General features: G+C 39.1%; 1 protein-coding gene across 2 annotated transcripts; it reads right to left on the bottom strand.

The window, feature by feature from the left end:
- Window positions 1-38,343: 38,343 nt before the first annotated feature.
- Window positions 38,344-53,144, bottom strand: bmp4 (bone morphogenetic protein 4). Of its 2 annotated transcripts, none has more exons than XM_088925722.1 (4): window positions 52,825-53,144; window positions 45,932-46,054; window positions 44,942-45,306; window positions 38,344-40,805 (listed from the first exon to the last, which is right to left on the bottom strand). In XM_088925722.1, the coding sequence occupies exons 3-4, from the start codon at window positions 45,297-45,299 to the stop codon at window positions 39,958-39,960; spliced, it is 1,206 nt and encodes a 401-aa protein (XP_088781848.1). In that variant the 5' UTR covers window positions 45,300-45,306; window positions 45,932-46,054; window positions 52,825-53,144; the 3' UTR covers window positions 38,344-39,957. The 2 variants fall into 2 exon arrangements, with proteins under 2 accessions (XP_088781848.1, XP_088781849.1); XM_088925723.1 differs by having other exon boundaries at window positions 38,717-40,805; window positions 52,979-53,114.
- Between the last annotated feature and the right edge of the window lie 18,945 nt (window positions 53,145-72,089).

Here is a 72,089-nt window from a genome sequence, read left to right as displayed (position 1 = left end):
TAGGAAGATTGTGCGCGATGTGTAAACTGAGGGAGCTCCAGCAGGCTGTTGTCAAGTGGCCATGTTCTTGGCGGCTTTTCTAAGGAGGCAAAAGATCTGTCCAAAACTAGAAACATCACCCTGCTTTTTTTTGTCCACAGTTTTGTGGGGGTTTTTTTACATACACATATGGTTACATTTTGTGTTATCTTTCTGACGCACAGCCATTTGAATCTAGGAACTAAAAATTCACTGATAACCAACAGTACCAGGAGATAAAAGATTTTTAAAAAGAAACTCAAACAGGTTGTCTAACGCTGAGATCCCGAAGATCACGGATTTGTGGGCCACCAATATATCATACAATTCCCTTCTCTGTGTGTTTTCACCTAATAAACTAATGGTTGCAGAAGGAGAGGCCTGCAAACTGGTGGCAGCGGTAGCGTGCACAGCAGGTGTCTGCTTGTTTAGAGCTAAGGCTGTTATGTACTTCTGGGTGTGCAGGTTGTGTTAGAGTGTGTGCGTGCATCTGTGTGTGCACAGACATTTGATCCGGTGCTCGCCGCACGCCACGCTTGCTCGCAGGTGGTCCGTCCATGCTCGGGGCCAGCAGCAGATTTAATATTTCATATGAACGCACAATGTCCTGGATGGAATCATTGAGTCCACATGGCAGGCAGGAAATTGACTCTGTGAACACTTCGCTGAAATATGCAGCCTCTCAGCCCCCCTCTGACAAGCTGCACATTCGCAGGGCCTCCCAATTACAAGCAAGTCGTGGCTCTACAGATGTTGGCAGCTGTCTTTAACCCTCGGGCCTTTGCTTCTTTGCTTTTACCTTTACTCCCTAAGCATTTGTGTGTTAAAAAATTGTTAGAAAGTGCGTAATACTTAAGCAGCAATGAAAAGGCAGTGACAGGAAGAATTTCATTGCCGAGCACTTTGGATTTTCCTGAAAGTATTTCATGGAAAGCGTTCTAGTTATTGGGCTAGCAAGAAACATGAGTTTCTATTTTTCATTTTAATGAAGTTAACTTGCATAGCACAGAAAAGGCTTTATCTAACGCTGAGCCAGAGCCCTCTGTCCCCCCACAAGGTCAGCACGAACTCTTGTGGGTCGTTTGGTGATCGAAATTCTATTATATGGAGCAAATCCACTGCTGACATAAAAGTTTGAAGAAGGGACATTCTGCTGTAACTAGCCTCACGTTGGAGAGATACGTGCCTATAAAATATTCATGTTTGGGTAACAATCCTTCCTCAAGGTCCTACTGTAGGTAATGAAAAGTGTAAAAATGTAGTGCAGGAACTACAACAGGGTTAAGCAGAGATGAATTACATTAACTCTTTAGTTCAGAACAGTTTTCAGATACAGAATGCTGTTTTACATCAGAGAATGAGGTCTAGAAAGAAGAAATCAATTGATTGGCAAGATAAAGAGAAAGGTTGATGTGTTGATAGTGTCGGTAGTTTCTTTTTAGCCAGTTGGTGGTACTTCAAAGATACCTAGGCTTGACACGGAATCAGTTTTACTCAAACATCTGTATGTTTTTCAAAGGTTTATGGTTTGGTGAGATGAAGCATGACTTTTAAGAGGTTTTAACAGTCACGATAAAAGTACCCTTCTTTAATTTGTGCTTAATAAAACTTGTTGCACATACAGTTGTTGTCTTTTTAAAAACAACAAATCCAAATGATTAAAAAAACACTTAGAAGATGGTCAAATTTGATGTACAGTAGTTAGGAATGTTATCCATATAATTATTAAATGGTGTTGTCATAAAAAATGCAAATAGAAAATGTCTATAAATGCTATGTGGCAGCTTTATTAGGTGTTAAGGGTAGGATAGGCTTGTTAAAAAAACTCAAAATGAAACAGTTGTGCAGATTAATAGTTAATGAAGTTATTATTTTTCATGAACACTACATACATTAATAACCCATATGAATCTCATGAATGGGATAGAAACAATTAGTATTGCCTCCATCATGTTTATATTGCCATTCTCAATTAAAATAAGAACGAAACAAATAATGTAGCATCTTTCATTAGTAAGGAAAACATTCCAGATCTTAAATGGTCCAGTGTACATCTGCCTAATTACACATAAGCTTGTGTGAAACACATAGTTTAGTCAGTTTCATTTAAATACTGGGCTTTTTTAGCATTGATAGTTAATGGTGCAAGTATTTCTGTGTAGTAGTTATGAAGGGGCATGAAGACTGTAGTACACGGTAGGGCTAGAAGTTCAAATTAAATTCCAAATCATTTTTAAATCACTAATGTTTAGTAGGTGTGTCCATCTTACATATTCCATGTGGATTTTGTGGTTTATTAAGATCCAATACAGTGTTAGCAACTAGAAAATATGAATAATTTAAAGCAGCCTGCTTAGAAATAGCTTTAAAAACAGTAATGCCATATCATTGACTTAATTTCTGTAATTAAATAACATAATTAGAGGAAATGTTTATCTTTCCTTTCTCAGTTATCTGGTTCATTTCAAAATCAAAATGAAACAGTTAAAGCTGAGGCATCAAAAGATACTTCACCAGACGTCTGAAAAATTCTGACCAGAATTCTCACCAAGTAAAATTTGAAGGCTGCAAAATTTAATGAAGGATTTAGTGGTTCTGTATATAACTTCGCGCCCAGAATGGTTTGGCACACTCACAGTTAAGCCTGCAATGAGCTTTCGAGTCAGATATGGGCTTGCAATGGCTTGCTGTGAGGTTGTGTAAGTTCTTGGTCATCTTGCATGATCTGTAGGGGCTCTGAGGCCAACACAAGCAGGTGTCTGATGATCCCAAGCGAAAAGGTACTTCAGTCCACTGTTCCATTGCCAAGGATCCCACAGCATTCATGTGCTTTTATAATTAGGGAAGTTATCATATTCTTGGCAGGGCTGCAGTATTTATTCTTGACAGTTGCTCAAGCTGCTGAAAGCTCACAGCTGCAATCTCACATGGGTTTGTACAAAGCATGTTTAACTTTCTGCAGTCTCAGTGTATGAGGTATGTGAACTGCTGGTTGCTTTGTTTGATCCCTGACACTTATAGTTAATAATGGCAATATGCCTCTTTTTTGCAGCACCAGGAGAAAATAAAATAAGGGATTTTTTTTTTAGAGAGAATACGATTTTTTGTCTGAAAAGTAGCCTGACAATAGTTCCCAATAATCCCAGAACCATTCTTAAGAAGCAAATTATATAAACATAATTTATGTAGGCACTCTTTTACACTGGTCAACAGCATAAACAAGATATTTCAATTTCGTTAATACTGACATTTTGGACAAAAATAGCGCAAAAGTAGCGCAGCAAAAATACGAGAATAGAAACATAAAGCAATAAGAGTCTCCTACTAAGGCATTAATTATGAAAGGAGCTGCCACTAGAGGGCAGTACATTCAAGGGAGTTGAATTGTCCTTTAGATACATTGGAGACCTTTGCCCATGATTATCATTTAAATTTGGACTTAAGAGTCAAAAGGTGCAAGCGGATAGCAGAAAATAGCTGGGATTCTACAGTGTGGTTTACTAAAGAAAAAAGCTTTTAAACATAGAGTTCCTGTTCTTGGGCTTAGCCCAAGTTATTAAGACCCTGAGACAGCCCTTAGCTAAGAATGGATGGCCAGACAAGTGAGTTCTTGCAGAGGACAGTCTGTTTTCAGTAGACTAGTGGGAGTGATACACAGATAGAACCAAAAATCTGGTGGCCACATGTCCCCCTTGCACTCTCTATGGTTATTCCCGGGTAGGATTTCGTGCTAAACAGCCATACGAAGCTCCCAGGGCTTTGCAGGCAAGCATATGAGAAAGCTGGAAATAAACGCTTAACAAAGCCAAGGTTCTGTTGGGGACAGAATCAGCTGAAGTCAAATGGGCCTTCTAACTACACTCAGAGACAACTGTTTTATTTCACAGCACATGACACACTTCTCTCCCTTCTTACTTTTTTTATAACGCCTTCTAGCTTTTCTTAACCCATCTTTTACTCTACTTAAAATGCAGTAGGATATGGATTTATTGGACTTTTATTAACATGTTATTTTTTTTAGGCTGCTTTGTGTCTGCGGTGTGAAACATACTAATGTAGGGTCTCCATTCATCCTACTTTCAAGACTGAACACATAATCTAGTATATTTGCTTCTACGGTAATGTTATTACTATGCTGGGCTGCATGCAAGAACCAAATTGTATGGAGGACTGAAGCACTATATTACTGTGTAATTTGTTGGATCTGTAACAAATTGGAACACTTCTATCACCTAAAGTAATCAACCGAGAGTCTTCTCTCTCTTTAGATAATAAAGTTAATCTGAAGTGTCTCATTGCAACCTGAGATTACTGTCCCTTTCTGAAGGGTCCTATAATGATTGCTAGTAAGAATTCCATCTCTCAGTTTATTTTAAATCTCTACAACACACACACACACAATAGCATTTAACAGGTAGTAGCTAAGACATATTGTGTGCAGTTAACAGCTTATAAAAACATGAAAAGAGGTTGTTAATTGTCAATCATTTGTTAAAATAAACCCACATTTTTGAATAACATCCTCTTGCCAAAAAGTAGCCAAATTATGAAGAGAGTGGAAAACCACATCAAACAGGCAACGTGTATTAATCTGTCAGCAATGAAAAGCTATTACTCCACCAGTACAGTTAAGCCTGAGGCTCAGTCCTGTCGATTCATTAATTACAACCTTACCTGTGCACAATGAACACATCAGTACAGCGGAACTCCATGACTGGTTGCATTTGCTTTATGTACTATTTTAAATGCTTCCTTCGTTTTTGCGTGTGGACTGGCGAGATGAAAAAAAACCTCACAAAATATTTTATGGAAGCCTTTGGAACATGTGTAAAAACAAAAAACTGAGAGCTTTAATCCCACAGAAACTTGAATCTAGCTGTCACAAAGGGAATGCTACATTTAACATATAGATTCACCATTATCCTTTTAATTGCTGTATTATTTGGGGGGGGGGGGGGGGGAGGCGGAGGTCACCATGGGTTCCCACCAGCTTCAGTTGTTTCACAGTACATTTCACAGAAAGTTCCAGGCAGCCATTACCTAACTCACTCAGCAAGCGAGTGTTATGAATGTGATGTAAAGGCAAGGACTGTGTAACAAACTGTCTGAGAGTCATGAACCTGTCTGTCATGTGTAGAACTGCTGTTATAAACATATTTACCCCCATTGACATCAATATTACCCATATGCCTGCACTGAACACACATGTTTTCATTGCTGACAGGCGTGTCAGGAGTCAAGTAGAGCCTCTTAAAATGTGGCCTATGGGTCAGAGGTCACCTGCTAATGAGTAAAAGCTTTTTTTGTGTGTGTGCTTCAGAGAGTGAGGAAATGTCTGTTTCTGTGGGGGCACCCTTCTTCAGAGGAATGTGTCAGGGGATGGCTGTTGGCAGGGGGCTACATTTTTCACAGGAAGCGGGGGGCAGGAGAGTGGAACTTTCAGGTGAGGCTTGTTTGCCATTGAAGCGTTACAGAATTAGTTGTAGAAATGCAGTGTAATAATTCAGCCCTGGCCATGCATTTCTCAGTTCTAATTTCATCTTTTCTAGGAGCACATTTGATTAATGCTTAACGTGAATGAATATTTGGGAAGTCTAAACTGTGAAGCTAAGGGAAAGAAAAAGCCCACAACCAAGACTTCAGGCCTAATCTTCCAAATGTATCTAAAATACAATTAACCAGGAATTCCCTGTTCTGTAATGGCTACTTTCCACCCTCCCATATCTCCCGAACACTGCCCTTGTATCCCCCATTGGGTTCCCTTGACTTGGTCTGAGTCCCTATGTGAATGTACTCACTCAGGCTGACATCCTTTCAGTAATGACATTGCTTCACAGTTCATATGGAAATGAGGTGAAACTTCTGACTGCTTTAAAGTTGACATTAGCAAAGTTCATAACGTGCGATTTCTACTTCGATAATTTTTTTTCTGACAACTAAAAATCCCTTTCAAACCCCCCTGTGCTATTTCCAGGAATCCAGACTGAAGCACCACTCTGTTTTGTAAGTCAGTATGCAGTTGATGCCATGCATATTTATCTGAAATAGTCTTTACTGTGTGACACTTTCCCACTTTGAGACCAGCAGTTTTTGCAGCAGCGCAGCTTGACACCAATTGCTACCCCTTGACTGGGAAATATATTTCTGCATTTTGTGAATTTCCCCAGACGTTGTCATATTTATTTTTGAATCCATGTTTCGGTTAGCAATGGCAAAGTGTTGCTTTCAAATAAACTAAACCAAACATTTACAATTGTCTTACCTTTGCTTTTTGTTCACATACACATTTTAAGGGATGCTTCCACTTGGAGACCCAAAACTACTTACTGCAAAAGACTAGGTGAAGACAGCTGGTACAGTAGCTTAACAGCCATTATGTTATTTGCCTCACTTTACTCTCGTCCATAGATTTGTGGCTGTGGATGACAGCATTACAAGTACATACTGTACAAGACCATGCAATATTCCTAGTTACAGAGAGAGTGGATGACATATATGATACATACTGTATATATCTGCATATGTAATATCAGGGTTTCTCTCCCATGGGGTACCATACATAATACAATATCTGATCCCGGATAGCACTCTTCCTGCTGCTCATCATCCTGTCTGCTTTCTCCTGCTCATAGGGGCAGAAGCATCCCGGAATACAAACGCTTTCAACAATTAGGATCAAACGTTCTTCCTCTGATTGTTGATGTTCTGTGATGTTCTGTGCTTCATTAAGCTGCTTCATCTCCGGAAAGCTCCAATAATATTAATTCCACCGCTAATTGGCTGAGGGAGGGCACAGAGTCACAATAACAGGAAACTATTCACCCTCTGCCCTCCACGTTGCATCTAACCTAGGGTTTGCTAATTGCTAGTCTATTGACTACTTCACTATCTCAGCCAATCAGAGGGCCTCATTTTAGTTTAACTATATTGTGTCAATCTCTTTCCCATATTGACAGCTACGTTCCCCATGGATTTCAGAATAAATTTCAAGTTAGTGCTGCTCATTTTAAAGACTTGAATATTTAGGATCCCAAGTACATCTGTAAACTGTTGTGTCCCTGTACACCAGTACATCATTTTGCGCTCTCTGGACCCTGTCCTGCCTATTCTCAAAACTTTTAGAAAACATTGCTTTTTGTTCTCTTCTTCCAAGACTGTAGAACAATCTCTCAGCCCATATCAGATCTCGCGGTCAACACTTTTAAATCCATTTTTAATATACTTTTAATTCCTCTGTTAATTTATGGTGTTAAAGTGTATTTACAGACGTTTAATTCTTTTGCTTTGTTTTACTGTAAAGTATGGCGAGATGATGGGATGAGACAATGAAAACTGTAACATAAAATAAAGATCATGATATAATTTTTTTAATGCATTCTTCAGATGGAAGGAATGATGATCTCTCACAAAGAACATTCAGAGACATAATATGACGAATGAAATATATCTGAGTGCCTTTGCTGTCACAATCCATGCTTAGCAAAGAAGGAAGTAACCCATTTGCAAGCAGAATAAATTATAAACATTTTTTCTCAAATAATAATGGAGAATGGAGGGAGGGGCTTTTGTTAGGACACGATACTAATGGCCACTTGTTAAAATAAATCCTGTCATATAAAATATGTCATTTATTGTGAGGTGACTGTAATGTTCTCAGAGAAAGCACATTAACATGGGAATTTGCTTTTCTATTTTGATGTCAAAGGTGTTATACTGTTAGGAATAATTGAACACATACCGATTGTCATCATAAAATCTGCATCACTTTCTTCCACAAATCCAACACAATGGATCCAGAAATCACTGGCAACTCCTTGCCATTCCGCTTCGTCACCCAATTTCATCTGGGTTTTTAACTTCACATCATCATCTGACATTGTTTTAATCTCCCAACATAGTTTAGCCAGAAACTGCTGAATGACATCCTCTTAACCTTCCAAAAATGCTCAACATGGAGCTGAAATTTCAGCTCATTCAGCTGACAAGATGATCAAAGCCAATAAAAATCTTTTTAATTCTCTCTGGAGGGTTTTCTTCTTTTTGTCTTCCCTCTGCATTGGGTGGGTTTGCTTCATGCACTATTACCTACTATCAGCTGAGCAGATGGGAGCTCTCAAGTGAAAATATGTTCATCATTTGATTGTATGGCCAGTTTCCCTGATGCCAGAATCCTTGTTCAAAAGACCAAAGTGAACACTGCAAAGAACATGAAGGCCACTTAACTTTAAGCAGACCACATCCACTAATCACGTGTGGGAGTCATGCACTCTATAGGCTGTATGATAAAAGGCATTTCTCACACTGTAACTGGCCAAGATCATCCATGGGGTTTCTTATTTGTGCGAATGAGAAACCTAAAAAACATCAGCATGACCTCCTCAGCCTTCAAAGATGCCTTTCGGTGTACCTCAGATTGTACTGACACAGACAGACTCTCGCCCAACCTGGCACTAGGCGTATTCGCACTATAAAACCCCTGTGGAAGCACTTCCTTGCAACAACATGGTCCCTGTGAGTTAGGAAAGAAAAACTAAGTAAACTGGTTTTCACTTCCAAAAACGGATTTAAAGCTCCAAATGGGAAAGGCCTGTGCAAGTTCAAAATTCAGCAGTTTCAGTGATATGTGTGTGATCACTTTCAAAGTAAAGCTTGTCACAGGTCTGTATAATTATACACTTGCATATAGACTTAAGATCATAAGAAGTATGATTTTTTGTATTCTCGTAAACATACAGTATAAGAGATTAATTAAATCCTCAGTTTAACATTCCTTCTGTAATATACAACCTCATACACAAAATGTACTGGTGATGTAATGAGTCATTTATTAAATTAATATTGTTTTCCATTCGTTTTCCAACATAGGATAAAGACATCAACCCCAAAATCCAGCTGTGGGTGTCTGCATGCTCCAGTAGAAATAAAGGCACATTAGAATCCAACAATGACAACTGCTCTCTCCTCTGCTTCAACAGCATACAATATGTACTGTATTTACTGTATTTACATATGGAATTCTCATCATTTTCTGTTTGAGGGAAACTTTAGTCTTTATTAAAATAGAATTGCTGTCTATGTAACAGTAAGATCTCATAATATTGCATATATTCTGTAAATTGAATAGAGTATTATGTTATTTATTATATTTAATTGATATAGCTTTTCTTTTAAATTAAGTGCAACACTCATTTATTTTCTTATAAATATAGACTACTGCCACTATCTTGTGACCTACAGAAACATATTTTCCTCTGTTGTACTACAATCCTTAATTACCCTTTTACTGATCTTTAACCGAGTCATATCAAATTAAGTTTTCTTTGGCCTCACAATAGCAACAGCTGTCTGATGATATTGATTGATATCTGTAAAATGTGAGAACAGTTAATCGTGCAAATAGTATCAAGCAAAATGTAATTTACTATAAAGGAACAAGTAATAGGTTTATTCCATGCTGAAAAAAAGAAAAAAGAAAACACAACGTTGAGTTTTCTTTTTTCTTTTTTTCAGCATGGAATAAATCTATTACTTGTTCCTTTGCAGCCTATGCATGCTGAGGCAGCTACCCACCTGTAATTTACTATAGTACAAATGGAACTAGAATTGCTTTTGTTTTAGAGAGAACTAGCAATTTACCCTTTAGGAGTGTGTGTATGGTTAAAAGTGAGCACAGGCCTGTATAATTAGTTTGTGTAATTAGAAAACTTTTGTCTCTTACTCGTTTCTTTTTCATTTTTCTAATGAAAATTTCATTAAAAAAAAAAAATTTCTTTGCCCTAAAGAGTGACACATTGCCATGAGAGACTGTACACGTCAGTGTCTGTTTTTTTTTTGTTTGGCAGGTGTGTGTACACTGAGGATCAGAGTGTGTGCGTGCGGGTGTCTCCAAGCAAAAGGAATTTTGATCTCCTTATTCCCATAGAGAGCCACACTTGAGCTGTGACCTCATTCGTAAACAGAGCACCTGTGGAGTGCTACCAATTATCCTATTAGTGCCTAAAACCCCCCTCCTTCTTTGAGAGGGCTTTGACTGTCGCTCCCAGCTTACAGATCTAAGCTTTCATGGCTGGTGGATGGTGGGAGTCTGAGATCAATGCTCTTCCCTTGGTTGACAGCGTCCAGACAAAAAGCTCTTTCAGGTGGCTGGTCCACCCCTCACACACCTGGACGGCTAGAAACTCCACAAGCAGCTGAGCGGCTCTTCAAAGCCAGAGCTACACCTGGAACTGCGAGCGTGTCCGTCTACAGTACACTGTATAGACAGATTCACAGCAGCCCTCATTAACTTTAGTCCCTATATTTCAACTTTCTCATATGATCCTTCTCCAGAAGAAGAGATTAGAAAAAAAGATTTTGTTACTGATTTTGGCTAAATAAACCAATGCATTTCATCATGACACCAACTACACCACAGCCACCTTCTCCAGTGACAATGTCCCATGGCTTGGAAATTTACTGTAAAGCTACCATAGAAGCTGTCTGAAGCCAGCTGTCACAACCTCTCTGGCTGTTGTTTTAGAGGCCTTTTGTATGGCTGAGGGGCCAAAACAGAGAAAAACAACACCAGGAATGCGTACAAGTCAGGACCCAACAGTAAATCCTTCGTCCGTTTCCTCTCTCCGAGCAGACGAAAGGCAAGAAGGTGGCGGGGGTAGAGATGGGGGCTGTGGGAGCCGACACTCAGCTGGGCAATGAGACCCTCTTGTGCTGTTCTCTCCAAACCCCACCTTCCCTAATGTGTGCTTCTGGCCTGTGGGTCTCGAGAAGGACCAGATGGGTAACTGCTCATCACAGCTTCAGAACTGCCAACAAATCTACTATTTTTTTCTTTCAAAGTGACTTCTGAATACTTATCTATTTTACTGTAGCATTTCTGGTGAAGTGCATTGTTCAAGGATACAACAGCAGAGTGCCACTTGGGAATCCACATCTTCCCAGCTACAAGTCCAGAGCCCTAACTATTATTTCAGACTGCTGCCCCTTTGAGCCAACAAACTCAGTGCATAAACAAATCCATCTTCCATATCTTAAAAAAGTCAAAACATTCCAAACTCAGACTTTGACAGTGAAATGCATCATGGTTCCTAAACTGTGCTTAACTCTGCTGCTATAAAGCCCTATTCTATGCCAAGATGTTACCTGAATGGTGGAGTGCACACTGTGCATACACACCGAAGCTATGTGTGATTGCAGTCAGTTGGAATTGTGACATCTATATACCCTTTGTCTGCTTTAACAATCACTGTTGTAACAATTCACTGTTGAAATGAGACATCATTGGTGCATTTCATTCTCTACAGCATGACAAAATCAGCAATAATGAAAATCAGCACCAGCTTTGTGGTGAAACTTTATAAGGCTCTCAATGGAAAAATAAACAAGATGTTTATGTTTTTTATTTATTTTAGTTTATTTTGTGGGTTGCACTCAGTGATACTGAATTTTTCATGACTCTCATTTATTGCTGACTATTGAATTCTCAAATGCTCAAACCTTTGCATGATTTTGCCAAACGTTATTGCGGGCATGATCTGCATTCTTAAAACAACGGAGGGATTTTCATTTCACTGAAGAGCTATAAATTGTATGAAACAATAAATGCAGTTTTAGGTTTAGCGGCTGATTACTTTATATATGGATTAGCCTCATAAACAAGCCACAGAATGTTTTCAAGGTCCTGTGCAGTGTCCACATGTAAAAGAATTCTGCTACCATAGAGGATGTTGAATCTAACTGGCCTTTTTCATGTCTGATTTAATTAGAAGTATGCTCTGACTTGTGCATGAGTACTGAGGAAGAGGAAATTCATAGGTAAATACAATGGCCTAATTGGTACATTCCACATACATGAAAATCAGCCCCTAAGCTACAATGTATTGTATAAACAGTTTGTTCTCTGTCTGGGTGCTCCTGGATAGCTGATCAGGGCCGTGGAAAATCAGTGTTTATAACAAGGCCTGTGGGTGGGTTAGACCTCCATTTTTTTTATTGTTCCGAATTAGTGGTGGTCGGGGGCGGGGGTGGGGGTGGTGGTAGTTGGGGGGAGGGGGGGGGGACTTGACTGTGAGAGCTCAACATGTGTTCTTCTGACACGGCAGGAAATTAGGGATCAGCACACCGTTTCAATGAACTTGTTCCCAATTCTTTCCTGTTAACCCAAGATGACATCTGGAAGTAAAACAATCTCCCCACTCACTCTTTCACCCTCTCCTTTGTTTACACTGCCCTCCCTCCCCTGTCTGCACCACTGCCACCTCCCTGTCCCTCCAGTAAGCATCTGCAAATCAGAATCGACTGCAGGGCTTTAGATGGAGTCCGTTGACGAGCTTTCAAGCTGGTGAACTTTGCCAAAGCAATGTTACCTCGATAAGCCTAATGGCAAAATGCTTTTGCTAGTTTTGACTAAACAACTGAAAGACCCAGTGAAGACTGTCAATTTAAACGATTCAGATTTTGCACAGGATCACAGACTTTAAAGATGCCTGATATAAGCAGAACTGAATAAAAATCAATAAATGCCTACAAAGGTCATTCACTGTCGTTTCTTGCTTTTCATTTGTTCTGGAGACTGTTCCCTTCGATCTCGCTCTTTCTTTTTTTGTCTCGTCTCTTCATTAGAGCATGTGGCGTTAAAAGAACCCTTGACTCGCTTCTAAAGGAAATTTGACCTATTGGAGTTTCACTGCTTGACAACGTTTTGCTGAATCTGTGTCTTTAATCCACACTTCCACTACAGAATCCCATTACTAGTGTCTTGAGCACCCCAGCTGTTTAAACACACTGATTAATTAAAGGAATTCTGTTTGAAAAATAATACTCACCTCTCAGTCCGCCTGCAAATATTTGGCATTATCAAGAGCTGGAACACAAAAGAGGCAGGGGTGTCTGTTCAGCAAGTCTCCACGCATTAAAGGCAAATTTTTCAAGGTATCTTACATTAGCAAGACAAACATTCTGATTGAGCTGAAGGTCTTGAGGAAGCAGAAGGAGGGGTTTTACTGCACTGTGCCTAAGCAGGTGAGCTCTCATGTTGCTGTTTTGATTTGAGCTTTCTCTGTGCTCTGCAGGTGCATGCCATTTATCATTTCAAGACAGACACTTAAAATCCCATTCCAACATTCAGTATACTGTGTGCCTGCTAACATAAAAGTATGGCATTAAGCTTATGTAAGGATCATGGCCACTCAAACAACATGAGATCTGTTTGTAACAGAATCACTGCATGTTTAAAACAATGAAGTTAACCAGTCCAACACATCTAAACATTAGCCACCTTACCGCTTCTGCCACTGTACATAATTAAATATATGCAAATTCTACAGTTGATTTTTTTAAAGAAAAAAAACAAGGCTGGGAAAAAAGAGCTGAATTCCAATTCTTCAATTTTTTCAATGTTTTTAGCACACCTTTTGTCACTTTAAATCTTCCAATGCTTCTGAAAGTCACATATTTTATCAAATATTGTTTTAAATAAACTTGGAAACGCAGATAACAAAAACACATTCATTCTTTTTGCTTAGAGGCTGAACATATTCATACTAAAAATACAAAAGCTAAACAAAGGCAATTCTGTATTGGAAAGCTGCACAGAGTGAATGTGTATTTAACAATTTTGATAAATTATATTCAAGTAGCTTCATACATATCAGTTCTTGACTTTTGGAATGTGCTCCTGAAAGCAGTTTCAGGAAATTAATTTAACCAAATCTCACATTAAAACAAGGCATCAATTATAAGAAAAAAAAATTAAAAATTATATTCAATGGGGTGTTAACAATTACTTATGTTTTGTGATTGATTTGACCTTTCCAGGCAGCTGAAAAAATCCACCCTTTTATTTCCTTAACGTGCAAAGTGCCAAGACCAGTCTCTGAGCTTAACACTAAGCTGAAGGACTTTAATTCTGAGAGGTAAAACTGCTGGGAATTAAATTGTTCTAGAGCAGCTTACCAGCACACTTTCTCCTCCAGAATTCATTCCTCTGCAGTATTAAAGGCTAGAAACAGTAATCTCATATTCATGACTTTAAACAGCTTGTGTTCTATAATCACAATATGGGTGGCATGTACTGCAGATCTTTTTAGCATTCAAATGCATCCAAAGTATTTGTAATGCTTCCTTGGCACAGGGCTGGCATGAGAGGGGACAGCTCCAAGTTTAACAAATTTCCTTTCAGCTTTCCTGGATTGTGGACGGAATTTTTCCAACTGTAAGAACCTTTCCTGAATAATGTTCTTTTTATTAAGATTTTGATTGATTCAGTCCAGAGCATCCAATTTTAAACAACAAAGCAGCAATTTAAACATTTTGGTTTGCCAGCCCTGCACTGTTTGGCATATTAACTGTTTACCGCTTTGAATACAGAATTAAAAGGGACCAGGGTTTTAGTACTTACCAACAGCACAGAAGTATTGTATTATTACTGGAAATAGCATTCTACAGTTATAAGTGTGCAACTATCCATTTTTATAGGCTTCCAATAAAGCCTGCTGTGGCATAGTCGTGGTTACATCTGCTATTACTTACCTACATGCCTTCCCTTTGTCATATGATAGCATACGGTTACTGAAGAAAGTCTAGCAATCACCATCACCAACAGAATTCCTTGAATGTTTTAAAATGACTAACTTTATCCAGATTTCCCCCACCCCCCAAAAACAGCAATAAAATACCTCCTGAAGTACATATATTACTCTTTCATTCAACACACTGGTTTTTAGCATGGGGTTAATCTACATTCAAGTTCAGCATAATGGTCTATGATGAGTGTTGACGTCATGGCAACGTTCGTACTTCCGACTACCACTCGCTCATTTTGAACTCAATGGAACGATTCGTCATAACAATCCTGACATAGCTCAGAAAACGGAGAGCTCCATACAGAGACATTGCCCCCCCCCCCCCCCCCCCCCAGCTTATCTCTGAGAGAAAAACAGTGTTGACGTCAGGGAGTTTGAGGGAGGGGGTCAGTAATATTCCTTAGACGTGACCACCCCAACACACACACACACACGAAGTGCACATTCCACAGTGTGTTTCTTCCACAGAAGATGTTGTTTTAGTAACGAGGCTGTAATCACATTATTGCACACATGGTGATTTTGACAAGGAGAAAGAGTCATGTGTTAGAGATTTGGCAGCACTAGTGTCCAGCTTCCCAGCTGTGAGCTCATTCTCCTGACAATGTACTGTACGATGCTAACTATTATTGTTCTTGGGGATGTCAGAGTTCGTATACCTAACAAACTTGAGAGGCTTAGAAAGTGAACCAGCATGTGTGTGGATCAGCCTGACTGTGTCTGTGAGGGCAGGAAGGACAATAATATAACGACCGTGAGGTGGCCTTCTGTAAGATATATGTATAGGAGCTTGCTTATCCAACACAAAGTGCTTCTGAATGGGTATGCATGTTTATATGTGTATAAGTAAATATACTGATTTTTACTGGCATACGTTGGCCCAGCATCCATGTGCACTTGTACGTTCACATAGGATACATTTGAGTCTACTTGCATGCTTAAAAAATAGTTTTCCAAGTTACATAGACTCCCTGTGAAAGATGCACAAGCTGAAACTTTTCCTTCACCATCTCACATTGTTTAAAGGTTTGTTTTTGCTTGTCTTCCCCCCACCCAGCATTTAAAACGGAAGTATTAAGTAGAAGTGCCAGAGGCCGTTAGCTGGAGAACAGCAATGATGTGCGGCTGAAATTGCGTAAAAGAAAGGTTTATGATCCAAATGCTTCCCTTATTATCCCCAGATGGCCACAACTCCCTGCGATGGCTGGCAACTTTACACTGTAATGAGCACCAGCTCCTGCCTTAACAGAGAGAAGAGTCCGCGCTCTCATACTGCTTTAACCCACAGCACATCGCAGACCCCTCAGTGGTGGAAAACCCAAACATGTTATTCTGCTGAAACACCCGGCTCTCTGAGGAAATGTGCAATCATTTTATCCTTCACATTTAAGTGCCTTTGCAACTGTTTGAGAGGATTATCAGGTACCTTTTACTGTCAGTACCAAGCTTGGGTCCAAAATCCCAGAGTTATTTAGTTGTGTCCTATAAAAAATAATAAAACACTCTGAAGGTCTGCTTTTTAGAACATAGACATGCACTGTAATAACAGTAGAAAGTAACTTCAGTTTTAAGACTGACACAGACTGTACTTAGGAGATTTTGAGGTGTGGCCATTTACTATAAGCTGCTAACTAGATCAGGCTGGATTTACGCCACAGACCATCTGTGTGTCTAAAGCAGAGCTTTCAGCTCTAGTGCCTTGCTGCACTGGAATCAACACTGGACTTTCATCCGGATTGCTGGACGGCCAGCAAAGAATTCCTTTCACCAACATGAGAACAGTGAAACAGAGGTCATATAGTCTGAGCTGTCATCTGAGACCACAAGCATTGTTTCTGTTTTTTATTTGTTTCAGTTTCTGGCTTGTGATTTATGGCTGGGAAAGTGAATTCAGCCTGTAAAGCAAGTTCTTTTTTTTTTCTCCAGGAGTCCCCAGTGATTTCCTCTCAGCACTGCCTGACTGTATTGTTATGGTTGTCAGAAGGATCTAAGTGCTTACCAGGATGGACTATCTTTTAAATAAAGAAAGCAGATGTACTGAGGCAGAAATGTCAACAAAGTGTAATTCCTAGCTCTTTCAGCTGGCACATGCAATATGGCATGATGATTATTAGGATCCACACTGCACAAGTGTGTTATTGTTTTAGTACTTATTAATTTATTTTTGGTTTCTTTGTTTTTTGCGGCTCATGAACCTGAGAAGTTAACAAAAGCAACAAAATGTATTTAATTATAATATATTATCATCGCATGAGTTTAAACAAGGCTAATTTAACCTGAACTTGACTGTCTCAATTAATCAACAGGTCAATGTATTGTACAACAGCTTCAAAGACAGCATCTTTACTCAACTAACTAAACCGAGACTGAATGAATTTACATTATGTTTATTTTGACAAGTCATTTGACTAAAGCCTTTTTTAGTACCTTTTTAGACTTTTCAAAGAAGACTCTATTTAATTGTACATCATATAAAACACTACATACATTTTCTTACGTAAGGAATGTGTAGAGTTAGTTCACCTGAGTCTTGTACCGAAAGTTAAGAAGAAATATATTGTGACAGGTGATAGAAATATGATACACATATTTTCTTCATGTCTGTCTAATTACCAATGGGCCTGAACCTACAGATTCTGCTATCTAGTGTAATAATTTATCAGATAAAGCCCACGTCTTTGGCACAGTTAGTCTATAGAGTGTCTATTAAACCCAGCATTGAAGAATCTTATCTTGTCTTTTCCACATAATTGCTGCAGAGTATGTGTAGTCTTTGATAACATAAAGCATTTCTCAGGTATAATGATAAGCCTTGAATCACAGCTCCTTATCTCAATATGTGGGTTGGGTTTGATAAAAATGAAAGATTAACATTAAGAGAGTTTTCTTTAATGTCCTTTTTTAAGGCCACATTTCTACCAATCAGCTACTTAATGTTATTTTATGTAAGATGGACATTATTTTCCAAGTAATATATCAACTGCAGTTCCAAAATATGGATATGTTCCATGGTAGTGACCCATCCATCCTCTCAAAAGTGGAAAAGGCAGAGCACATGATAGATCCCATCACTGAGGCAGAGTGTAAAGTAATAGCAAATCAGCATTTGGTGCATTATGCTCAACTATGGAAAAGAATGCTAATTTAACTCCCAAGAGACATGGCTGTTGAAATGTGGTCTCTGGTCTTTCTCTTTCTCTGGTCGCATCAACAGATCTAGGTAATGTGTCAATTCAGACAGCCATAAGGGTTTATTGATGGCTAACAAGCACAATTCAGGTCATAAGAAGTTAGTACCTACATCCCACGCAGAACTACTGTACATCAACTGCTGTTAACTGTATAACTGCAAGTTGTAATCTCTCCCTTGACATCCATGAACATCTGATGAAAGGATTGTGTCTTCAGGTTTTCAAAGGTCTCTTTGAAGTAGCAGCACCTGAAGAGCTGGGAGGAGCTGTCAAATTAGTTCAGTTAAGCCAGCAACCAACTGGTTTAGTTCATTAAGAGCTGTGCTAAAACAAAAATCAACAGCACCAGAATTGGATGCTCTTTATTTTATGGGATCAGTACTGCAGTATGTTGCTGTTGTTGTCGCTGGAAGTGAACCAACCCACTAGTATTTGATTTGATGTGGTTAGGTGCGTGTAATTACAGTAAATGGCATATAAGCTCTTAATACATTGTTTCAGTATTGAATGATATGGCATTGAAGGTCAATTAAACAAAGCTGTGCACTCTAACAGTGCAATGTTTGATTGTGCATTGACATGTTCCTGGTGTGGAAAACCACCTTTTTTACCAGGTTTTCCAGGTTTGCCCTTTCTTATTACATGAGTGATACTCTGCACTCCTTAAGCAGTGCAGCAGTCACATTCTGCCAGGTTCCCATTTTGGACAAAAACTGTCATTTCTTTTGATCTGTTAAGAAGATCAGTGCAGGATAGCATTCAGGTAAATGAATAATCCAGGCCCCAGTCTCTTAACCAGTTTTAAAAAACCTTTGGTGGCCTCAGACAGCCCATATAATAAAACTCTCAGTTTTAGTTCTACAGGTGGTACAGGAGAATAAAGTAGTCCCGCAGATCACTGCATACACATCTTTCTCACAAAACCCCTCCGTTTGCTGAGTTCCAGCTTCTGCCCCACCACCAAGGGAGGGAGTCATTAAGAAGCTACCCCATCATCTCTTCAAGTATGTTCCGACATAATTAACACAAGCCGTTCCACAGATGGTTTCCTTCCTGTCAGCAAGTACCAGGAATTTAATGATCTGTGCTGGATTGCTTAACTCCAAACTAGGAAATGGGAGCGCAAAGTAAGCTGTTTATATGATGGGTGTGGGCTGGTGGTGAGAAGCGTTTCACCACTCCTTGGGTCTGCTGTTTTGGCACGACTGTCCCTGCTTCTTCTCAAAATCACAAAATTACAGTCTGGCCATGAGATGATTTTGCAATGTAGTCAGATCACTTGAAGCCAATATCAGATTGCTGTCAGGTATTGTATCTTCTGCAGGAAAGCCATCTTATTTCACACTCCAAAGTAGTGCTGCACATCTCCATAGATCCAAGGCCTGAATCTACTTTTCAGGTGAGAGAAACTGACATAAACCTACTTGTTCACTATAGGCTACTGTTTGGTGTTGTCTATCACCATGGTTCTCTGCTGTGTTCTTTTAGGCAGAGCTCATCGATCATATGCGAAGGCATTTTTCATCTTCATCTCATTTCTTTTGAGAATCACATAATTGAGTTATGCTGGATGGGGAGGATAACTGGATTTGGAGAGGAGATGGGACTGATGTCACTAGAGAGCTAGAAGGGAATTGAAGATTTAAGATTTCTTAGTTTCTGTTTATGATATGGTATACTATTTCCTTGCATATGGTGGGTTTTTTGTTCTCTTAATCTTATTGTTCTTGAATGATGAATGGTGTGTGAACGTTGTTGAAAATTAATAAAAATGAATCATATTATTTCATCATATGCCGTTAACTGGGAACACTTTTGGATACACTTAACACATTGTTTAGTCATTTTTATGCAATTCAAGTTTGGGAATATTTTCTGTAATTAAAGTATGAATAGTAGCTGAGCAATATACAGTATAGATAATCCATCACAAGATAATTATTCTAATTTAGTTACCAGAAAGGTGAACGTGATCCAGATTTAAGCCTAGTGGAATTGATTCTTTTTTTCAAACACACAACTAAAATGCTCAATGGAAAGTTACATCTTTACAAGGAATTTTAAAAAGGAATTCCATGCTATTAATCACACCATCCAGTGTACGTTTGACCGAAGCTGGGAACAAACATGCATGCATCCCTGCCACGAAAAGTAAAAAAACATCTCAGATTCACAAGATTACAGTCTAACTTCTTCAGCGCATGACCTTGTAACTGATAAACGGTTTGCAAAAGGAGAGAATAACATTTTTGTCAGCAGACCGTGAAACTGTTACGTGACAAGAAACCATCTTTCGGGAGGGGGGGTGGGGTGAATGATGTGTAACTGATCCTCAAAGGAGTCTGGAAGATTAGGATCTCATCTTCATAAGCAACATCTTCAAACACTTCATAATCATCGTTTGAGAGACTTCCTATTTATTGCAGAGGTATTATTGTTTTATTCAAAAGTTGCTGAGAGTGGACTTTGGATCCAAGGGCCACATAATAACCAAAAGCCAGAAGAAGAGGAAACTGAAGGCTATTGAGGAGCTCCACACCAGCTGATGGAATGAGACCGTCATTCCACGGTATCTTGTATGAATTTGTTTTTCTTCTGAAAGTGTGGCATCTTGTTTTCAAATCATGCTTCGCTCTGATCGTGTTTTTAAATCTTATTCTCCCATTTGTTCACAAGCAAAGTTTCTCAACACTGTCTTACTAAGTGTGGCATTTCTCAGCTCTGCGTTTTATCAGTGCTTTTGATCACTTATCTCCTGATGTGAACCTAGGGTGGCTCATCTCATCACAAGATGTAACACGAGGACCACAGTGAACACACAAAAGCCTTCAGCAGATAAAAACAGAGACTTTTGGTTGGCATCAGGTTGTTCCAACTGTGTGTACAGACATGGAACTAATGGACAGCTGACTATTTTATTGAGTGAGACACCATGGCAGGTCACTGGTTTGTGTGATCAGAGGTGAAATTCACAAGCACAAATTTTTCAGGCACTGTATTCCAGTACAGAACTTTAGTGTAAACTCTATCAAATGAATTCTAGAATGCATCCTCAAAATTAGGTTATTGATACAGTCAGAAAACTTGTTAGTATAAATACACAGAGGATATTTACTGGAACAATGAAAGAAATTCTCTTTCCAAAACTCAATCTGGCATTTGAATTCAAAGACAGAACACAAACAAGAAAATAGTTTCAACTTGGAAGTCATACTATGAAAAAAATAAAGTCTGTTTTATAGCATGTTTTATATAATAACGTCATTAAATCCCTTTGTATTTATGTTTGGCATTTGTGCTCAATGATGCTGTCATACACCACAGAGTCAGCAGGTCTTCAATATAAGCACTTCTTTGGATTAGAAAATACACGTTTATGGCTCTTCTTCCTGAGGAAAATCATCCTGCCGTTTCATACAAGTGTAAACAAACCATTTAAGAACAGACTTATACTGGGAAAAGTCTGGTAGAATCCAAATTAGCCAGGATTGCAATTATAAACACATCTTATAACAATACCAATACCAATAATAATAATTTGTATTTATAAAGCACCTTTTTGAACCCTAGGACATTGTAAATAGTCATGAAGAAGAAAAAATAAATGAAAACAGAAATAAAGTACACACAGCAACAAGTGTAACTAGTTTTAATTACATCATTAACAGTGAAAAGGGGATAAAAATCAACAAAAGGTCTGGTTCCTTTAACATTTACAGGGTCAGGGTAGTGTGTTGAAGCCTAGGTCTGAGAGTTCACTCTCACTGAGCAGGAATTCTGCCCAGACTCCATGTTTATCCTGGGATGTGACCACAGATTGGATGGCTGCCTGTCTTATTTTGCCCAGGGCAGACACTTCCAAGAATGGTTTGCAAGGATATCATATGACTACTCCTGGCACTCTGAGATATCCACTACAGGGCTCACAGCTGCTGGAGTGTCTGAAACCAAATAAAACTATTTTCGCAAAAGCCCACACAGTTCTCAATGTGTTTTGTTGTATGTCCAACAAACAAGCTTGATGTGAATAATGGGAGCTGGGCTTAATTTTTGATTTTTATATCCTATTTTGTAGGATTAAGTAACAAAGAGCACTCAGAGACAATGAATTGAACATGTTGTACGAAGTCTACTCATTCTTTTTATGAGGTTTTTCATTAATAAGACTTCTACTGCAGTGAGACAATACTGCAGACACTGAAAATATTATGGAAGAGAAACATGTAATTCAGCTGAAAGGAAACTTACCACACCCTCAAATACACAATCCTACTTCTGGTCTGCAATATATGCTAAATGCAGAAAAGTATGATCTTCCAATTCAAAAACCGAAATTTAGGACAGCAGAATTTCTGAAACTCAATTGTGACTCCTTCAGGGAGAGACATGAAAAATAGAAAGATTAGCAAAGGAACAGTTGAAAAAACAGGGAAAAACTCTGATATGAGTCAATATGGTATGGTAGAACACAAAATGGTGGAACAAAAACAGGAAGCTCCCATATGCCTCCTAGTGGCTATCCTAGTTGATTTAGTTAAGCACAGAAGCATTTTAGAGACTGGTACAATGTACTGTGTTTAGCTAATGGTACTTGTTCTAGCACTAATCAAGCTTCCAGTGGAAACCTGTAAGGTTGATGGTTCCCACCGGCTGGTGAAGTATCAAAACAGTAGCATATGCAGAACAAACAGCCTCCACCCTTCCACTTTTATTTGCTTCTGCTGCAGATGTGGTCAAAGAGGGAAAAAAAAAATCTATAAAGTTATAATTATCCACATCAATGCCGATAAAAATAAAAAGTTATATAAGCACACAGGCGGAACCCTGAGTAATCTTGTCTGTGTGTTATTAAAAATCCAGAAAACAGCAACATTTATCTGTATAAGGCTTATTGCAAAAAAGACTGATCAATGACGTATGGAATCAAGTAATCCACAAGTAAAATATGAATTTTACAGGCTTGACTGTGGCTTCTCTGTCAGCCCTTATTGAGTTGTAATTTTCTGCTTCATAGTTGCTATTATTGAGCAGAAATTTTTAAATGTACATTATAGGACTGGACCACTGAAATGCATGTTAATAGAGAAAGAGCAAAGCTTATCACACATTAAAACATCCCCCTGAAGACTTTTCTCTATTTTGTGCACACATTGCCTAATCTTCTGGGCCTTTGAATGACACCGAACACCAATACCTTCAGAAGCCCTCTGCTTTAATTGAACTTCACAGTAGTTCCACTAGTCACTAGTGTCTTCTAATAAGTATGCCACTGTAGATGTTTTTAGGATCAAAACATCTAAGGCTGAACATTTCTATAACAAAAACAGTAACCTCAGAAATCAGAGGATGTCATATGGCATCCTCTCACTAATCAATTCACTGAAAGTTTGACTTGGCATTTGAGCTTCTGTACAACTACAGAGCATGATTCTTCAATACATAGATGATATGGGATGCCTCAAACTCATTCAGATACACTGTGTGGACAGAGTGTGGAGCAGAGTTAGGCTTTGTAAAGAACTGTTGTCTGAAAACTGCTCTTTGTAGTCTGGAGATGACCCTGCTGGGGTATTTCACATCATGTTTTGTAATTTTTTGAATATTTGAATGAATGCAATCTGTTTGTAAAGCAATTCCTTTCACATGTAATGTTAGCGTAGATCAATCACCTTCATGAACATGACATGTTATCAATGCTGGTCAAAGACTGCCTTTTAGAAATAAAATAGGAAATAAAAATAAGAAAAGCACTATAAAAGGATCCAGAAATGGTTTTCACAAAATGTACCTGTCACATAGTTATTGAAACCAAACCCGCTTTTCCAGACAAGGGTAGAAATGTTTTATATTGCCTGCATTTAATATTTGGTTAAAAATTGTTTACTACTTCCTGTATACAACTGGTTTATATCAGCATCAGTACAGGTCAATGTATTACACTTCAGGACATTCTGGGAGATAACCAGAAAATCCTTTCACCAAAGAGCAGCCCTTGAAGCTGCCAGTATCATGCCACTGCTGATTTCCTGAACTCAAGCTTGTTTCTGGGCTGGGGTCTCATCTCTTCCTCAAGTCAATGTAGTAGGAGGGAGAACAGCCAGGAAACAGGATTCACAGGATAAAAAAAAAAACAGCTCAATAAATCCTATGCTTGACATGCTGCCCAGAAGAGTCCACCAAGAATTCAAACAACATTTCTTCTCAGATGTCACACTTCCTCTTGTAAAGTGCTGGAATTCTTTCATGTTACAAGTGCTTTGTTTTATTACTATGGCTCAGTAATCGACTCCCTGCCTGGTGCTTCACTGATTCCTGCAAAGACTAAGCTACTTAGAATATAGACGCTGTTTTGCTTGTTGTTTGAGCCAGTCCTTTTGTGGGTGTTTTCCTCCATCAGTTCCGTTATCTGTTTTCAGCCAATGTCCCTGTTTTAAAGCAGGATTTGTCCTGTACAGGATGAACCTGGTATTTATCTTCATGACCACAATTTCTGGTCCAATGTACATACTGATAACCCGTTTTCAGAACCCGTTGACTTTTTTTTGTTACAACATTTGCATTGAAACGATAAGTTTTAACAGAAAGTCAGACTCAGGTCAGAAGATTGCTTAACTTCCTATGGTGTCCAAGTCTATCTAAAGGTATGCAACTCTGCCTCAGATTCATACATAGAAACTCTGAGATTGTCACAATATAGTCTTTGTGTTGAAACAAAAACCTTTATTACTTTGCTCTCTTTGCTAACAATTATGTTCAAGGTGTGGCTGATGAAAGAATAAAAGGAAATGCCAAATAAATGGACTCCCGCTTGGATGTCCAGAATACATGAATTACATGAATCTAAGATAAAACTAAACCACGGGTTCCCGGGCGCTGAAAACTTGCTTCTTTGGGGCAAAGAGGCATTGAAAAGGGGTAGCTCTAATCACTTGTCTAATAGAGTACACAGAACAAGACATGTCTGCGCCTTGTATGTCATTTTAATAGGGAAAGGCTGAGAAAGGCACTTGGCTTTAAAAGTTCAGGCACATACCAGAGAGCAATGTAAGTCAGTAATGAAATCTGGCAAGCACAAAAGTAGCCCATGAGGAAGAGGATGTTATGGTTGGCAGCTACTGCAATGCAGGACAATTTCTTAACATCTCCGTAGGTGCTCAACAGGAAAACAGAAGTACTCAAAACCGTCTGCTCTAATTTATCACCCTTAAACTCATGCTCTGCTTTTTCTATTGTGAACCAGTCCTCACCAGACTACTGTTGTATCTGAGCTTCAGTCTGCTCAGGCCAAGGAAGCAGCAACTTGATAAGCACCTTGCCTTTTACTACAGTTGACTCCTCGGAGAATGCACACATGCCAGTTTCAGAATCCAGACACCTGGTCAACACTACAGTATCGATACTTTTTTTTATCCAGGCACTGTTTCCAGGTATTAAAGAAAGCATGTCTGACACTCTTAAGAGAATATTGAGAAAAGTTGTTGTCTGATGTGCACGGTCTATGTACACAGCTCTGAAATGTAGTACTCGCAGAGTAGTGTCCCTCCAGTATTAATTTTGTGTGGGTAACAGACTGTTGTACTTCTCAGTGGCATTCTCCCATCCTCTTCATTAGCTGAGAAATTACTGTCCATGCAGTGCAGTTAAGGTACACAGTAACTTCCTAGTAAACTCATTTAAAACGTTAGTGGATTCCTGAACCCCAACAGAATAGGCTATTTACACTTGAAGATATAAAAATACGAATATGAACCCGTTTTCTGTTTTGTGCCATGCCTCATATCGCCTGTCTAGGTCCTTGTATGTGAAAGTGATTTTTTGTCATTTATTTCTAAGAGGTGAAATCGAAGCTTCTGGAGCTGTAAAAAGGAGAATCAAAACAGGTGTCACCAGAAGTTACATGTAGGGGTTCCTGTACGCTGCTGGTCTATTCCAGCAAATTTTCTTTGGGGCCTAAATCATGAAATGCATTAGAAAAAGAATGATGAAAAGCAACCTCAAGATGGTGTACCTGCAGCAACATCCATTATTGCAAAGGGCCTTATTAAAGCTTTGTTTTGTGTCATGTTGACCTACAGCCAGAACCACAGTACTGCAGCAGCATTAGAATACAGTCACTCTCCTTCCCCCTCCTAACATTAACTTGTTTGTCTTACGCAAAATTGAATTTGCCAAGTGCCAAGCCTTCATGCTACAGTGGGCCAGCAGCGCAGCCCAGTGGGACAAGGCAAAGTGGTTATTAGCAAGCTTGACTGACAGTTGGGACCTGGCTGGGTTCTGCTTCCTCCTCTGTGTTTGATTAGCTAGGGAATGGGAGGAATGTAATGGAAAAGGGCTGTATGTCTGAGGGCAAGAGCACACTGCAAGAGGGGGATAGCCTCTTCCACCTCCCAAGAGCAGCAAGCATGGGGTGAAGGAAACGCAAAGAAAACAGCCCCAGCAAAAACCCATTGTGGCACTCGTTATCTTCAAAGTGTTTTGATACTTGTTATCATCTGCCAGTTTCTTTGATCTTCAGTAATATACATTCTCAACTCAACAGACCAGGGATGACTCCTCTTTTATTGCCTCCTTTGAGAGCACCTCTCCAAAGGTGTTAAAATTGAGGGAGGCTGATGACACTACGAGACCTCTCTATAATTCATTCGCCAGAAACAAGAGATTAGGGAATAAAGGACATATCTTTAGCATAACATAGTTTCTACTGCTTTCACTCCCTACTGCTTGCACTGGACGAGTACACAACTACCTTTACTATTTTTCACATGGTTCGGGTTACACAGTAATTATCCCAATTTCAGTTGTGCTGCACGTTAACTGCCGTGCAAGTGAGGATTCTGCATTCAGAATTTCTAGCCAACGGTTTTAGTGAAGTGTATGCAGAGTAAGCAGGCACAGGTGCTTTGCCAGGCACACTGGTGCCAGGCTTTCCTCTGAGTGCCAAGGTTTTCTGGATGTACTGACATAGTGTAGAAGTGTGACTCAGATCCAGAAGATCCCAGTTAATTTAACAGTCTCTGCTTTCAATTATAGGAAATTGCAGTTCATTATATCCTTATCAATGTGGGAAAAGGATGATGCACTATAGAGAACCAACATTACAAGTAGAATTTGGGTTAAAATGCACATATGGCACCCTAAAAGTTTTTTTTAATGGACCTAATCAGTTTACCCAGCACTACGCATCTATAATGTAAACAAGACACCAGTGTCAGTACAGATATCGCCAAGCTTTCCATTGCAATTGAAAAAAATACTTTAATTTTACCTGTCCTCCTTGCCTTTTAATTCCCGTGGTTGGTCATTTCTTCCAAAGTGTGCCACGGAGATTGCCCCCATCTGCTGACAGTGAAACACCTCAAAGAAAGGAGGAGAGCACAAGAAACCGTAAATGTTTTAAGAATAGAGTGGTAAAGGGAGACTCCTTTTCTTGTAGGAAACAATTCCCTTTTGTTTCAGTGCAATACACACACATTTTAGAACCACTTCATAAAACATGCAGACAAAAGAGGTTGTGTTAAAGGCATCCATCCACATCTGTGACAGGCTACATATATGCATTTTTTAAAATACGCCCTTGCTTGTCTTGCTTGGTTCAGAGCAAAGGCCCCCTTATGCAAGTCACTTTGGTTGAAGTTGGGATGGCTGTTTTTTTCAAAGCTTCAATATATTATTTTTCTTCTTAGAATTGCTACCAGCCTGTTCTGTAGGAGTTATTGTACCCTGTGCCTAATTCACTCCAGACGGCTTGACTTCCTAACAGCTCGTTGCGCTCGGAGCCTTTCCGGGTGTGGCCGTGGCCCATGGCCACCGTCACACACATGTTGACCAGTCAGAGGGCTCTGCTGGAGCTGACCTGCTCCCCGCCTGCTTCTCCGCACAGCTGCTGTGCCTGGGGATCTGCACGAGAAGCAGCATACGAGTCTTGTGTATGATACAGCTCGACGTTCAATATCTGTATTCCCCAAGTGAGTCTGAGCCTATGCACAGAGTACGCAAGATAAGCTAGCAACATCTTTAGAGCTATATTTTTTCAGCATTGTTTTTTTTTTACAATCTTTAATGGCCTTCAAATCCTGCAGTCTCATAATTAAGCTACATCTTCAAAATCCCTCAATCAATATTGTCTTCATGGCTCAGTAATTACTTCTCTGCCCCTGCTAACAAAGCTGTAACTTGGTGTACTGCTACACCAGCTGCAGTTCCTTCTGTCTTGCAGGCTGATGTAGTTAAAGCAGCTTGTGTTGTCATTGGTAACAGACTTGTTTGCTTGGTCTGTTTTTTTTTTATGACCTGCTGGATTGCTTAATCAAGAGCTTGTGTTTGATCCCCCCTTCATGGGTTGCCATTTAAATATCCACTCAAAAGGAAATAGCAGACCTCAACTACAACAAGGAGCATTTTCTGTGAAGACAACAAGTCCATACATTAAATGTCATTTTTGACTTCCTATGTATTAGATAAAAGTGGAACATGCTTAAATAAGATGAAGCTCTAAGCAATTATAAATGGTTTGTAATTCAATTTGTTATAGAATGTTAAATATGTCTGATTCAAATTTCAATGCAGATACAATGAATGTTTTTTAAAATAAAGGTTTTTGTTCATAGATGGTCTACATCTCTGTTAATAGTTTGTGTCATTCTCGGAGATGCACATTTGTTCTCATGCTGAAAGAAACAAAGCTACACGCTGTTTGTTGATTGAACAGTTATGTTGATTACTTTTGCTTCATCACAATTTCTGATTTTCTCCAATCATTATGAATTTGCCATTTTCTACTGTTGTGCCCATTTTATGAACAATATCTTCAATTCAATTTTGACTTCAGATTTGGAAATGTTTAAACCTTTAAGCCTTTTTCCCCATCTACGAATTGGCTTCATTACTCTGCTCTCCTCCCCACTGATAGCTGATGTGTGGGGAGCGTTCTGGCGCACTATGGCTGCCGTCGCATCATCCAGGTGGGGCTGCACATTGGTGGTGGTGGAGGGGAGTCCCCATTACCTGTAAAGCGCTTTGGACGGAGTGTCCAGAAAAGCGCTATATAAGTGTAAGCAATTATTATTATTATTATTAGCCCCCTTCCTAAAATCAAGCAATCGATAAACACTAGATTGCTTATCGATAATATAAACTGTTTGCTGTTAATCTTGGCACGTTACCGGCTTTGAGTACTGATCACTGTTGACATTAGTAAACTTAACTATGCTTCTTAAATATAGTAACAATTGTGGACTCACTTGGCAGATGAAGTATTGATCTGCCTCCTTAGCTCAGACAGAGAAAAAGGACACAAAGGTACACTTATTCCTTTGATAGCATCTAAATTAGCAAATGATCCATCTCCATCTCACCTCAATCACAGGTTGCGGTTTTTTCATATTTTACCCACAGATGGCTCAGCACATATCACAACCTAAAAGGACATAAACATCAGATACCATAAATATGATACTTGGTTACAAGACATTGCTTCACAACAATGTATCACCAAACCAAAAGATGAATATGGCTGAACAGTATTTTTGGAACTTAAATAAGTTATAACTAGTGGAAGCTATTCAGCCTCTACAACTTGTTTGGCTGCTAGTAGTTCATTGATTGGCTTCGACAATACGGCTGAGAAGCTTGAAATGGGGTCATGTGACGTAGATACCTTAACCAGTGAAGGTGCAGTGTGCAGTATGTGTAGCTTTCCACAAAAAAGCATCAGACGCCCATCCATTAATAAAATACCTTTCTTACAATTTATATTTGTGCGATCCAACAGCCAGATGTCTCTTGGTAAAAAGACCCGAATGATCTGAATCTTCTGTGTGGGGATTGTTTCTTTATTTAGTTTGTTTTTTTTTCCTCTTCCATTAAAATTCTTTGGATTTGTATCATATTTGGCCGCTGCGATACAAAGCAAACATCTGTTTGTTCCTCAGGGGAGTTGAAACAAGATTGGCTGACCATCTCTCTAGTTGAGACCCATAAAACACTGCTGTCTTAGTGGTACCCCGTCCTATAACAATCCTACTGCCGCTGGAAATTGGTATGGGACACCTGCCTCACCCATAAAGGTTTCTTCCCTGTTGAGTTTACAGTACTTAGATTTGATAACTGAAGGAATTTTTCCACATTAGCAAGGAGCTGGACATAGTGAAAATAGTGAACTGATCAATTAAGGAAAGAAATGCTGTTTCCGCAGTGAAGATGGCCTTATTTATTCAAAGACAGAAAAAGTTCTTGATTGGCTTTAGGCTTCTAAGAAGTCATAATGAGCATACATACTGTGAAATGACCGTGGAAGACCACCTTCTCCGTCCATACCAATACTTTAATATTGTTAATGAAGTGAAACAATAAAATCAAGCTGTATGTTCAACACATGGTGGCACGTTTCATCTACTCCCTAATTGCACAGGCTAAACAAACCACAGGAAAGGGCCAGTGTAAGGAAAGAGTGTCTAGTCGTAACACCTAATAGTGAATTGTGATCAAAAAGGTATTGTTCACTTCACAATTAAGTGCACTAGTGTTTTACAAGTTCCACCAAGAAGGACAATGTTTATTGCAGCACAAAAGCAAATTAGGGAAGACTTGGACAGCAGTCACTCTATACAAATAAAACCTCTGCTTCACACAGCGTTTTTTTTTAGTTTCTTTGCAAATTCCAATTTCTGTCTCAGAGCCTTATGAGTGGAACAAAATTTTCTTTCTGGAAATTCGAGCACAAGGAGTGAAATAGAAAGAAAGCCAGAATGCATCCTAAAGCTGAGAAGCACTAAGTGTCTCGCAGATGACAGACGTAAATCCTAGTTTTCAGATGCTCTCTCTTCAGTTCCCCAGTTCAGTTCTCCTACATCTTTCTTCCCCAAAAAATCATGACCAGAGAAACTCTAAAAGGCTTTCAAACCAAAAAAAAAAGAAATAGCACCAAAACCGGCATGCAGAAACCAGTTAGGTCTCTGAGCCGGGCAAGAACCCGTCAGTATACTCAAAAGAAAAATGTAAATTCCCAAGTCAGTTGGTGAAAATCCCAACCTTACGGTTTGGTTTCCTTTTCTCTTTCTTATTTTGAAGAAGACTCTCAGTCTCCCTGCCTGGCTTTGCTCTCGATGACACTCGGGCCTGTGGTTCAACTCAGACAGCACGAGAGGAGGCTTTCTTTCTCGCCAGGCCCTTTCCTAGCAGATCAAAGCCACGGGGCCCTCACCAAGGCCCAGGGAATCAAGGGAGACAAAGGAAGCGATTAAGAGATAAGGATCAGTCTGTGATATGACATTTCATCCCAGGCAGATCCGGTACACACACTCCATTGAGAGCGGAGAGGGAGAAGAATACATTGCTAAAGAGCAGGGTCAGTAGCCTGGCTCTTTTTGGCTCGCTGGTCCCTGCGCTCCTTCTGTTTCTGTCTGCAAACATGGGAAAAGGCTCACTGCATTCCCACAAACAATCCCCATTAACTGCCGCCCCCCCCTTCCATCAATCCAAAAAAACAAAGTGACACTTCAAAGAGTTATGAAGCCAAAGTTTGTCCTCATGACAATTTGAAGCAAGACACTACACAGGGCCTCACTAACCTTCTTTCTTCCCTTCACCGGAATGGTCTTTTGCTTTATTGGAATATAAATGAACATTTTCTTCTTTAACTTTAATGCAAAACCCATTCCAACATGAAGAAATCCCTGATTGTTCTGTAATTACCTTCACAAGATCAGGTTACATCTCTTATTACATGGCTATTCTTTCAGAAAGTGGTGCCCATAACTTTGAATAAAATCCGCCTGCCACTGGTTCTCCTTGTATCAGTAAAAATCACCCCGTCTCAATTTTTTTGTTTCTTGAAAGTAAACCCTGTAGTCACAGTATCACTCAATCATGGTTGTGCTGCTGGAAAGGGTTTTCATGGGTCATCAGTAACTCTCAATGAACTATGAACAGAATTCAGGTGTTTAAAAGTTTATTAAACACTGCAAACAAATGCTTCTGAACAGATCGTGAAATATTAAAATATTATGAAATCTTCACCATGAATCATGAATTTTGAAATCACATATCTTCCCAAACCAATGTAGGCTTAGATAACTGATGAGCGTTATGTCAAAACGGTCATTTTCTATTTCATGATTTTGAAGTTCTACACAAAATATTTTCAACACCGCCTTATTTATTTTCTGTTGGAGGGCTTGTGCCCGATGGAATTTTTTTTACAAAATGTTACAATGGGCACAGAAAGGTTAGGTTCTTTCTTTTTTATGGCTGACAATTGCCACAATTACCTCCTTGTTAGACCTTTAACCATGGGAATATTCGGAGAGGAAGAAGATGGGTTGCTGTAATTTGGCTTCTTGCAAAATTCCTCCTGTCACTAGATGAGAGACGGCGCTGTACCCAATCTCAGAGCACACCTGCTGGAGCGCTCCAGAGCTGCTGCTCTTAAATACAGGCTGCCGTGCAGGTGTGGTACCTGGATGACTGGGAACCTCTTTTCAATTAAGTTCTCCTAATGAAATTGCAGGGCAATTGTAAAGTTTAACCGTGACTTCCAGCCCTCAAAATTACCATCTTTTCAACAACAAAAGGGATCTCAGTCTGGCCGTCCGAGAACAAAAAGGATCTCAAAAAGCAAGTGGCAAGCAAAACTCCCAGGTCTCTCTTCCCCGACATTAGCAAACAGAATTGTCAGTACATTTGTTACATTTGTGGCTGTTATATTCTGTTGGTTTTATGTTTTTTTTATTTCTTACTGAACCACTGAAGAAGGACTTGGGCACTGAAATGTCCAGAAACAAATGATTTAATCATTTAATGCATGTGTACAACATAAAAATGTCTGTTTTGTTTTCAGTCATTTATCTGTGGGCTGCAGCCTGCTCTAAAAACTGTAAAGATTCCGTGGTAGAATTAAATCTCAAGACCCCTTGTCAAAGTCACTCCCATCAGTTTCCATGTCTCTGCTGCAGAGCTATTAATTGAAGGAGTTTGCCATATCTGTCTGGCTACCAGATTGCTATGGAAACAGTTCTGGTAGAAGTTTCCATGCTTCATAACAGTGTTTTACATTACAGAATATTAACATCCTTAAGGCCTATCATGATCACCATCAGGTGGGAATTTCATGTAATTAGGTCCTTGAAAACACCTAATACTTTGTTTATTGAAGTAATGAATGCCTGATTATACCTAACACTCGCCTAATTAACAAGTTTTGTTTCTAGTATTAGAATTTATTAGCAGCAACCATGGTTACAAAAGCACAATACCAATCGTGCATGTGAGGTCTTAGGCAAAAAAAATCACACAGAAGCACATAAGTATCACATAGCAGGCAAAGGAGGGAGAACTACAGCAAATAAACATTTATAAAGGCCTTCAAAATTGCATTCTAACATTAAGGTATGTGGAAACGTAGAGCGCTAATTACCTATAAGTAAAACCTTGCAGTGGATTCTGTGCTCAATGACATCTATGCCATAATAAACAAAATCACAACAAGCAATTATCTGTTTTGCAAATGACAGATATAAGCAAATTTATATGGCAGAGGCACCAGCTCCTGACTGAAAGAACGTCATGTCCACTATCAGTGATCAGAGCACAGAGACACACTAGATTCTAAGAACCAATTTTATCAAACCAAAATATAGGTCTTACATATTTTTTTTTTCCTTCCTCACAGGTAGAACTGTGTATTACACACATGGAGGCAGGGAAAGACCCAGGGATCTCAAATAAAGGATAGGTGACAATGTGTCTAGATTCTGCTGTGACATCTGTGTACAGCTATCAACGCTGAAAGAAATTAAGAAGTGCAGAACCCCATTTAATCATTGTATTTAACATACAAATACAAAAACAACCAGGGAAGAGGAAAATATGACAACAAAGGCCTAATAATCGCATAGACCTTGTAGTAAGAATCCAAATTAGTGTCAAGTTTTTTCACTGTACGATGAGATGACACCTAACAATATACAGTAGCTGTCCCTGTCACTATCTGGAATATTTCATATACCTGTGATGTAGGCCACAGCAGCTTTTATGATTCTACATTTTCATAAAGACAAAACTAAGCTTTTTCTGAAAAAGTTCAAGTAGGTAAGGCTTTTCTGGCTAGCTGACATTTTTATAAGATTTACCTATATTTCAAAATATTCAAAACCTGTACAAGAAGGTTCTATTAGTAAACTGATTTCGAAGTACTCAGCTGATCACATATTTTGTCTTACTCGTAATGGTGAAACACACATTTCATGTAAATGTGGAAATTTACTTTGTATTTTTTGCATGTACTTTAGAACTCTTAAAAAAGTAAAAGAATACAGATATTCTCCCTCCAGATTGAATTATCAATGTCCATGTTTCTGAGATCAATTATTTTACGGGGCGGGCATTACATTTTGAAGTTCTCTGGGCATGGAAAGCAAAATCAGTCCCTACAGCTATGCATGTGCCCCAGCAGGGCTGCACCCAGACATTTTGAAGCCCAAGCCAATGCCCTTGAGATGCCCTCCGTCTCAGTCAAGCTTGAACATTTTGACAGGAAATGCATTTTGAAAGTTTAAAGTTTGCAGTATTCTTCAGACACATACAAAGGTGTAGAACGAGAAAAGATTTGCAGGACATAAAAGAAAGTACTTTGTCAATACAACGATAACACATGTAGCAAAAGTAAAGTTGTAACAAGTCCACCCCTTCCTCCGCAGCCTCAGCCTGGTACAACTTTATTTTGACTATATTTTTGATGATTATATTGACAAAACTCTTGTTCTATGGATTGTAAACATTTCCATAGTCTACATGTCAACTGCCTGTGTGCTTCCACTGAATGTGTCCTTCACCTGAAACCCTGGTCCTCCCAACCCTATGGGCTGCCTCCTCCCCGAAACAGCTCTCGCAGACAGACGTCAGATCTTCAGCCGCTGCAGAGACAGGGCCGTCACACACAGAGCTCAAGAAGCAGCTCTCGAGTAATAACAGGGCAGTGTCGTGTGTGGAGTCAGTGACCATGTCTGCTGAAGACGAATGAACCCAATGACATTACATGCTTCTTTCATCCCCCTGCTTTTTAAGAAAATACATTTCAGAATGTTATGAAACATCAGTGCAGAAAAGAACCCAGCCCCATACAGCATTGCCTGTTAATGACTAGATAGCAGAGCCACCACTGCATGCCCCTTTTTTGAACAAATACTTTGTATGATATAGAAATCCAAAGTATCCCAGTACAGTGGGGGTGATGGGGACTGTAACAAAGTGGTGCGGATGTGAGGGGAGCTAACCCTACTCAGGTCATGTCACAGAGCAGGCAGCTCTTATACTGAACGATGTGCTTTACCGCTTTGAAGAAAAACGCGTCTTCTCTGGGTTTTGAATGGTGCAAAATAAGTGGGATATTGAAACGAGAAGCTCTGACCCCCAGCTGCACTGACACAGGCTGTCAGCACCCAGTCCTGATAACAGGGGTGGTGGAGAGTGGACGATGAAACCGATTAAATCGACAGACCCCACAGGCTGACACCCCCTAGACAACAGGAGCTTTTGAATGAGCAATCTAGCACGAGAAAACCTGCTCCTTTCATCTGGAACTACTGCTTTCAAAAATCAAATGCCTTATTAAGACAGCCAACCCAGGTGTACGAGGGCATTCACCCCAGCAAATAAGCAGCCTGCCATGGAAAAAGAGAGAGGGGGAGCAAAGGGGGATTTTGCACAAGTTAAAAACAGCAGGGGACATGCAGACAGGACCAGCAGCAAAATTCTTAAATTAAAACTGGAAATACTTTGCCACGCAGACCCAGAGATCTCTTTGCAGAAACAGATGGGCTCTCAACTAGTTTTAAGGTTAGATAAATTGAGAAGGAATCTGCTTTCTCCTTTATCTCCTGTTTAAAATGCAGTTTACAGCCCCAAGGCAGTACGAATTCCCAACAGAAAGACAGTTCAGAGTTCAGAGCAAAGATAACGTCTTCCTTGGTGGTCTTTGGTAAATCACTTTGATATGTGTCAGTACATGAGAATTACAATAATAATACTGAAACATTTTCACATAAAAAAGAATATACATTCAAGAGTGAATACAGGAGGCACATCCTGACTATACAACGAGAATTTCTACAATAAAACACTTAGCCATGCGGTTGAAGCTCACAATGAGAAGTCTCAAGAAATGAGTAGGTGAGTGTCTTAGATCGATTATCTGCTAGCAAGCAAACAAGCAAGACGGACTGAGAATAGCTTTCTCTTGTGTTTAAGCTTTCTTTTGACTCATTTTCATAGTTTGGAAAATAGCACTGACTTTAAAATAGCTACTAAAATTAATGAGAACCCTCAGGCACCAAAGCCGATCATGCTATATTAAGTCATAAGGTAATAATACCAAGCTCCAGCTGTGAAAGACATTTCGATTTAAATCTAGTGCAATGAGAGAGGTCCGTTCCTTTCAATTGTTGTGAATAGTTTAATGGGGAGTTTGTGGCCTATAAACACCAAATTTCAAAGTAAATTGCTGAAGCAAATTTCGGTAACCCCACACTACACAATACACATGCAAACAAACACACACAACCAACCTATGATCAATTAGGCAGGTAGTGTCAACACACCTAATACCAAGTGAGTCACCTCTAATTGCAGGGAGAATAATGGTAGTTCATAGGTGACAATAGTCATGCATTTGAATCACAACATTCACAATCAAATTTCTTCACTGGCTGTTAATGTCCCAGAATTGCCCAAGATTAACACTCCAAAATCAACAGTATATCCATTAAAACAGATTCCCTACTTCCAGATAACCATGCCTTTTAAATGGTTTTATATTTATTAATTGTAATAATTTATTCATGTATCCGATTAATTGCTCAACAGTTACGTCGAGTGGGACTGTACGGCTATACAGTTCATGTGTTCATAGCGAAACGCGTTAGATGCATTTATAATAGGCAAAGACATGATGAAATAAACGGGTTTGAAAAATCGCATCTCCACGCTTAGAAGAATACCAAAAGCTCTGTTGTGGGCATCTGCGGCTCACAGGAAAATGTTATGACTGAAGTCGGGCTTCTCTTCAGGCGTTTTAATAAAGCGCATCTTTCTCTTTGTAGAGGGTAGGCGGGATAATGAGGTAGCAGACAATTACCATAGCTCGCTGATGTTATCTAAATGCAGGGAGATCAGTTGAAATGTGTGTAATTGCACTGTCAGGCAGCTGAAAAGAACTCCCCTCCTGCCTGTAGCCACTTCAAAATGAAATTCTTTTCTTTTTCTCTGTGGCAAGGCTATGCCTGATATGCATGCATCAAAGAACCAGCGAACTGCCGCCTCTTTCCCCGAGGCTATGATAACCACTTTTAGTGAAGTACACAACACTGTGCAAAACGGGGGGAAAAATGCTGTGCGATACCCCCGGTCTTCAAACCACAAAACAGCCACAAGTGTGCCACTGTCGTTATTATCGTTATTGAAGATCTGGAGTGTCGATCAGTTAACGAATGTACTAAACATTTATAAGAACCTCAATCATTTAACGTAGCGACATTTAATTAACACATATATACAATATAAATGCGGAGGCTTAGGCCATTTTCTTTCAAATGGTGATGCTATTGTGCATAGCATTCATAGCGGGAAACAAAGACCAGGTGCTTACAATGGGCCATTTAATATGTACAAAGACTGGTTACACAAAAAAAGACCTTCGAAGGTCATGACCCCGTTTAATTCTGTTAAACAAGCCCACTATTTTATTAATTAAATTGAACAGACAACCAATTAAATACGTTACTTTCATTAAAGGCGATTTGAGCCTGAGCTAAATTGGAGTAAACTTGTACACTCCCATCATCCCGCCTTGAAACACTTCACTAGTTAAGCGAAAGTCAATTACGAGGTTTTTTTTCTGTACATAGGTCCAAACGTTTCTCTTTGCTGAGTGTTTAATTATTTACAAAATAGAGCAAGATATGTAGATATCCTAAGACGTCCCGGAAAGCGCGTAAACGCGACAGGAAAACACGAATACTAATTTCTACTCAAATTGTTCAATGCAGACGTGAACTGAATGATCGACTGAATGGGCCAGCGTTAATAGTAGACATGTCTTGCAAATCATTGTACTAATTTGCATGCAATTTAATCTACAGTCTTTTTCAGTATAACGACCTAAAACACTTGGTTTTACATAGCCAGTTAAAAAACGAGTGCGAATTAAAGCAAGTAAGAATTCACACTTCCAACCGTATCTGACTCAAAAGCGTTACACGAATCACTACTAATATATTAAATTCTCCTACAATACTAAACGTTATGTTTCTATGGCGAATTGATTGGTTGCATTATACTTTTTTTTCTTTTTGGAACCCTTTTTAAGTTTAACAGATAATGTACAGTTTTTCACTGTCCCCCAGTCCTCCGGTACCGCCGCAAACTGAAAAGGATCAAAAGCCGATGGAATATTACGCAGCACCAGATTCTACTTTTCTAGGGCAATACCACAACATTCCTGCTCTGAACAGAATAATACGAGTCCCCGGATTTACAACGTAAAAAAACCCCAAATAATTTCAAGTTACTTCTTCAATTTATTTTAAACCTGGGAAATCCTACATTCCGTCATCGTCCAGCTTTTTTATCTCATTCTCGGTTCATTGTCATAATCATGACCTTTTTTTCCCCTTCAAAAATACAGAATTCTGGAACTTTCGAAACTTTCTTATTCCAGATCTCCGGATCTGTTATTAGGATACACTTTCTCGGAATTGCAGAAAATGATTTTCGCATTTTAAACTATTCAGTTAAGCGGCGTCAATAAAGGTACCTTTGCATACCGTTCCAGTTATCATGGCCTAGTTTATTTGTTGGCATTTATGGTGTTACTCCTGTTCAGCTTCCTGAGACACCCAGGTCTGTACGTAAATCATTCCAGTCTAGAAGGTGAAATGTGAGACTGAGAGAATCCATTTTATTGTCAGGGGGTGGGATAGTAAAACCTAGAATTTTATTTAGGTACGGTAATCAACTCTTGTAACCAGAATCGCCACAGACCAAGGTCATGTCTCAAGGGGTTTACTATAACTTTGCATGGACAAATATTCTCTTAAAAACTTAAAAGGTGTCTATTTTCTCATTTATATAAAAGGACAAATTACAGTTTTCATCTAACCTCTGACTTGTGTTTTTCCTTTTGCATCTTGTTTTGTGTGATTTTACATTTTGTTTCTTCCCAGAACAGGTCTGAAACCGTTTTAAATGCTATTTAACACTGCCAAAAAGATGCACATCAGTGCCACGCTCAGAAAAATGCACTGGAAATGTTTTTTGAGGCACAGTAGAAACATTTACCGCCAGCGTTTCAAACGCGTAGAATTGTTTTATCCATTTTTGTTTCTGCTCTTCTTTCTGTAAGGACACACACTGCTTAATATTAACAGTCTGACAACTCTGCAAACAAATGAAAGACAATCACAAAGAACAAATAACAACTGCAGATGTGAAAAATCGGTGAGATTTTAAGTTACAGAAAAGTGTTACACATTACTGTTTCAAACCAAAAGTGTTCATTCTTATCTCACTCTTCTATTACTTAAGTCTCCAGCAATGTCATTTACCTCACCAGGTTTGTGCTACAAGTTATTTACGAGAGAAAAGGATTTAGAAAATGTGTATTATCTGTTTTTGCCTGGTATTCCCTGCTTTCTGGACATCTAACACTGTCCTGCTTTCTACGACAATAGAAAATGTGTGAACAGAAGTGTTTGCTCAGATCTGTTCCAAATGTAATAGTGGAAGGCACTTTTTATTATTTTTCTTCCATAGTGTATATAATATGAAAGCAATAAATATTACCAGTATATAAACTTATGAGCAAACATTTTTTTGTTATGCATTTTTTCAGTATTTTCTCAATTAAAAAGACCTTATACAATCTAATATACATTATAAAAAGTTGTACAGCTCTTTTTTTATTTATTAACGTTTAAAATAAGGACTCACTTTAATTTTTTTTTAATATGTAGTTATAAATATATATATTTGTCAAAATATATGATCATATTGTCAAGAAGCAAAAATGAGACAAACATACACCTCGACATAAAAGTTATAAATAAGGGTCCAAGTGAAGGATTTGGGGCATTAAGTCTGGGCAATTAAGAGTTTGTTTTTTTCACCGCTGCTGTCCTTTAACGGCAGCCACAACCCTCTACCACCATCTCCTGGTAGTTTTTGAGGACCACCTTGTCATGTTCGTCCAGGTACAGCATGGAAATGGCACTGAGCTCTGTGGGCACGCAGCAGGCCTTGGGGATCTTGGTGTTGACAGAGTTCACCAGCGTCTGCACGATGGCGTGATTGGTGGAGTTCAGGTGGTCTGACAGAGGAAAGGGGCAATCCCCCTGGCAGTAAAACGCCTGGTATCCAGGCGGTGCCACTATCCAGTCATTCCAGCCCACATCGCTGAAGTCCACGTACAGCGTGTGCCGCCTGCAGTTCCGGTTCTTCCGGCGGCCGCGCGGCTTGGCGCTGCGCTTGGCCCGCCGGGTCAGGGGGTGGCCCTTTCCGTCGTGGCCGAAGGTGACCAGCAGGGGGCGCAGCTGGGCCCAGTCCTCGCCGGGGTCCCGGTGGAGGGAGCGGCTGACGCGCACGTGGCGGCCCTGCTGCGTGGGGGTGTGATTGAGGTGGAGGACTTCCACGGCCAGGCCGTGGTTGGGCAGTTTGTCCCGTGTCCAGCGCAGTACGGCCGGGCTGGCGTCGAAGCTCTCCCAGCGCGAGGCGTTGTGCCGCACGAGTCTGGTGTCCAGGAGCCGCGTGATGAGCTGCGTGGCCTGGGGGGGCTTGAGGACCTCGTAGACGTTAATCCGGTGGAGCCCCTCGGCCTCCCCGTGCTGGTCCGCGTTCTCCACCTGCTGCCGGTACAGCCGGAGCTCCGCTGAGGACAGCACCTCGTCCTCGGGGATGCTGCTGAGGTTGAAGAAGAAGCGGAGAGGAGTGTCCGAGTTCTCCTGCTCGCCTTCCACGCGCTCCAGGTGCTCTGGGAAAGAGGGAAAGGGACAAACCAGACACGAGTCCTTAAAGAATTCTTTCAGAGGCACCGAAGGTCGAAACATTACCTTCCTGTGTGTCTTGAGAATTATAATGAAACACGTACCATATGGACCGGCACCAGCTTCAACAGTACACACAATATAAACAGTGTTTATCTTAGTCCCAGGCAGGCATTAATTGAAGATACTTAAACGGAAAAAGATGCTGAATTACACAAATAGCACAGAGAATTACTAAATATAGACTTGCATGTCTAGCTTTTAAAATAAAAAAAACCTGCTGTGATCCGAAAGAATTCCAGCGTCCAGATTGTTCACATCATGTTTCTGCATTTCATGTAATTGTTTCTTGAACCAGAGTGTACTGTTAATTCAATCCTAATGTGGAAATCAAACAGACACTGGTGTCAATTTCAGTAATCAAAACCACAGCAGATTGGAATTCCAATGCCTTTAAAGCTAATCTTCCACAATACAACCCAAGTGGGCAGGCTAAATCATTGAGCTTATCTTCTAATGTAACTGTGCTTTTGATTGCCATGTACAGTTTAATGGACAAACACCGGTTTTGATCAAGTCAGTGCACATTTTGTTTTTTGAAAGCAACCTCTCAATTTGAATACTGATGTTGCACTGGCAACGTTGTAAATTTACATGATCATTTTTAATTAAAAAACACAGCACTGAATGGTAACATTTTGACTTGTCCAATATTTCATGCTACAATAATTTAGGATTGACTACAAAAACTCAGCATTTATTTCACACATGTCCGCAGTGATTAAGTACATTACAGTATTTTGAAATCCAAATGTATATGAATAAGTGTGAATGCTCTAATTTATTGTGTAGGGAAAACATACAAATTATTTTACTTTTTAAAATGCTGTAGTGACAATGACTATTGTGACTATTTTTGGAACAGTAGATTGAGTGGGTGGCACGGTTAGCTTTGCAGTTTACAGCACTGGGGCCCTGGGTTTGATTCCTAGGGTGCTATCTGTGTGGAGCTTGTATGTTCTCCTCATATTTGCATGGGTTTCCTGTGGGTTTACTGGCAAAAAATGGCCCTGATTCGAGTGTGTGCATGTCTGTGTTTGCCCTGCAACGAACTGGCATCCCATCCAGAGTATATTCTGCCTTGTGTCCATTAGTTAAATAGTTAGGCTCCAGCGTCTCCGCAACCCTGTACTTGATAAAGCAGTACAGAAAATGGCTGGATAGATTTCTACTTATCATTTTTCACCAGCAAAGAAGAGTTTATTGCAAGAGTTCACAGAGTTCAGCTTTTCCTATTTTTCACCGAGCAATGTCTCCTACAAACAAATGAGCTAAGTTTATTAAGCCTTCCAATGGGAATGAAACATATACAGCATTGTTTTGGGGGAGTATAATTTTGATTTACTAATTTGGCAATGCTACTGGCAAAATCAAAATAGCTAACTAGTTAGTTGCATTATCAAATGTTCCATTAATCCTTGCTCCAGACATTAGTAAATTCAATGGGACATTTTCACAAAATCCATCATGCCCTTTCTTCGTCTGTCAGTGTGCAGGGTCTCTGTGGCTTTTTGGCACATTTGTAGTTGTTCAAAGAATGTTGTGTCTACCATTTTTCTCATCAATCCACCCTCATTATTTCACACCCAAACTTAATCTCGGGCAGGTGGTTTTCATTATTAAAACCTTATGTTTTTGGTTTGGATCAGCAGTCTGTTGACTCTGAACATTTATCATTTTCATCGCAAATAATCATTACTGACTTAGATTAAGTGATTGTCAGTGGCAAAGAAATACGCATGCTATATGGATAAAGTCTGTTTTCACAATGGTTTCAATTTCTTGGGATTCATAGTGGCTAGTTACTTCCAGAATAATGATTCTGTTATTTCTGAGAAGTCTGTTTACTTCAGGTATTGTAACAGTTTAGTGTGAAAATACAATTTCAGCGTTTTTATTCCTTCTCAGGTTTTTTTCGATGCCTTTCTTTTCTGTTTTATTCATGAATGTCTTTATCTTCTGTTGTTTCAAAAATGAAACAAAAGAAAAACTTTTTTTAATCTTTCCCAGCAGCACTAGCATTTGACTGGTCTGCATTTCCACTGCCTTTCTATCTCCATTCTTATCAGCTGTATCAGGGAAACCATGAGTACAAGTCTTATCAATCACTTCCATTCTTGGAAGTTCCTTTCTTAAAGGGAAACAAGTTAAACTCTCATTAATTCTCCCTGTGAAAATACTCTTCCTTATACGGAAAGGTTCAATATTTTGTTCCCATGCACTTGTGCCTAAGCAATTTAATATAGCTAAATAGATGAAGTTTCTCACTTTATATTGGATTCGTGAAAAATGTTAGATATTTTTGATGATTTTATTGTGGCCATTACTTACATTTCCTATATTCTATGGAAATCTACAAGTGCTGGAAACAGAGCCATGTTTTCTGTCTGGAAATGTGAATAAGCTTGCACACACTCTACAACTCATGGAGATATCTAGAGTACAGAATAAAGCATGGAAAGTTCTGGCATTTTACTTCGTTGTTGCAAAGTTAAGGAGATACAAAATACATGTTGCCATATTCCTTTTAAAACAACAGAATGCAAGGGTTGTCTCGAGTTTTTGTTGTGATCAACTGCAGTAATGGCTTGCCTGCGTCTCCACGCACACTCTACACTATTCGATAATCCTCCATTTAAAGTAATGCACAGCACTGTCCTTCCCAGAGAACTGACATACAGTACAGTACTTTTTAGTGTTGGCTAGCATTGAGGTTTCCCACTACTAAGTTAGAGCAACTTGACTGTTTTTATTATGTCTGTATGTACAACAGCATCCCAGAGGAATGGCCATTTGTTTACAAATCCATATTTTTTTGTAGTTTTCACATGAAATATTCCAGATTCCTAACACCTTACTACAAGCATTACTTTGTTTTTAAATTTTTTTGTGTCCAGTGACTATTCAGTATTGTAGACTGTTGGCAGGGAACAGTACTTAGCAGACTACAGTATGGTATTAAAATAATTACATAGTGAATGCGACTCTGAATCCCACTAAAGATCCCTACACTGGGAAAAAAGGCGTCCTCTTGTAGAAGCCAGTTTTTTTTTTCCTGTGGGGGTGGGGTAGCTCTTTGGTACTAAAATAATATCATAAGAAGGCAGGCTTTCCTTGAGCACAACATCAAACACGCACCAGCCTGTAAGATTACAATATGCTTTGGAGTACAATAAAATCTTGGTGAATACTGGTTGGTCTTAGAGCTAAAAAAAAACTTAGTTTAGAAAAATGGCTTAGGGGATTTTGTTTCACTTTTTAAATTAAATTGACTTCGGAAATATCAATGTTACATTTTAATTAAATAAGATGACAGCCTAAGTGTGCCGGAAATTGTATTAATGCAGCAATTTGTTCACAAATGGAAAAAAAAATAAGTTTTTTGCATGCAAATATAAATTTAAAATCTAAATATAAAAACAGAAAGAGATTGCTAAAGAATATTCTATTTTCATTGCTATTTTCAAAATACATATGTACAAGAAATATTTAAAGCACTTTTGATAGGAGTTTGTATTTCCTCAATTTTAACGTACTTATTTAGCATTAATTTATTTAGCAATAGTACTTATTTTATTCCATCCTAATATTGACCAACAGGCCATGAAGAACTAGAATGATTCTGTAATACAGCCAACATTAACAACAAAAAGTTCAAAAGGAATACCCATATCAAATGGTTGTGCTAAAAGTTTGAGAACTAATACAAAACTTCCTATTAATTAACATAAATCTGTTTCTTTGGGTGATTTTACTCCTCATAATTTGGATGCAGAATGCATTTGTTCTTCTCACTCCATTACATGATATGCTGATCATACTTCTCACTTGTAAGGAAGTTACTTTCAGTCCAAGAGAGGCCTGATGTTTCCCTGTCTTTTGTTCCAGACAAGTTCTTAATTGAGACAATTGTTTTCTTAACAGGCCCAACTGAAACTGTTCAGGTGTTGATGTATTAAAGAGACCACAGCTTGCATCCCAAGTGGATCAGAGCTGCTCGCCTATTGTACTGGTTCAGATTTCACCTGTAGCTCGACTTGATACAGACCCGCTGCCTCGTTACCTTCGTGATGGAAGCTCCTCACTGTGTTGGCTCGACTGGCTGACCTCTCGGGGTACTCAAAGCTGGCATCGACAGCGCCAGCCTCCTCTGCCTCCCCGGACTGCAGGCGATAGAGGTCCAGCATGTACTGTGGCACCACTGCGGCGCGGCTGGGCCTGGGACGTTGGTGCAGCCCAAACATCTGCAGCAGCGTGGTCTCAAAGTCCCGCAATAATTCATGGCTTTGCCCAGAGCGACGGCCCTGCAGCTCAGACACTTTTTTCTTTCCTTCCTCCAGTATTAGACTAGCATGGTTGCTCTCTCCTAGTACGACTTGGCATAATAAAATGACCATCAGCATTCGATTACCAGGAATCATGATGTCTCTGGGTGAGGTCAAGAGAGAGAGGGGAGAGAAAGACACTGGTGCTCAGATTAAAACTCTCTAATCTTCCCTGAGGAAAAAAAAAAACAGAACACAACAAGAAAACACTCGTGGTTCCAGTACAGTCCTGATTCCCACTGAAAACATCTTTACTTGGCAATAATTACTTGGTCTAGCTTGTTTACAGTCAAATAGCCCATAATCAGATATCTCCTATCCTGTTAGCCTTTTTTGTCTAAGCTCGCAATCTTAGTAATTATCTTAGCTGGATTCACAAAGAATAAACAGCTAAAAAAAAAACTGTTTGAATGGAATTTGAAGAACCACGTCTTTTCCTCCCTCCGCCTAGATGATTAGAAAAAAATAAAAGAGTAATGGCCTCAGGCAATGGGGTCAGACTAAACTTTAACTCAATGAGGAATAGAAAGTGCAAAAGTCTGATTAAGGGAGACTAAATTCGACTAATCATGTAAGAAAATGCAGCTGATGGGGAATAGGAAATCTTGCAATTTATGGAAATTGTTTTCAATATATCTGTGAAGGTTTTGTATATATCTGCGAATACAACCATGTTTTTAGAGGTAATGGATGGTATCATATACAATGAAATGATATTGTCTACTCACTGACAGAAAATAGAGCATGGGAAAACAGTCCATGTTTCTTGAGAGCCAATGTTGGACACGTTTCTTGAGGAAATGTTAAGTCGTGTTTGCAGGCTGCTTGAGAACGTCGTTGTGAACCTGTTCCTGAAATGAATAAGGGAAAATGAGAGATTCAACGGTGGCGAAATGAAAATATTTTGGAAGACAGGGAAAGATCAGTACTAGTGTTGGTGGGGTTGGCGATTGTACAACAGACAATACAACATACTGTGATGATATATTTTACCTCTCTACCTCAACGATTCACCGAGGGGCACACTTACTGAACACGAACGTTGACTGAGCAAAGAAACTAGGTATGCCAGAGAAAAGAAGTAAACCAGACTGCTCTAACCCTCTTGAAGGTTTTCCTAGTATGTGTAGATTTACCTACACCAAAATCATGAGCAAGACTGCCCTGTTGTTCTCACACCTGAAGAAGGCTCCATGGCCGAAACATTGTGTTTTCTTTCTTCTCTTTTCAGCATGGAATAAACCTATTACTTGTTCCTTTGCAGCCTACGCATGCTGACGCAGCTACCCACCTGAACTATCTTGTCATACATATATTGGTATAAAACATGCAGTAGGTGAATAGGTGTAGTTATGAGACTAGGTTCAAAAGAAACCCAAATATGTATACCCATACAGTAAAAAACACAGCTGGACATTGTTTCCATAGATACTGTAAAAAATGTAATTATTTTTATTGTGTTGTCTATATTTTGTAAATTTTAGTTGATGGAAAATACCACAGTGCAAGAACAATTTTTACTTTCTTCATCAAAGTTCATCACAGTTTAACGTTTTTTCAAGAGTTTGTGGTGGTGCCTGGATAAATGTAAACCACATCAGTACAAAAAGAGTCCAAAAATAGACATTAAAAGATAAAGAGAAACATTATTACAAGAAAGATATGGTTTGTGATCATATACATTTTGTACAGTATGTATTGCATGTATTTTGTATGTATTGTTTGTGTGCAAATATCATTATTGGCCAAGATATTCTAATTATTGAGCAATAAAAGCCATTTCTTTTATATCTACATTATGATATTGATGTCCAATAATTATACAGAAAATGTGGAATGTCTCACATAACATTCATAGGTAAATGTCTTGGTGCAAAGGAAACAATGCCTGAAACACGTATTTAATTCACTGCAAGGCATGAATATAGTTACAGCTTTTCAACTGAAAATCAGAGCAATTACTACTAAAAAAGTCATTGATCATCACATTGTGCCTCCAAATTCAAATGCTTCTCCCAACAGTTAAAGACAGTCAATGGTTTGTCATGGCACACCATGAGTTAATGAAGGAATCTGCAATTCAATGAAGTGCTTTTGGCAAGCTTCCCAAAGACTTCATTAGAAAGCCAAATCAAACCATTGATCGCCCATTAAAATATACTCACCTAAAGGGTGCACACTCCCAGCAAGAAACACAATGACTTTACCCAGGGAAAGGCTTGGACATATGCAGATCAAATCTGTTGAATGTAAATATACAGCAAACATACCCATCTGAAAAGCTGCTGGGGAACTTCTAATGTTTGCATCGCATTAGGCAGGAATGCATTTAAATTTGTGGAGCACATTGCCCACTGCCACTATGCCATCGACTGATTAAGATTCCTTCACCCAGAAATTTCAAGAGAGTAATTACAGCTTTACTCATCTAAACACAAACAGGCTGGTCAAAGATCAGGATCCAAGATAAGACAAGGAGCATGTTCCAAATAGTATGTAAATCAATGGGACTGCGAGTGTCCCCTTAGGGTAGTTTTGTGTGGTTTAGCAGAAACATATTCACAATGTGGAAAGGTTCTAGGGTGCCAAAAGCAATGAAAATTATTTTTATCATCTGGAAGACCTGACATTTCTGAAAACCATATGTAGCCCAAGTATAAAGTTATCATCCAGTCACACAAAAACGAGCCTCATAAGGAATGACTAATGAGTAAATTCTGGTTCAAATATCCCCACTAGTTGGTGTTTAGACTAATTAAACATTTTAATTGGACTTATGAATCACACTATTAAAACCAAAAGCATTTGTTTAATTCAGGCTTAAGAACTGTTAAGAGCCAACAGCTGTTTTGAGTGGATATAAGTGCTCAAAACTACAGGTTGGTTCAGTCATTATCTGGGCCTCTCCTCTTGGATCTGGACCAAGACTTACAGCACAATCACAGCACACATATTTACCGGAAAGAAATTGGATGTTCTTCATGTGTGGATTTTTACACAGCCATGCAAAAACAATTACAAAAAATGCAGCAAACAATACCTTAAGCATTAGCAGACAAACTCAGGCCTCTTGCTTCCGATCATTATTATGTCATAAATCTACTCATTTTGCAACCACAGTTTGAGAAGTCAGTCTTTTTCTTGTAATATTTTGTATCCTAATGGTACAAAATGGGCACTTAAAAGCATATCGGTCTTACAAGCTGTCAATGCCAATATCAATACTTCTTCTGGGGAATACCAGGCAGAAAACTGATTAGGCCAAAAACCTTTATTTAAAGCACATGCCAATCCTCTAAAGTATGTCAAATCACATTTCTGCTACTTTAGTCTCCACACAAAACTCTAGTTCCATAGGAATTAGCTGATTTGTACAGGTGGGGCAATGGCAACATCAGAAACAAAACTGCCAGCGTTTCTGGTCCCAGCAATCATGCATTTACCTCCAGCAAAACCTTATCTGGCGGGTGGTGTAACAAAAAGTATGAATGATTAAACTGAAGAGCATGAACAGGTTCTGTTTTATCGCAATATACTACTCAAGATGAGAAGGATTCATGACCAAACTGTTGTTTTCTTTAAATTCTAGGTTCAAATCCATCTTTCATTGCCAATGCCATAATGTCACCCAGAACGCCATACCCCCACATTGAAACAAAGGTCATTGCAGTGCATTTACTAAATTTAGAACTGGTATGGGCAGCACCATATTTTACAATTAATGTAGCCTTGGATGCTATTAAAACACAACAGCTTGCTTCCTTTGGTTTGGCACAATTTCTTTTGGCCTTCTCCTATTCTCCACACCACGCATGACTGTGGTTGTTTACTATTTAACCTAGGATAACATTGTTACAGTTTGTGTATCCTGCTATGATCCTCCTTTATTAAATGTATTGCCTCCTTTTGTACTCTATGGATTTGTGTACTGGGTGGTGCAGTGTTTTTACTGTCCTCTCACAAATTCCCAGCATCCACCGAACCTTATGTAAACCTTACAGAATGCAATTCAAACTGCTTTATATCTCGGACATATGTAGAGCTGGATGGTGCAAATTTGTATAGACCAAAAGGACAGTCTTCCCCCCACAGTTTCACTAAGGATTTTTAATGGGATAAAACAACAACCCATGACCATGACACCAGATTTTTCCTGCATGCTATTTGGACTAACTAAAACTGTCTCCTTATAGTGTGAGCCCCTTGTATTATAATGAATTAAGATGAAAAGACTCCCTGTAAAACAAAGATATGAAATGTCAATGTGCACGCATTGCATTAGATAGGCTTCATGGTGACTTCCTAAGAGAATTGCTTCCTTTACATACAAATGGGACATCATTGGTGCATCTGATGTTCCCATTACTTGTGCATTGTTAGATGTCCTAGAAAAGGATTTTGGTAATATGTGGTCTATCTATCCCATTAAGTACTTAGTATCTAATTGATCTGGCCAGCCAGCTATTTCTTGAACGAAGCTTCAGCAACATGCATGGTTAGATTGTTCCATAATTCCAAATGACAGAATCTGAATAATTACAATGACAGAATTTATGGTTTAGAATGCAAACCTCCTAAAAAGATACATAAAACTGAATAATTTTAATTGGTACATTTTGTATTTTCAGTCTAGTTTAAACTGGATTTTGCATACCAAAACTGGTAACTAGTATACTAAGTTTCCGTTAGTACAGTGGAAATATTCAAGCATGAAAAGTTCAGAACTTTTTCCAAAGCAAAAAAAAAAATCCTATTGTTTAAAATAGGATTAGATCTAAGAAAATCTTTTACATACAAAGGCTCGGATAACAAGTCCAAGGCTTTACATTTCAATATCTCTAAAGCACTGAGGAGGGTGTGATAAAAAGTGAAACAGTGAACAAAGAACACCCTTTAGATGTACATTTTGTTTTAATTACCGTATAGGACTGACCAATTAACAGAAACGGGAACAAATGATTTATTAAGCAGAAGCCATTCAAAACACTAATAATACGAACATGTATGAGGTACCAGCTCTACCCTCAATTGTTGATTCCTACTGAGAGTATCATTCACACTTTTTAGTGTTAAAAAGCAAACTGCGGCACTGTTCCTTTGCATTCTAATGCAGCTAATCGTTTCTTAAATCTAAGACATGAGTGCGGTAAAATGCTAATTCTTCTAATATAAACCTCCCTAAAACCATGAAGCTACAATATGATAGATACAATCATGCATACACTTCAGTTAGGTCATATTTGTCATTTTAAAAGAAAAGCAAGTGAGGTGTCAGAACTCCACCCCCATCTCCCCAACCCCCAACCTAACCGTTTTCTTAATTATATTTAGCTTTTTTTACAGTCTGAAACAGCCAATGCGTTGTGGTAATTTTATACGTAACCAACGGAGGTATTGATTAACACAGCACAAACGAACGCAGGTTAACCGGGCAATCACAACAAATATCTGAACTGCAAGGAGCCACGTAGTTTCACTATTCCTCGGGAAACGAAAGGTTTATAACACGCAAGTATCAGAATATCAAACACTGTATGCCAGAATATCAAACCTCTCACTGCCGGGTCTGCTTTAAACGCAGTTATCTTTGCTTCACGGTGTATTGTAGATTTAGATATTATGTCGACCGATTGCTGTTTATTTGATCACAAAAGCGTTATATTGAACTTTCAGCTCGTTTTCCTTTCCAAATCTCTAAAAAAAAGCCAGCATTAATTCGTTGTGAAGTATAAACTAACTTAAATCGATCAACAAACTAAACAACGGTTTTGCGGATTTAACAATATGACACTGTTTTTTAATTTCCTGTGATAGATGTATGCCATTTGCTACGCATTTCACATGTGTGGCGAATAATAATAGACCGAACAAAACATTTTGGTTTGGCAATGTCAAACACTGCAGTTGATTTATATTGATTATATTTATATTGTTTCTCCGCTCCCGGCACTTTCTTCTGATATGTGTAACAGCTTAAGCTCCAATTTTAAAATCTGCTAGTCACTCATTTCTATTTTTTTTTAACATCTGAGCACTGACATTTAAAACAGAGCACAACAGTGTCTGTTTATACTTAGCAGGGAGGCCAACTTCGTAAATTAAGAACAGAAACCTTTCCTTTGCACAACTATCTGAATGCCAGAATGACCCTCCCCGAATATACTTGAAATCAATAAACTACCCGCTGGTTTCTGTTTTACTGTTAAATAATTGGGAGAAAATGGAGAGAATGTATGTGTAAAATAATGTAAAATGGGCCTATTTCATACCTCATTATATAACATCAATTTGCACAGAGCGCAACCCCGGCAGCTGAGCGGCGCACACTCTTACACACGGGCTTAAAGAGGTATGATTGTTTTAATTTAAGGTCAAAACAATTGTTTGTACAACTCTCCTTTAGCTACGGTACATTTCTTTGATTTTCAGATTACAATAATATTCCTGTAGGTCATGTTCAGACTACGTTAGCACACATATATATATTTTTTGGATTACCTACTTATGTTTCCTCCGGGAAAAGATAAATATGCCCCCCCAACATGCTTGTATTTCTGATTAGTTTTTGAAAACAAGTAGGAAATAAAAGAGTGAGGCAAAATTCTCGGATTTAAACGTTCTGCATCATCAAGCCTAAAGGCTGGTGTGAGCAAAAGTAGAGAAAAAAAGATATGGGTGAACACTTGGACAGCATATTAAACGCAGCCTTGACATTTTGATTGGCACCGCGTTAGACTAGACAGGTTTAAAACAACATACAGACCACACGGGAGCTTTAATTTGTCTGAGACCCGTGTAAAATAGATTAAACCATTCTGAGCCGCGCTTAGGACCTGCAACGCGCTGCGTGTCTATTGGGACAGAACAATTAAGTGATTAGACGTAGCTAAATCAATAACTGTACTAGGCAGGTGTTCATTATCGGTCCCCGATGCTCCGCATTGTAACCCGGGCCAGATTCGGCAAACCCCTCTTCACCGCTCTCAACAACGATGATCACCTTAACGGAAACCGTGTCCGTTTTGAACAGGCTATAGTGTAGCAGTTAAAGAACCGTGTGAGTGTTAATCTTTTTCGGAACCAAAAAAAAAAGGAGGAAAACGATATAAACTCAAACTCCATCTATGTACAGCTTTGAAATGTCGCCAGTTTTTGTTCCGTTTTCTGGACCTTGTTCTATGTTAACGAGCATATTTCTATATAGTTTGACTTTCTAATGCAGACAATAAAAGCTTTATTTCATGCAAACCAATTCTTTTTACACATGAAACAAAATGTAATGACATGTTCATTAACCAGCATAGTTATTTTCGTTAACAATAAAGCTATTAAAACATATCATGTAAAACACAAAACTAAAATATTTTAGATAAATGAACACGTACTACATTGCTTTAAATTTAACTTAAACGTCAGAGAACAAAAAGACCAATAAAACAATGATCTGACTAAAAGTTTCTAGAAACATTTCAAATTTAAGAAAATGCCTGCCCGTCACAGTAATTCTTCAAGGTTTTAATAGCGTATCATCCGTATCCACCGGTTTTGGCAAAGCCATAATCCTTTAAAATGATTTCTCACAAGCCAGCCTTATCACAAAACTTGGGAAACTCGCTCTTACCATCAGTACAGGTCCAGGTGTTACTCGCAGATTTTAAAGTAAAGATGACTAAAGAATGGACTGGGAAAAAGTTCCAGGAAAAAATAACGAAAGTCCAGAAAAGAAAAAAAAATCAAGCACCAAGGACGAAACCTATTGGAAAGTACGACGATACCATCAAATGACACACGTTAATTCCGTTAAATCTCCCAAAAGCACACTGAGAGGCTCGTCCTGGAGGCCAGTCAGGCGAAGCCTCTGCGGAGATGAAGATCTCTTCTGCCGAGCAGCTTTAAACCAGAACGCCGCGCGCGCAGGCAACTTGAGAACTGCTCTCGCATCGCATGCTGCTCGCAGTTTTTATGTGTCCGCCCAGTTTAGCTTCCCAGCCTCCTCCTCCATCGCACTTCTCTACTTAAAACACCTAAGATAGCTTTCCCCGCAGTTCCTGACAGCGGGCAATAAGGATCACAATTTACAATTGGAGATTAAACCCCCCAAAAAACTGTAGTGTTTAATATATCTTTAAGGACGTTTCGAAAGCCTGTTTTACGGCTTCTTCAGAATCCCTTTTTATCTTGTGCTTTTTCCTGCCTGTTGGGAAGAGTACAAAGAAACACTTAACAACTAAAGTTACTTAGCGATGCTACGGGATTTTTTACATTTTCACATCAGCATTAAACCCATTTATTTTCTGTGGAGATCTCAAGGGACCGCGCAAAGCCCGGAGAAGCTTGACGCCTCTCCTTCCACCCGTCTCCTCAGTGTGCTCGGAGACGGTCAGGTCGGTGTTCACGCTATACCTACTGGGTGGGTGCACAATATTTGTTTGTAGCTCTGTAGATATGCATTAATTTAATCCCACTTAAAGATAGTAAATCCATCATTACCAGTCCATATGTCCTTATATGTTAATGACTTTCATTGTAAAGACGACAAGGTCTCAGGCTTCTTTATTGTGTGACTAAGGAACCTTTATCTCTAGGATACAGGGACAAAACATTATTTTTTTACTAATTAGTCACAATTCACATCTTTCCCAGGCCTTCAGCAGGTGTTGGGTTAAAAGGTTTTATAAAGTCTTCAGGATCCTGTCCTCCAATACCTGATTTCTGAAAAAATAAATAACTTTAGAAGGGACATGAAATGTCAATGAAGATTAATGTATCAGACATTATGGTTCACTTTCAGTTGTTCCTTTAAAGCTCATTTTCCCTATTTTAAATATCTGCTGTACAATGAAACTGCTGTTTCAGCTAAACCACCCTCTTACTGGAAAGGCAAGTGGCTGCAATGTAGAAAATTGGCGGCAATAAAAACTAAACCTTTAAATCTGCTCTGGATCTCTCTGGTTTTCCCAACAAGGTCACATAACCGCCCTGAGAAACTCACTTATGCTGCAGGGATTAACATGAGATTGAACAGTGGTCTAAACAGGAAATGTTCACAGGAGCTTAATGCAAATTGCATGGTCATTTTTTATAGTTTATTTACTCTCTTTTAGTGTTTATTAATTAAATAAAATTGAAGAAACATCAACCAAATGGCTTAGGGATTAGAGCGTGACTATTTCTGTCAACACAGTAACCTTATCTAAAACTGATACACATAGTATTTCATTTGAGACCTTGATACATTATCCACTCAGCTTGTTGACCCATCACTATCTCTTATGGTGCTCCCATCTACAACTTTAAACAAAGAATTTGTCCAGAAATGATGCTTACATACACTGAGGTAGTTAAGTTGTTTTACATTCCTTTTTCAACAATGTATCCAATGATCACAGAGACATTGCTTTTGTTATTAGGATGATTATTTAGCATTGTATGGTTTCGTTATTTTAAATTACCCTACTTATGTCATTTAATTTCTTTCTAATCTACGGCCAGATGCTCTGCTCGCTCAATAAACACGTATTTTTCTTAAAAGAGCTAGTGAGCTAGTGAACCTGGGATACTTGTGCTATGATCTAAAAACCTGGCACAGCTGTCACACATCTTTGCCACCTCGTCTAAAATGTCTTGTCACAGGCATCGTGCAGAGTGCTGATATAAGATGAGCTACTGGAGACCCCTTCCCCGTCCCTCGAGTTAATAAAACTCACTGTTCTGAGCACTGCAGCTCACGGGCTAAGCCATACAGCTGCCTGTAACGAAAGCTCAGCAGTTCAGTAAACCCCTTTGTACTTGTCAACTGTAAAGGCAAAGGGCCCAGTAGATCTGAGGGTCACTGAACCACTGTGCTGAAGCAGATGCTGGGGGACCTGTCACTGTGAGTTCAAGAGAGGGGAACCCTGTGTTCATTTTCTGTCTGAAATTCAGTCTCATGTGCCAGCACTCCGGGAGCTTCAGCAGGAAAAGGCCACAGTTATTTCCACTTGTTTATTTGTTTATTGCTCTGGATAGCAACCCATCAGCATAAATCAGAGCCCCGATTCCGTGGAAGCAAGAAGGCATGTCTTACAATTAAGAGCCATTTATTTATTGATTAATTTCTGAAAGGTTTTTTTTTTCATTGTCCACAGCCCTACTTAAACATTGCCTAATTGCACCATTGAAAGCAAGCCAAAGAAGCATTCATTTTCTTTCTCAATAACTGTCTGAATAACTGTTGCCGTCTTCTTACACACAGTGCAGGCTGAGCTTAGATAAAATAGAGGTGATAAGCGCCAAGTGAAATTGTTATTTTCTGGACGTTTTCTTGAAAAAGAGGAACTTCGCAGCGGTACAGTATTCCTGCAGAAAACACTGAATATTAATTCATATACTGTATACATTAATGTAGTTGTCTAAGGATATCCTTTTTAAACATTTAAGTGCTGTATTTTGTTACTATTGCAATATCTTATTCCAATGAAATGTAGCTGCTAGAAGGGCATTACTATAACTAGCCAACAACAAGTTGAGTAGTGTTCAGAACATGTTGTGAAATTCTGCAAGAGTTTGTCAAGGCTCCTGCAGCACCTGTTGGTCTCCAATGGAGGTCTGCTGTCAAGTGCTGACCAGGCTTAACCACGCTTAGCTTCTGAGATCTCTGGAGATTACACTCCACAGCGGTCAGGCTGCAGGCTGAGCGAACGATATTCCATGGCAGGAAAAATCCTTAAAGAACATTTTGCTTGCCATCTGGATCAAAAAGAGATGTCTATCATAAAAGTTGTGTCTTTTTTTCTTTTTTTTTCGAAGTACAACATGGATTCCAAGTGTCCAACAGCAAGATTAAAAAATCCACTAATAATAGTAATAATTATAATAATAACAACAATACTACTACTAATAATAATATAAAGAACTACCAAATGTTTCAGTAGTTCAAAAGACCGCAGTATTGTCAAAGGTACTGAAATAGTATTCTTTAAATTCTAGATCTCAAAAGCTTGCTTAATTCTGTTTCGTTGATAAAATAAATTTGCAATCAAACTACAGCAATTAATTAAATTTTAATTTTTTAGTAATAATATAACTAAATATATTTATAACAAATATATATATAACTTTTGGAGAGGATTCCATCAGTGAATTCTTATGTAGGCCGCTTGAAATGTTATAAAGACTCCCCTGGGTGAGAATGGTTGACTTAAATGTTAAGATGTATTACGGTGCTAAAGTATTCCAGAAAGTGTTCACATTTCAAACACATCCCCTAGTGATGCCTTTAGCAGAAGCTTAATGCTGACCCTGACTAGACAAGGTTCATACCTCACTGCTCTGTCTCACCACACACCTTTCTTAAAACAAGGGGCTTAATCACAGATTTAATGGGTTCATCAGTGCAGACAGAGGGCTTAGTCATTAATTAAACACAGGTTTTACAGGTCATATTCATCACAAGCGCTTTTCTTCAAGTGTTCTATGCTGTGGTTCTGTGGTTTTGTATATTCAGAGCTATTACATGCTAACTGTTGTGTTAATCTGCAAATACTCATATTATAGATTCAGCAAAGGGCTAACAAACAGGTAAGCTCAATGTATTTGTTTCAAAGGAGTAAGCCGACAGATTCAAGGTTTACTTTGATGTTTCTAACAGACTCTGAATTAGCTGTAATTTACAATTGTTCTTGAATGTGTTGAAAGTAATTAAGCATTCATAAGTCATTAAAGTAAATTATAACCAGCAAAGGAGTCTAATGTAGCTTCTTGTTGGTGTACATAATTGGAAAGTTGGGAGTTTGTACATCTTTCCCAATTTTGCTATCTTGTCATTTGTAGGTCACACAAGCTTTCTGATAACAAAAAATCCACTGAGCTCTTCTTGACAGTGGAATAGATGTCCACTCCTCAGTTAAACTAATCATTCTCTCTTGTGACTTACTTTTTTTAACCCTTTGGCTTCCAAATCCATGATTTTTCAATTTTTGTTTTGTTCTTTAAACCCAACAACAAAGACTTCTACCTGTATGGCCAGGACTGGAAACCTGTGGTAGTCTGGATTCCGGAGCCCAGGAATTCTTAGCAAATTCTCACTTCTTAAACATAAATACAGCTGTTTTCTTGGTTTTCTTTGGAGCAAGCAAGCATTTTCTTAACCGGTATGATACTTATTGGGAAAAATTGACAGGCAGATACAAGTTATTCCATTCTTCTTTGACTGGACATCACAAGATTTCACAGTATGGCTGAACCGCACAAGTTACAAAAACGTCCCTCTGTACTTCTTCTTGATCAGCTGTTGTAAACATGTTGCTATGTTGAGGTAGTGAACACAGGATTTTGAGAATACTGACGTAATGAGTGCAATTTATTATGTAAAAATAGCTAAACAAAAAAAATGAAAAAAACAGAGAAAAGGCTGTGGAGCAGGATGACATAATATGTTCCAGACTATCTTATATCACAATATTATATGAAGGATTTCTAAGTCTCTTAATTGTTTTGGAATGTTTATGTGTGCCTCTGTTTCACCAATATATAGAATCCGGCACAGAAGAAACCTGAGTCTGGAGCCCAAATTTAATCATCTGCTGGACATGTGCTGTTTTATGAAACTGAAGTGATGGAAATCAAAAGTTGCCAAGCCAGTCTTGAGGATTGTCACGATCCTCATCCCTCCTCTTTAAGGCGCTCCAACCCTTTCGTATTTTAGTTTATTACGTGCCCCTGTCCCTTGTTTGTCCATCTTTATTGTAGGTGGGCGTTCTCTCTATGCCTTGCTCAGCATTGGAAGATGGACGCCCAGAAGCCCGCCTACCAGCGGGTCCAGGAGAGATCCAACGGCTTAGGCTACATCAAGGCATCCTGACCATTTGAGTCTGGGGCTCAGAGCACCTGACCTTGTTACCCTGGTTTTATTCCCTGTCCCTGTTCCGGATCCCGTTCCGGATTTTTACCTTGTTTGTCTTGTCTTGGATTGATCTCCCGGTTCCTGGACCCTGGACTGCTCCCCGAATTCCTCCTAGGACTGTTTGGACTCATTTGCCTTTGCCACTGGATCACCGTCATCGAGCCCCCCTGTCTGTCAACCCGTCCTAATCCTGTTGTACCTTTCCTTCTCCACTTACTTCCGGATTATACCGTCTGCATAGGGTCCTGAACTACGGTTCATGGGAGCCTGGACCGGCTCCCGTTACAGTCTTACACCTGCCAACAATGTTACTGTAAGCACTTAAGGGTATACAGTAGTTGGTATTGTGTGACATTTTTTCATGGGGACACACGCCAGCTGGTGTACACTCTGCAATAGTCCACCTGCCTATGGACGATGCTGTGGATGCTACCCAAGGAAATGGGTTTCCTTGCATTGACAGCAAGTTTCATGCTTGTGTCACCTTTATATATCTTCAATGTGGCAAGGATTCTTTTCTGTGGAGGTGATGCCTGGACACCCAGGTTACTGATCACCGTGAATGCGTGATTTGCTGTTACCAAAGGCACACCAGCACCTCTTTCCATGACATGACAAAGGTCTGTACACCTCTATGAGCTGGTGCTGAAGTTCAGCTGGTGTCATAACCTTTGCCTGCAGACATTAAATCACATTTGCACACCTCCTCTTTTGCCACAATTGTACAATGCCAGTCAGTGTTACACTGATACTTAGCATTGCCATAGGCAGGTGTTGCATTTCCACAAGTTCATGACAAAGGTGTCACAGTGCTCTACCTATTCAAACCTGCCAGGGTAACTCAGCCATTTTCAAGAGATCGTATTACCTTATGTGTTGTAACACCCCTGTACTTGATCTGAACCCAGAAGATTTACCCTTACAAATTCAAGAACTGAATGGTTAACATCAAAGTGGATCTTAGAGTAAAAACAAAAATAAGTAGTGTTTAATAATTATATTTCTCCCAGAGTGATTGAGATTAATAGCTCCAGAAATCAGAGACACGAGAATGCAGCAACAGAAAACCAGATGTGCAAAATAAAGAGAAGGATCAAACTGGATTGGAGTTTCATGACAGGGATTAAGCATAATGCTAAAGTTGAAACTACGTTTATGCCTCAAAAGAGAAGTTAGCAACCAAAGTCTGCAGCGAGTGCTAAAATTAATTTGAAACACAGAACCAAAAAAGTGTGGGACAATATATGATTAAAGCAACAAAATGAGACAAGTAGAAATGAACAGGTTAGGCCACAAACAAGAGTTTGTGATATCATTATAGAAGTAGAATTATTTAAATAATGATGCAGATGGTATATGTACTGTAAATAATATATATATAAATCTCTGCACACATCTTGGATTACTACAGGGGGAGGAGAATTTTATTTTGCGTTGGGGGTTTTGAAATGTGATTTCAGTAGTTTGCTCCAACCTTAATGAAGATGGGAGATGAGGTATGATTTGAATAGTGGGCTTCACTGGGGTAATGTGCCTGAAAGAGCAGAACAACAACTCATCTGTCAGGATGGTTCTTTCAGAACCTCCACCGTTTCGAATGAAGGAATGAGCCAGGGAGCTGCTGCAAGGCTGAAGATGAGGCAGAGGGAGGGATGTGAAAACAAAACACAAACAAGAAAGCAAGAGACGTGATATTTACAGTGTATATGTATATAGATTGGAGGAAGTGTGTGAAATTAGGTTAATGTTAGAAATTATACTATTTTTAATAATAGTATATTATTGTGATACTATAATAATATTATAATAATTTACTATTGTGATACGACATAGCATAGCATGACATGTATGGCTAAGAATAAGCAATCTTTAAATGATGTAGTTGTTGAATGTAGTCTGTGAACTCTGTTCAATACATGACATGGGATAATTGCAGGATTGGCTCACCGTCTTTTAGAAAGTGAAGCTATGCTGCTAAGACCAAAGGGTCTGCTTTTATTTCATTCCCTCAAATCCCACTCGAAACTCTAAGCTGTTATTTAAAGACCAACTAAGAAAGGGAATGAAAACGGACAAACAAGTTTAATCCCCATAATGGAATCACCATGTAAACTTGTGAAAGTCGAAGTAAACAATGCGAAACTTGGATAAAAACGCCCGAAAGCCAGATTGGCTGAGTGCTCAGAGTTACCTTATGTTGCAACCCAACAATGACCCATTGACCTCTGTGTAAGAACAAAGACAGAGATCACAGGCTCTTCTTGTTCTGTCTCTGAAGCAGACAATAATGTTAAATAAACACAAACTGGAAAAGCAATATGCAGTGACAGCCTGGCTCATGACATCTGCAGTGTCAAATAAGATTTCTCCTTTTTCTTCACATTAAGAACCACAGAGCTCTCAGGCCTGCTCCTGTCTCTTATCTCATGTCTTTTGTTATTTAGTCCTGTTCTTCCAGGTTAGGATAATCCTTACTATTTTGCTGTATTTGCTTTCTGAAAGACGTTTTCCCCCACTGATACAGTATGTGAGGTTAAATGTAAGAATTAACTTTCTTTTAAACCAAACAATTTTCAAAACCTAGACATCCACCAATATCTGTCCTCCCCGTTTCAGACATTGGCATTACAGGAATTGAAAATGACAGGTATTGAAAAGAAGCATATCAGTGAAAAAAAAAAACTTTTGTGGGGAATATCAACATTGAATTGCCACTGACAACTGGGTAATGTACAGCACAGTTTGTTTTGTCGAGGCAAGAAATGTGAATGTTTCTATTATTTTTTGTCATTTGTATAACAGACTATTTCATTGGCACTCTCAAAGAAAAAAACATTCCTTATTTAAAGTTCTTGCTTGTTTCCAGGTTAGTCTCTAGATCTGAAATAGCCAATGACACGATTAGGCTCTATCTGAGCAGCAGAGCACCTTGTCATTGCCGAGTAAAGGTTGCTGAGAGGAAGTTTCTCTCTGCAATAAAAAGGGTATTAGCAAGATTAGATGTGAGAGCTTGCAGTGACCCGTCCTCTGCCAGGAAGCCTTGATGTTATCAGGATCCACACCCCTCTCTGGGACAGCACAACGATCCTCCTCCAGTAGTGAGACCCCCCCTGCTCCCTCCCTTCCTTCACAGGGATCCCCCTTTTTATAACGATTCTATCCCTTCAAAATATGTATGCATCTAATCATTAGGTATTTATCTTTCCGTTTCGCAATCCATTCCACTTCCCTTTTTAAACTGCAGCTCCTCAGAATTGCTCTCAACAGTGGGACAGGTGTGAGACTGCAAAATGTAGCCAAAATGAAAACTTGAAAGCTTAAATTATTATAATAAATGACTACTACATGACATATGATGAAAAATCGAGCAAAGAATATGTCTGAAAAGACAGAGGAGATATAAAAAAACAACATAACACAAACAGATACATTTGTCTTTACATGCTATCATATTATTCACATACAGCAGCAGTTATAAACATGAGTAAAAAAAAAAACAATTACAGCTGCCCTTTGATCCTTGACATAAACATATGCAAGGTGACGTCCTTTGACCTAGCAGAATGAACCAACTACAGTGATTAACAGCGCAGATGACACTCAATTCAGGCAATTTAAAGCAATTTAAAACAAGACTGAGGCTGCAGGAATAATTTAAAAAGTCATTGCTGAGGTGGTGTAACAAATAATAGATTGTCATGGAACGAGAAATATAATTTTGGTGATTCATCATACGCTTTGAAAGACTTTCTGGTTACAAACAAAAGGTAAGTGATTTCAGACGCCATTCTCCTGCCCTTTTTTTCTAAGCATATTTATTTTTATTACACATCCCTAGCCTAAAGCCCTCTTAACATTTCAGGCCATTGTGAAGCTCTTAAGTGGATGAGCGAGCGTTAACTGTGTCTTTTCAAACCCTGACATTTAATACGCGATATAAATCACTCCAGGGGCCTGTTATTCTTTCAAGAATGTAATTACATACTTTCAAATAAAACTTGAAAGAGTCCAACAAGTTTTAAAATGCAGTGTGTGCTCAGAAGAAGGCAGTAAGGAATTCCAAGCAGTTGGAATATGCTAACATTCACGTGTGGGCTTACAGTGAGTTTTAAAAGGAGGACTGAGCTGTGGACAGCCTCTTCTCCACAGTCAGATGAGGAAGCCCAGAAGAATATTTATTTCTGATGCTGAGGACTTGGAGGATTCTTGGGTTTTTTTTCTTTTTGCTTTACTCTTTAAAGATTAATTTCCTGGCACCATTAAATAAATAATTGTCCACACTTCGTGTATGTACTTTCAAGCAGGCAAGTATGATTAAAGTAGTATATCACTAATAATAAAGATAGTAATAATGTGTTTACTGAACAAGAAAAAATGCCCTGAGACTGCATTACTAAATGTGTGTTCTTAAACATGTAACAGTCATTCTTAAAAACATGCAATGGTGTGTTATCCATTTAATATTATGAAAGAGATACCATTTTTTTTTAACTAAAAGAATGTCTGTTTATGTCTTAGGTTTATGTCTTAGTTCACTGTATGAGCTCTTAAAAAAAGAAAAATGGCTTTTGTTAGGTGTCCTGAATAATGTGCCCTTTTATGTTCATTTTGATTTTTTTAAAAGAAATGCCTGAAGAATTACTTTCATTCCATCTGGTGTTTTTTGGGGATGAGCAGTGAGTCTATTTGAATATTTGCATTTGTGTGTTTCCCGAGGATGAAAATACCGAGGATAAAATAGGGTGACTATTTAAAGAGACCAAAACAGAGAATGAGATAATTCTTTTTTAAAAACTTGTCATGCTGTTAAGTAATGAGTCTTTTGAATGCACTGCTTTTGTCAAAAAAGGCAATCTCGTTACCTCTATGAAATGCCTTAATTTGACATGTTGACTCAGCCTATGACCCTTTAGACTAAAAATGGACAAAGTAAATTTGTGTGCTACATTACCACAGTCAGGAAGTAGAAATGGAAGATTTTCAAAGAACTGGCACAGTGTATGACAGTGGGTGGCCATTCAATGAGCTCACCCTCTTTATTCGGTGGCTACCGTGGCTAGTGTGTTCATCACAGCTCATGTTTCCTGAAACTCCTTTCTCAACCTGGATGACCATGATGGAATCAACCAACCAGCTGGTACATAGTGAAACAACTGTAGGACAAGTTCACCCACTTGGACTGGGGTGAACATATTCTCACCAACTTCATCTAACCTTTTCAGCTTATTGTTGCTTTTAATTGGTTTTGGAAAGAGGCACTAAAGATTGGGAAGAGGTCCGAATGCTCCAGACCCAAGAGCAACTGTCTTCTCTTTCCCAAACACATACACGTATAACCTCACACACAATTTCTCGGGTCAGGGTGGGGGAGTGGGGTTTTAAGCACAATGAACTCGCATTTGCAGGACATCTTCTGATCTCTCACTGTATAGTTGAGTGAAAAGTTAATTTCTAGCTCTGCCTGTAATTGTAGGTAATTTTGTCTGTAAGTGCAATTTCAGTTCGAAAAACAAGTTCCTTTCCTTGCTCAGTGTTTATTTACAGGCTTTGATTTGAGATCTTGCTGGCTATTCTGTGCCACGTCTATGCATCATGAAGCACGCCTCATTGGATTAAGTTTGGATACCAGGGTGAGCATGTGATGGGCATGGACTATCTTTCCTCCTCTCTGTGACAAGATATCTTAGCATATTACTACACAATCTGCAGTTAGCACAGAGTCATCCTATCTTCTGTCTTATTTCATCTGTGACTGTCTTCGTGAAGTACAATAAAGGAAATATTTTCTTAGACTGTATATCAGACTCTGGGCAGATTAGGCCTATTATCCTGATTTGTGCACAGCTACTACAGATTTTTAATTAAGATTTTTTCCTTAAAGACATTTGGCCCAAAGAGTTCTAATTAAATACTCCAACAAATGTAAGAAATGCATAAATAGTTAGTCTGACTAACTCAGCTCTCATTTTGTAGTGCTTTGCGATTCCTTGGGGCAGTTGACATGACACAAATTTTCCACTGTCAATAAAAACATTAACCACTGATTCCAAAATTACTCACATGCATTAAACCTGGTATTTTTACTGTAAGACCTAAACTGTGGAGGAATAGGCCTGTAAATCACCCAGCTTTTACAATTGTGAGGCAGAAGAGCAATGGGGGGCCGGGACTGGGTAGCATTGCTAATGGCAGAAACAAATTAAAGCGACATTAAAACAACAAGCTTGTGTCAAGGTAGAAATATATGGTGTTGAAATCTCTGTTGAATATTGCCAAGGATATGTTGTCCATGTCTCAGCAGTATCAAACAGGGGAAATAAAAATGCTTTTGTCCCTTTGACCTCCCTTCTTTGTTTTATGTGTCTTTATTTTGAAGCTGGTAAAGTGTTCTCCTCTCACAGAGAACCTTAACTTTCCACAAAAAAAGGACAAGATACGTTTTTCTAAGGCCATGAATTTTGCTCTTCCTCAAAAAGCAATACATCTCTATGGCTTTGTTGAGATAATCTGAAGATAAGGATTTTGCCACAGGTCCCTTATTAAAACTTCTAGAGCTCATCAATTACATCTGTTGGGTGCACTACTAAAGGCATTCTGGCTTGAAGGTGAGGCGGTATTGTATTGTGCCAGGTTAATCTGTCCTGGCATTATCTGTTTTTCAGATCCAGCTAACACCAGGGATGTCAGTCAGTCTAAGGGCTGCCCATGGCAGTGAATCAAACTTCAGCCATGAGAAAGGCTGGGAAAGGAACATGTGATTTATCTGGTTCACAGCAATGAAATCTAACAAAGTCACTTTATTATTAGAAGAACCACAATCAATAAGTAAGATTCAGCTTACAACCTAATAATGGGCATTAATGAAAGAACATTTGTCAGATAGTGTAACTAGCTGATGGGGGTGCTGGGGTAGTGGGAATTGTTTGAACAGTAGCAGGTAATTCTTAGTAATATCACTGACTGAAAGCAATTGCTATTCCTTCTATGAAGCCTCCTTCCTTCTACGATTTCTTGCAAATCAGAGAGCAGAAAATGACATAACCTGCCTTATGCTGCAATCCTTTTGCAGCAGCTCCTTCGGGGGCTCTTAGTTTTCAGGTTTAGAAATCATTTACAAGGAGAATGTTTCTGAAAAATCTTTGACAGAACTGTTGACCAATGGGGAATATGAAGTTAACTCCTAACTACCATGCAGGCTAGCTGGGCTGAATGCCCTCCTCTTGTTTGGAACCTTTCTGGGTTTTGTGTTTGTGAGTTAGAATTCGTGTGCACGTGGCCATGAGGCTAGGCATGCACACAGCTTTGTGAGTCTACTGTTACAAAATCTAAATAGTGAGGCCAAGGGAGGATAGCTCTGCGATATAAGAGCCTGGTATTTATTCTGCTGCACTCCATTGGCTCTGACAATTTCACAGGCACAACATGAAAAAACACCTGTGATCCCTGACCCGAGATTGATGGGGTGGGAGGTACAGAGTTGACCTGAGTCCTCTTCTCCTCTCACTGCTATGCACCATGACGTCCAGTTTACACAAGGTAAATAGTTCCATAGCAACTTACAGAAAATCCAAAAAGTTCTCACTTTAAATGTAAGCAATGTGTTTTGAATGGAAAAAGGTATACATGCATTCTTGATTCATTCCTATGAGCCTTTGAACCTTTTCAAATCAGGCGAATAATTTCCTGGAATGAAGCTCTAGTTTGAGAGCACTGCATTGAGAAAAAATCTGACTTTGTCATGTGTTGAGGTGCCTATCTATCGCCATTAGGTCTCAGCAAAGCTTATTGATGTCAAGAACATATTACTGTTTGCTTGCTTTCTGCTGGATTCTTTTTCATGGTTCTTTATATGGCGTCCAGGAAACAATGTTCGTTGTCACATCACTTCCACAAGAGCTGGAAGATTGGGTGATTTGCTCGCTTATAATTTTCACACACTCAGGCTCAGCATGGTCAGGATTACAGAATGAAACAAGGTAATGAGTAAGCCATTATGTCCCAGAAAAAAAAAACTTAAGTTTCCCGGTTTTAATTTCTTCTACCACTACTACATGTTTTATGAGCGAGTGTTAAAAATTATAGATGAGCTTGATTTTCTGGAAGCTATAGTGAGTAACATTTTATTGCAAGCTCCACTACAACCTTCTTTCCCCCCAGGAGGGAAATTAGTATATAAGCAGAATGTGAAACACAGTACCAGCCTGGGGCCCTGCTGTTTTCATAGTGACGAATCAAACATGGCAGCCGTAATATGGAATATACTGCCAGATTTATCCATTAACCAGTCCGTTTCCCCTCCAGTACCTAACCGCACCTGCAGGGAATCTCTGTCTCAGTGGGACAGACAATGCCTTGTGGCTCAAACCCAAACCACACATTGACTGTGGCCAGGACACCACAGAGCACCAGAGCTCCTCACATTGTCTGGCCCAGCAGGGTGTCAGCTGTTAGCAGTCAGTAAAAAGTAGTTTATTACTGCGTATCTTATTTTTTATCACCTTGAGTGCAAAAACACAAATAATTAGCGCATTTAACTCTTGGCTGAGAGCACAGGCTTTCCACAAACACAGAAACCTCTTTACCGTAACTTGCCAGTGCACCAGTCAAGGCTAAGGTATGCCTGTCCTATGGGTCACTAGAGTGTTTTCTGACAGCAGGAAGGCGTGATCGGAAATGAATCTCACATCCTGCAATGGATGAGGTAAGCCCAGTTCTCAAGTGCTGACTAGTGAAGCAAAGTTGTTTCATTAGAGATAGTAGTCCATCGGATCATAGCCTCTCTATCTGGCCTGCAGTGAAATGTTGATGACAGAGTAGCTATGACAGAATAACAAATATTTATAAAAGCTTGCTCACGTTTGTTCAACTAAAAGCATTCCTTTCAACAGCGAAGGGAAAAAAATCTTGAATTAAGTATTTATGTAGTAATTATTATGGTTTCAGTAACTGCAGATCATGTTTAACCTAAAGTAAAGGTATATTTACTGTGTTTATTTGTTAGTTTTCTTTTTTGCTGAAATTCTAGCTGGTTACGGAGTTTGAGTTAAGATTGTTGTACAGGTGAGAGCAATTTACTGGGGCCTGGGCAGTGCCAGCAGGAGGCATAAACAGATTAAGAAATTGCTTAGGGCCCCATGCAAATGATGAGGTCCTTCAATCTCTTTTTATTATTTACACAAGGAATCTTTTGGTGTTTGTTTTAGCATTTTACTCTTTTCAAAAACTCCGTTCTTAAAATTTCCCAAAAATTATAGTCCAGTAAGTCCAGATGACATAAATGTGGTTTTAAATATGGCTGAGACAGTAAACCAGTGTGCAGCAGCTCACATGTGTGCCAATCTGCTGTGCCATGAAAGCTAAGGGCTCACACATTGTGTACCAGGAGAAATGGCAAAGAAGAGACCAGTCTGAGGCAGATCAAGAAAAATCAAAAATGAAATTCATTCTAAAAGAAAATAAATCTGTTTTATTTGTTTATTAATCATTAGTAGGAAAGTATAGACTTTAGCAGTTATATATGTTTGTTATAATAAGCCACATTTCAGCAGCTTTTACAGGTTACCCTAAAAAATAACAATCAGAATACTTTAGTTTTGACCACTTGCGAATCTGATTTCTTCAGGTAATTTAGAGATTATATAAAATGAAAATACCAACACCTCATAGCTCTAAAGAACTACAGCCCATTCCAATGCCTTTCCTGGCTCGAATCAGTTAATTTGCTAGAAAGATGGAAACTCACATGTCTTCCAAGTCTTTACAAATTGACAAATTATGGGTTATGTATAAGACCTGCTAGTTTGTGACGAAGGTTGGTCAGTCCCTGTATATACACACGTTAGAAGATCAGAAACACAGAATATGAGTGAATCACCATACTTGTGATTTAGGAAATTCAGCAATCAGTTTTAAAGGGTGCACATCATATAACATTTTACATCACATAACAAATAATAAAAAATGATATTCTCTGTACAGTATATATGAGTAGATTAAGAGTATGATGTAAACAACTAAAGTACTATTTATCTGGGAACCTGTTGTGCACTAATGGACCAGCAGTTTGTGTTTTGCTCTGCTGTATCAGGTTATGAATTAGTTCTGATATAAAGGTGACTTAAATGAATTGTAATTGAGGATTAGAAAATTGCTCATCTCTAATAGGAGATGGATTATTATTAAAATTGCAAGCAAGATAAAGGGAAGCGGTGTGGTACAGTGTTGAGGGGTTATGGGCTTGTATCTGGAAGGTCATGGGTTCAAGTGCTAGGTGAGACAATGCTGTTGTGCTCTTGAGCAAGGCCCTTTATTTCTAATGCTTTCTTAGTAAAATATCCATCTCTAAGAATAGGTGTAAATGTAGGTTGCTTTAGAAAAAGCCAAATAATGTATGTTTGTGAAATTAGAAGTAAATACTTTTCCTTTTAGTCCATCCATCAATTTTCTAACCAGTTCATCTAATACAGGTTTGGGGAGCAAGAGCCTATCCTAACAAGCAACAGACACCTCTTTAAAGTCATTACATGTAAGATAAGATCACTTTATTAGCCATATACAATTTCTTGCATTAGGAATTCATCTTTTCACATACCCCAGCTTGCTCTCCATTGGACACAGACAGGGAGAGAAGCTTGGGGTCAGAGCACAGGGTCAGCTTAACCATGCCCATGGAGCAGTTGGGGTTAAGGGCCTTGCTCAGGGGCTTAATGGAGGAGGATTCCTCTGCCAGCTGTGGGATTTGAACCAGCAACCCTCCAGCCACAGGAGCAGATCCTTATCCACATTTCCACTGCTCCGCCCCTAATTTTTTTTTAGATAAGATAAACTGCAAAGTTATCAGGGACAGCGTCAATTGTAATCCTTATTTTAGCAATAGCATTTAATTTATAGTTATACCACTAATTACTAAACATTTCACATGTAAAATGGGAAAATTGGATGAATAAAACTGTGTTTACTAACATTTCCACTAAATGAGTATTTGTGGCAAGCGAATGCACCAGAGTGCATTCTGGGTGTTGTAGTTTATTCTCGGAACCTATCATCCATGCGAGTATGACCTTATTAAGTATGGTAGTTGGCAGTTTTATCCTAACATTTGGATCCTGCTAGAAATTGGTGTTACACCCCCACCTACTTAAAAACATCCAAGTCCCAGACAACCTTTATTTCACCTCTGGATGTACTATGGACTGTTAATGATAAGCTAATAAAACGGTATTAAATATGAAAATTATTCAATTAGCATGACATCCAGATGGATTGGCTGTGATCCTCTTTTCAGTCCAATGATAACCATCCAATAGATTTTCTGTGTGGCATATACCAAATAAATCATTCACGCCTACTGAGAATTCCTGAATTATTGAGTCAAGACTTTTGGCATCTTATTCTGGAGTTTCAAATATTGGTACGAGTACCTTGCCTACATGAATTGTAGGTTAATTTATGTAGGCAAGAGAATGTCAAAACAGTCAATATGATTAGAGTTTGCAATCTTTATGATTATTTTTTAGTTTTGATTTATTTTGGGTGAGGATTTGGTTCAGGTTCCACATTCTGGCTGGAATTTTGCTGCAGCACTAATTTATAATGTTGTTCTCATGTCTTCAGGTCTGTGCTGGTACATGGCGGGATTGACGTGAAAGGATTGTATTTTTTCCTTGTAGTAGCCACCCTAACTTTACTCTTGTTCTCTCTAATGTTCTGTCTTTTTCAATTCAGTCTGGCCTGATTCCTGGTCTCAGGGCTCACTCACTGTTGTTGTTCTTCCGTTGTCTTCATAGCTGTTCACACAGTCTTTTTCTTTGCCCCTGTTTTCATTTCCCTCCTTCAGTCCTTCAGGAATGCCTGCTGCACAATGTCATCGTCTTCTTCTGTATTTTACACTTTTTCAGAGTCCTTTCTCACCTGTCATTTTCACTGGGTGTTCTCCAGGTTCAGCCTCACTGGCCCCTGCCTTCCTCTCCCTGGTCTGTCCCTCTTCCTGTCCCTTCTCTTTTCCAGGCTCCCTTTGCGGTCCTCTCCCTCCCTGTCAGTACAGGAGGAGTGTTTTCGGAGGACAGAACACTGAACAACATTTTCCTCTCCGGCCTGCGCTGGAGAACCATGAGTGTGCAGCTGGTGCCGGAGACTGCGAGGTCTCCCAGCATAAATTTCACTGATATCATCTCCATCAGAGACCCATAAAGCTGATTTATTATAAATACTGCTCTCGTGTGTTTATAGCTCACATTCTTGGGCTTGCGGCAATTAACACATCAGCCATCTTTCAAAGTGAGCAGTTGCAGGTGCTCAGGATCAGTGCTAGCTGGGCAGGCTGGGTAGATGAAGGCGAGTATGAAAAAAGAAAAGATTACATATTAAATATGGGGAGTGGGCACATTTGCCATCAGAGAATGGGATTTATCTGAGACGTTCACTGATAAGGATAATGCGGTAAGTGTTGCTTGGGCTGGAACACCCAGATTTCAGTTAAAAAAAACACTTTGCTCCAGCCCTTCAGTAGCAGGTACAGTAGACAATTCTCAATTTCCTTTGCATTCTATGTTTGTTTTTTTTTAGATGGTATAATTTATTGTCACCCCTTATTCACAAGAATTGTGTCTCAGACTGGGATAACTTTTCAAATAAAAAAACACTGCCAGCTTTAAAAAATAAATAAAAGATATAGACACTATTAATATGTAAATGAAGGAAAATAAAAATAAATATAGACAGTATGTACAGTAAATAAATTCAAAAATAATTATCAAATCTAGGTGACAGGTTTATTGCAAAACTACTGTCTCCACTGCAGTACTCTAATATAATCTAAAGTACTTCAGTAGCTAGTAATTACTAGTTAAGTATGGTGGAGTTACCACTGCTGTCTCATAGTTCTATGGTCTCATGTTCAACTATGCGCCAGAGTAACCTCTGTGTGGAGTTTGCATGTCCTCCTTATGTTATGTTTTCTCCAAGAGCTCCCTGTTGCTCCCTCCTTCCACAGACATGATGGTTATGTTTTCTGGTCCCTACGTTGTACACATTTGTGCATGTGCCCTGTGATAGACTGGCATCCTGCACAAGGTGCAGTCCTGTCTCATTCCCATGCCTCTGAGAAAGGCTCCGGTATGCCATTACCCTTACTGGGAATGAGCGACCGCCTGATACTGGAAAGACAGACCGTTAATTATTAATTTGGAATTATCACATACTAGGAGCACAAAAATGTATCTCAATTATTAATTCTGTTCCTAATGGTAAGTGATTTTATCACCTACATAAAATACATTCTTAAATCATTGATAGTAACAGTAATTACTTCAAGCTGCTTGTGATAGTTGCAGCAAGCCTAATCCTTTTTAACAGAGAAAATCACTGTATTTTGTCATAAACACAAATTATCTGTGGCAGGTGAGAGGAAGGTAGAAAGCATGAGCTGATAATAATATGTCCTCGGTATGATTTCTCTTCATTTTTTAACTGTGCAGAGACTATTCACTGAATCCTGAAATTGGTTTTCTACTTGATCTGTCAATTCATGCTGTCTCTCAGATCCCCCCAGCCTGTTGTGAAAAAGTGTACTTTCAGCCACTAGACTTATCACATTGATACTAGCCTTCAAATGCCTAGACATCCTATGCCTCCCAATTACATTTTCAAAAATAAAATGTAAAGAAGCATTGCCCCAAGTGTGGGTTGAGCTTGAGGATGCAGAGTTCAATACTAGTCAAGTTACTAGCCAACTGTGACTGGGATTTCCAACCCATTGACAAATATCTGTCAGAGCACTACAGGGGAAAGGTTGAGATTAGTTGGACAGGCTTCTTGTGTCTCTCTGCTCTTGACAAACGGCAGCCTCAGCATCACCCTGTATTGCACTGGCTTGTGCAATATTCTGTTCCACCTACCAGCACTAACTCTCCTGTCAGGCACTATGGAGATGCCAGTGTGTCAAAAAATGCTTCCTCTCCCACCCTGTTCAATACAGTTGTTGTTGTTGTGAGCCCAAAATAAAA

Source organism: Atractosteus spatula, chromosome 9, assembly GCF_055471065.1.
Source record: "Atractosteus spatula isolate fAtrSpa1 chromosome 9, fAtrSpa1.hap1, whole genome shotgun sequence".
Lineage (NCBI taxonomy): Eukaryota > Metazoa > Chordata > Actinopteri > Semionotiformes > Lepisosteidae > Atractosteus > Atractosteus spatula.
This window is presented reverse-complemented; position numbering and strand designations above follow the sequence as displayed.

Excerpts from the sequence above, each read along its gene's own strand:
- bmp4 (XM_088925722.1), bottom strand. The coding sequence starts at position 45,299 with ATGATTCCTGGTAATCGAATGCTGATGGTCATTTTATTATGCCAAGTC. Across the intron at positions 40,806-44,941 it reads GAGGAGCTTCCATCACGAAG|AGCACCTGGAGCGCGTGGAA; the intron begins GTAACGAGGCAG and ends CCTCTTTCCCAG.